The 71,642-nt window shown below is 43.0% G+C and overlaps 4 protein-coding genes, 1 long non-coding RNA gene and 4 pseudogenes across 7 annotated transcripts in view; 6 read left to right on the forward strand and 3 right to left on the reverse strand.

Moving 5' to 3' along the window:
* LOC113018195 (keratinocyte differentiation factor 1-like) overlaps positions 1-1,112 on the forward strand; it is a 1,234-nt gene extending 122 nt beyond the window's left edge. The window contains exon 1 of the mRNA XM_026161257.1: positions 1-1,112. This exon is cut by the window's left edge and continues 122 nt beyond it. Within this exon, the coding sequence (XP_026017042.1) occupies positions 1-1,043 (1,043 nt within the window). The 3' untranslated portion in view covers positions 1,044-1,112.
* An 8,482-nt stretch (positions 1,113-9,594) lies between these two features.
* Positions 9,595-10,664, reverse strand: LOC113018232 (mannose-1-phosphate guanyltransferase beta pseudogene; annotated as a pseudogene).
* A 146-nt stretch (positions 10,665-10,810) lies between these two features.
* On the reverse strand, positions 10,811-11,406 carry LOC113018216 (coiled-coil domain-containing protein 12 pseudogene; annotated as a pseudogene).
* Positions 11,407-11,603: 197 nt separating this feature from the next.
* LOC113018251 (histone H3-like) lies at positions 11,604-14,861 on the forward strand. The gene is made up of 2 exons (XM_026161312.1): positions 11,604-12,087; positions 14,823-14,861. The coding sequence occupies exons 1-2, from the start codon at positions 11,674-11,676 to the stop codon at positions 14,859-14,861; spliced, it is 453 nt and encodes a 150-aa protein (XP_026017097.1). The 5' UTR covers positions 11,604-11,673.
* Positions 11,643-30,039, forward strand: LOC113018218 (histone H3-like). The gene is made up of 2 exons (XM_026161286.1): positions 11,643-11,668; positions 29,606-30,039. The coding sequence occupies exon 2, from the start codon at positions 29,611-29,613 to the stop codon at positions 30,019-30,021; it is 411 nt and encodes a 136-aa protein (XP_026017071.1). The 5' UTR covers positions 11,643-11,668; positions 29,606-29,610; the 3' UTR covers positions 30,022-30,039.
* Positions 27,898-29,159, reverse strand: LOC113018197 (keratinocyte differentiation factor 1-like). The gene has a single exon (XM_026161259.1). The coding sequence runs from the start codon at positions 29,096-29,098 to the stop codon at positions 27,971-27,973; it is 1,128 nt and encodes a 375-aa protein (XP_026017044.1). The 5' UTR covers positions 29,099-29,159; the 3' UTR covers positions 27,898-27,970.
* A 10,846-nt stretch (positions 30,040-40,885) lies between the features above and the next one.
* Positions 40,886-46,807, forward strand: LOC113018238 (uncharacterized). 3 transcript variants are annotated; one of them, XR_003271732.1, is made up of 6 exons: positions 40,886-41,197; positions 41,791-42,723; positions 43,964-44,181; positions 44,283-45,345; positions 45,454-45,588; positions 46,131-46,807. It is a non-coding gene; the product is annotated as an uncharacterized LOC113018238 (long non-coding RNA). The 3 variants fall into 3 exon arrangements; XR_003271733.1 differs by having other exon boundaries at positions 40,888-41,850; positions 42,591-42,723; XR_003271731.1 differs by having other exon boundaries at positions 40,889-42,723.
* A 20,439-nt stretch (positions 46,808-67,246) lies between these two features.
* On the forward strand, positions 67,247-68,648 carry LOC113018194 (protein DVR-1 pseudogene; annotated as a pseudogene).
* An 83-nt stretch (positions 68,649-68,731) lies between these two features.
* On the forward strand, positions 68,732-70,131 carry LOC113018204 (post-GPI attachment to proteins factor 2 pseudogene; annotated as a pseudogene).
* Positions 70,132-71,642: the final 1,511 nt, after the last annotated feature.

Below are 71,642 nucleotides of genomic sequence, written 5' to 3' on the forward strand. Positions count from 1 at the left end.
CCTACAAGGATCCTCATGGGGAGCAAATACGTGACCACTCCCGCTATTCAGAGGGCAGGTATGGTCGAGGAAGAAGCCACCCTCGAAACGGCACAGGAAGGGGTTCAGAGACAATAGGATTTATTCCGGGGTCGGCAGACAGCGTGCCGAGCAGCAGGCAGTCCTGTGCCTCCATGGGCTGGAGTAGCTGTAAGGCTCTTATCTGTTCTGTTCTCACCTGTGGATTTTATGGCACCCGGGAGCCCTGGGTTAATGAGAGCTCCACAGACCATACCCCCAAAACGGTCGGTGACCCTCGACCTCCTAACGGCATAGCTGTGAAAACCCCTGGCATGTCTTTGGAGCCCAATAATAAGCAGCCCAAGACCCCCAGGTTGCCCCTGAATGACAGTTTCCGTTACCCAGATGTGCACATAGCAGGTCAGAAGGTAAAGTACCCAGTTGCTGACCCCAAACGGGGTCGCGCATCAGGTAAAGGGGATAACCAGCGGCCGGTCAGCAGCACCAGCCTTATATCCTACGAAGACTACGACTTGGATGAGCAGAGCGACAAAGACATTGACTCTCTGATCACCAAGAAGCTGCTGGAGCTTTACGCCCTGCATCAGATTGACCAGCTGGCCAAGTGCACCTCTGATTCCTCCTTCTCCCGCAAGACCAACGAGATCAGCGAGCTCATCTACAGCATCGCTCAGGACTACAACCTGGAGGATCAAGAGGCCGAGTGCAAGCTGGTGCACGGGGTCATCCGCATCAGTACGCGGAAGGGCAAAAGGAACAAGGGCTACCTGTCGACCGGGCAGCATCATAACAGCAGGAGGGATGGGACCCTCCCTGACAGTGGCAACGAGACCATGACAAACACCTTCATGAGCAGTGATTTTCCAGAGGTGAAAGTGTCGGAGCAGACACCATCAGACGAGCTGGCGAGAAAGATGAGAAATTACAGCGGGCGAACATATTCCTCCAGCACTACTACGGCTTACTCAGCGTACCACCACGACACTGAAACCTACTCCTCAGGCGCTCCTCTGATTCTCTAAAAGTCAAACAAAAACAATGAGATGTAGCCAGTTACATGTTATGCATTGTGATTTATTTTGAAATGTACGTTCATTCATGTCGTCTTACATAGTCAGGGACTGAAATCCACCTTCAAAATATACTATCATGAGTGCTTAAGCAGTGTGTTTGTTTTATTCACAAGACAAGAATAGACGGTCTTAATATAAAGTCAAAATAAAACTAAAGCAAAAAGCTCTGTCTCTCCTGAGTGGTTAAGGCTTGTGCCTTGTTCAACCTCATTGCTCATCTTACTAATTTAGAATAAATAGGATGTCACCAATTATTAGCTTCATAACTACAACTGTAGACACTCATCATGGTTCACTCGCTTGATAATTAAAGCAGTTTCTACACTCATGGAAACAGACAACACGTGGTACATGACACATGTGGCAAGATCACAAACCTTGTCAAACACAATAGGAAATCATAACAATGTGAGGAGAGGGACAGGTGGACTTCTTTGGTGCTGCAGAAACTACCCAGGTACAGAGGGAGGAAAATGTGGAGCTGTTAGCAACATGTTCAGCACCACTGCTGCTAAATTTGGGACATTTTGCAAAGTCACTTACATCTACCTTTAGTCAACCCCTGTTTTAAGGACAGTAGTGGGTTTGAGCAGGATTCGAACCTGGGCCTCCTGGTCTCAATGCGGCTATTCATCCCATTGTGTTCTCAAAGCATTTCATGCGACCTTAAAGCTCTCACGAATTACATTAAGTTGCTGAACCCTGACCTCTGACGTGGCAGATTAGTTGGCTTAGCTATAAACTTTGGTGTGTAACTCTGTATGGATCGAAGAATGTATTGACAGTGGGGGTCTGCCTGTCGTAAAATGAGTAAAAGCTGCCTCAGCCAGATAAACAATAGAATTAGAGGAAAACTACTGAGGAGGGGGATACAGGGCAGCCCCGGCCTCTCCTCCAGCTGGGATATCCAAAGAATCGGTGAGGTCAAGAAGTAAACCTCAAGGCTATATTTTGAAAAAAAAAAGGAATTCCCAGCATCCTTAACTCTACAGAGCTCCATTAGTTCAAATGTACACAAATCAAATTGGTTATGAAATCAGTAATGAAATCAATACATGCTAAAATAATAGCTGTATGGGTTCAGCTTGGAGTAAAATGTGTCTTTGAAATCACCTAATATCAGCTCACTTGGCCTAGATTTAGTCAGGTTAGGTTGTAGAGCATTTTGAGTGGATTATATTGGCTAGGTATCATTAACCTATACGTGTACTTCCACTAAAACAGCCAGTGTAGGCTTTCAAAAAATAAAAATAGAACTCAATATTTCATACAGAGATAATACCTTGCAACTATAAATGTAATACTTTCAGTCATATTTGTTGTTTTTTTTAATATAATGTTTTTAAATGTGGGTGATAACTTTTAAAGGTTTATTTCTTTTCTGATAGTGTTTCATAGTAAAACAAGAAGTGTTGTGATGTCTTGTACTATGAAGGTATGATTGTAAAGAGCAAACGGGTGAGGTGTTTCAGGTGTGCAGATCCGACTACAAGCCAACGAAATGAAGATAAAAAATTTCAGAGGTGGGCCATTCTGGTGTCACAAATTTATGAAACGAAAAGGACTGTACATCTGACAGAGTGGAGAAGTGTGAAAACATCCACGATCACCAACGGATTTCAAAGGGCTGGACTGCTGCGTGATGGAGATGAGGACACCGCCACGGCGCTTCAGAGGGTGTTCGACTCCAACACTGACAACGAGAATTTTTTTGGTTTTGAAAGCCGACACTGGAGAAGAGGACTTTGGTGGTTTTAGTGCGCAGGAAGAAGAGAAAGATGGTGGTGAATGACTGACTTTTCTTCTTGTTAAAGCCGTGTCACTGCACCTGAGCCTAAAAGGTAGGCCAAATCGTTTTTTCTGGTGTGCTGTAGGTTATTGTTATGTACTACTACATTTGTTACTCGTTCTTGTAATTACCGGTACTTGTACATAAAAAGTTGTGCAAATATGTACCGGTAACTTGTTTTTCAAAATATTAATACAAGGGATGTGTTCCCAAACAGCCATCTCTTTCCTGACAATCCCCTTTGTGCATATTCTCTTACATATGGTAAGTAAACATTAAAGCACCTGCGGCTTTTAGTTAGGTGCGGCTGATGTAGGTACAAAACAGGATTTTCCCCTGATTTTAGCTTGTGCGGCTAATATTCAGGTGCGCTTTGTAGTCCGGAAAGTACGATAATTTAATTTCAAGGGGAAATTAAGTCTCACTGACGTTAAAGGCCAAAGAATAAAAGTGGGTTTTAAGACGCAATTTAAAATTGGACAGTGAAGGGGCCTCTCTAACGTGCAAGGGCAAATTATTCCATAATTTTGGAGCCACGATAAAGAAGGCCCGCTCCCCTCTGAGCTTCCTCCTGGATCTCAGTACCTCCAAGGGCAGCTGGTCAGCTGACCTGGGAGACCGACAGGGTGTGTGGAGATGAAGAAGCTCAGAGAGGTAAGGCGGGGCAAGACTGTGAACATAAGAATTTTAAAATTAACTCTAAAAGACACAGGCAGCCAGTGCAGTGAGGCTGGAACAGGGGTTATATGCTCTGTTTTAAAAGTTCCTGTTAGGAGTCATGAAGCAGCGTTTTGAACCAGCTGCAGACTTGAGAGCAATGACTGACTGACCCCCACGTAAAGTGCGTTACAGTAGTCCAGGCGCGAAGAAATAAAAGCATGGATCACTGTTTCAAGGTGCTGCCTTGAAAGAAAAGATTTTACTCTTGCCAGTCGCCTTAAATGATAAAAACTGGACTTCACCACTGCTCTGATTTGGTTGTCCAATTTAAAATCACCATCCAACTTAAAACCACGATCAGTAACAACAGGTTTAAAATAAACTTCCAGGGGTCCCAAATCTACAGAGGAGGACTCGCAGGGACCACTGGGTCCAAACACCAACAACTCTGTTTTCTTTTCATTAAAATTTAAAAAGTTTAGAGCCAACCAAGCTTTAATGTCATCTAGGCATGTTGTGAGAGGTTTTATGGAGATGCCACCCTTCTGCTTCAGGGGCAAATAAATTTGGATGCCATTATCATCTAGAAAATCTTTCAGTTGACTAAAAACAATTTTCTCTAAAACCTTGGAAAGTAAAGGGAGCTTGGAAGTAGGCCTATAGTTCGCTAAAACTGTGTGATCAAGGCCAGGTTTCTTAAGCAGTGGCTGCACTAGTGCATGTTTGAAACTTGCAGGAACCACACCAGAAGACAGACTGCTGTACCTTCTCTCTGTATTTAGACTCATTGTTGTTGGTGATGAGACCCACCACTGTTATGTCATCTGCAAACTTGATCATGTGATTTGAGCTGTACTGTGCAGTACAGTCATGTGTTAGCAAGGTGAACAGCAGTGGACTAAGCACACAGCCCTGTGGTGATCCTGTACTCAGTCTGAGGACTTTGGAAGTGTTATTTCCTATGGAGACAGACTGGGACCTGTCAGTTAGGAAGTCCAAGATCCAGTTGCAGAGAGTGATGTTTATTCCCAGTAGGTCCAACTTCTTCACCAGCCTCTGGGGAATGACAGTGTTGAATGCTGAGCTGAAGTCATTAAACAGCTATCTGGCATACGTGTCCTTTATGTTGAGATGGGAGAGAGAAAGGTGAACAGCAGGCAAGATGGCATGATTTCTGGAGCGGTTTGGGCAGTAGGCAAACTGTAGCAGCTCCAGATTTGGTGGAAGGTGACTTTTCATGTGCCTCAATACCAGCCTCTCAAAGCACTTTGCGATGATGGGTGTAAGTGTCACCAGCCGGTAGTCATTGAAGCAGGAAACAGTGGCACTTCTTTGGCACTCGGGTGATTTTTGTAGTTTTGATGCATAGATCAGTGGTGTTTTTAAGATTGTCCAATCTGGGGGAGGGGTGAAGCCTTGTATGCTGAATGTTTGAGTAAACAAGGTCTAACATGCTGTCCCCTCTTGTCGCAAAGTCAATGTTCTAATGAAATTTGGGCAGAACTGATTTTTATCAGGTATCTCTCCCTCCTTTTTTGTGACATTGGCAGGACTTTTATTTTGTTGTAATTATAAAAGACCAAATTGGTTGTGAGAGTTAATCATTCAAGATCAGCTCAGCAGACAAAACACAGTTTAAGTGTCATGGTGAGCTGTGCTGGAGGCTAGAGTAGGGCCCAAATACAGGACTCTGAGACAATATTAACTTAAAGAGGCAGCTTTTTTTGATATAGTAATTACATAAAGCAAAGTACAAGACAAAACACTAAAAGAAGCAAACAAAAGATAAACTTGAACTCAGATCTTGGCAACTGAAGCACTCATAACCAGATATAACTGAGAGAACATGAAAGACACTCTATGGCACAGCTACTATGGAGAACATGAAAAAGAACAGAGGGCACACATGAAGGATAACGAGGAGATGGGTAACAGGTGTGAACACAGCTGGGACTAATCAGTCATGGCCAGACACAGAGGAAGGAAAACTGGTTACACTTTTTGTTTTCTTTTATTTTTCAATACTAAACTGTCACAATACACATAGGTACATATAGAAATAATCTTTTTCTTTTTTACAGCATATAAAAAAAAACATAAATGGGATGAGTCCCTGAATACCCCCACTCCCTCCCAATAATGTAAAAATGAATATGTTACAGAGGAAATGAATTAACCCATACAAAATATACAAAAAAAAAGCAAGAACAAGAAATCAACAATAAGATAGTAGAGCGTATCCTTATAGTTTAATATTAACATTAATAAATATTGATATAAGTCTTAACAAATATTAACAGTAGTAACAATATGAATATTACTGAATCCCTGCTCAGCGGTTGAAACAAATTAATAATGCTGGAATATCTTTAAATAAAGCATTCTTATAAGGTAGAACAGCCACTGCCGGGAATAGCAGAACAATTTGTACACTGTCATATGGTGGACTACAGAGAGAGTTCTACTTTTCTAAGTATTTAAGTAATGGTTTCCAGTGAGTAAAAAAAAAAAAAAATCTATTGGATGAGCCTCTGATGGAGAATTTTATCTTCTCCAATTTCAAGAGTCCTAAGATATCCTATAACCACACTTTAATTAATGGTGGCTGAGATGATTTCCACAACAACAAAATTCTTTTTCTAGCGATGAGAGAAGCAAAGGCAATAAGGTTATTTTGAATAGCTGTAGTATGAAGGTTATTTGGTGGTTTGCCAAATATAGCGATATGTGGAGTCGGAATCAATTTTATACCCAATATATCTGAAATTATTTTGAAGAATTGATGCCAAAATTCAGACAACCTAGGGCACGCCCAGGACATATGAGTAAGATTGCAAGGTATCTGTGAGCATCTGTTACATTTATCATCAAATTTATCTGGGTAAAATGTTGACAGTTTTTCTTTACTGTAGTGTAATCTGTGGAAAATTTTAAATTGTATTAATGAAAGTCTGGCACAACTACAAGACAAATTAATGGCCCCTACCGCTCCATCCCACAACAACTCAGAAAAACTCATATGGAGTTCTGACTCCCATTTCATCTTGGTACTGTTTAAAAGAGATTCACTAAAATCGGATATAATGAAATTAAAGCGAGTAACTAGTTCGTTAAAACTTGCAAAAACCTCATTTACGTATAGATCATCAGTACCAAGTCCTTTATGTTCTAAAACAGAGAATCTTAAGTCAATCTTTGCTGGAACAAATAAGTGATTGTTGCAGATCGGGGTTGCAAGAGGGAGGGTGAGCCAACCAAAGTGTCATCTTATTTGTGACCAAATTTTTAATGTTTCAGTAACAACTGGGTTGGAAGAGCGGTTTAATAGGGATGATTGTGAGGTATCACATGCTAAAGCAAGTAATGACGAGGAACAGGAGGCTGCTTCACTCTGGCACCAATTAGTATAGGGAGATGCACACCGCAATAATGTATTATACATGTTAGATGCCCAATAACACAGCTTTATTGCTGGAGGGAAACGGCGAAACAAACTGATAAGAAACTACACTGGGAAGCAATAAACTAGCACACAGAGAAGCACACGGCCATGAATGAGAGAGAATGTGACACTGAACAAAGGGAGACGCGGACATAAATACACAGAGATTTAACGAGGGAGGTGGGAGCACATGGGGAACACAGCTGACACAGATAATCATAACGAGACAGGGCAGGAGCAACACAACATGACATATACTGACGGGAGACTGTCAAAGTAAAACAGGAAGTACACAGAGGCGCAGACAGGAGGAGAGAGGGAGCACAGGGAGAGCACAGACATAACGGGCTGGGGAAAACGTGGAATAAAACACGAGGGGAAACGAGGGCTCACAGATACACAGAGGGGCACACAGGGGGTAAAAGTCACAAGGGGAAGTCAAATAAGGAACAAAATTCAAAAATACATGAAACTAAGAATGCTGGGCCAACATGGCCCAGGATCATGACACCTCCAGCTGATCTATCCCCATAAAGAAGCGAGCGACTAGCCCTTGGACGTTTACCGGACCAAATAAATGATGAAATAGTGTCATTTATAGTTCTGAAATAATTAGGCAGACAAATTGGCAAATTTTGAAATACATATAGATATCTAGGTAATGCATTCATTTTAACATGCATTAACGTCTAAGGTGCACCATCAACACTAAACACAAACATGAAAGCAATGTTATGTGATTTGATTATTTTCATTTTATGTGCACATCAAAATGTGTGTAAATGTGTTGCTAGGCAACCAGGAGTGCCACAGTTGTTTTACATTGATTTCTACACGGTGAAAATATCTCCTGTGGTAATTCTAGATTGAAATGGTCATAGTTTATTTTTCCCACACATCCCCAAATTCTCTATATGGTGATAGGAGAAGCTGTGTTACTGTTGTGGATTTTTATGACGTATATATCATACACTGGACATATATTCACATGTACACTATGCAATCATATATATACACAGATTCTCTCTCTCTCTCTCTCTCTCTCTCTCTCTCTCTCTCTCTCTCTCTATATCTATATATATATATATATATATATATATATATATATATATATATATATATATATATATATGACACCCAGCACGCCCCTGCGGGCGGTTTATCCTTCAAGCTCGGGTCCTCTACCAGAGGCCTGGGAGCTTGAGGGTCCTGCGCAGTATCTTTGCTGTTCCCAGGACTGCGCTCTTCTGGACAGAGATCTCCGATGTTGTTCCCGGGATCTGCTGGAGCCACTCGCCTAGCTTGGGAGTCACCGCACCTAGTGCTCCGATTACCACGGGGACCACCGTTACCTTCACCCTCCACATCCTCTCGAGCTCTTCTCTGAGCCCTTGGTATTTCTCCAGCTTCTCGTGTTCCTTCTTCCTGATATTGCTGTCATTCGGAACCGCTACATCGATCACTACGGCCGTCTTCTTCTGTTTGTCTACCACCACTATGTCCGGTTGGTTAGCCACCACCATTTTGTCCGTCTGTAGTCAACTGAAAGATTTTGTAGATGATAATGGCATCCAAATTTATTTGCCCCTGAAGCAGAAGGGTGGCATCTCCATAAAACCTCTCACAACATGCCTAGATGACATTAAAGCTTGGTTGGCTCTAAACTTTTTAAATTTTAATGAAAAGAAAACAGAGTTGTTGGTGTTTGGACCCAGTGGTCCCTGCGAGTCCTCCTCTGTAGATTTGGGACCCCTGGAAGTTTATTTTAAACCTGTTGTTACTGATCGTGGTTTTAAGTTGGATGGTGATTTTAAATTGGACAACCAAATCAGAGCAGTGGTGAAGTCCAGTTTTTATCATTTAAGGCGACTGGCAAGAGTAAAATCTTTTCTTTCAAGGCAGCACCTTGAAACAGTGATCCATGCTTTTATTTCTTCCCGCCTGGACTACTGTAACGCACTTTACGTGGGGGTCAGTCAGTCATTGCTCTCAAGTCTGCAGCTGGTTCAAAACGCTGCTTCATGACTCCTAACAGGAACTTTTAAAATAGAGCATATAACCCCTGTCCCAGCCTCACTGCAATGGCTGCCTGTGTCTTTTAGAGTTAATTTTAAAATTCTTATGTTCACAGTCTTGCCCCGCCTTACCTCTCTGAGCTTCTTCATCTCCACACACACCCTGTCGGTCTCCCAGGTCAGCTGACCAGCTGCCCTTGGAGGTACTGAGATCCAGGAGGAAGCTCAGAGGGGAGCGGGCCTTCTTTATCGTGGCTCCAAAATGATGGAATAATTTGCCCTTGCACGTTAGAGAGGCCCCTTCACTGTCCAATTTTAAATTGCGTCTGAAAACCCACTTTTATTCTTTGGCGTTTAACCTCAGTGAGACCTAATTTTCCCTTGAAATTAAATTGCCGTACTTTCCGGACTACAAAGCGCACCTGAATATTAGCCGCACAAGCTAAAATCAGGGGAAAATGCTGTTTTGTACCTACATCAGCCGCACCTGACTAAAAGCCGCAGGTGCTTTAATGTTTACTTACGATATGTAAGAGAATATGCACAAAGGGGATTGTCAGGAAAGAGATGGCTGTTTGGGAACACATTCCTTGTATTAATATTTTGAAAAACAAGTTACTGGTACATATTTGCATAACTTTTTACATATATGTACAAGTACCGGTAATTACAAGAACGAAACATGTACTCTGCTTTATAAACGAGTAACAAATGTAGTTGACAAGACTTCACTCCTGCTGATCTGCCAGATCATTCTGTTCAAAGTACCCGGCAACAAGACAGATGAGCAGGTTGAGGGCGGGCAGTTTATCATCTTCCTGGCTGTCCAGCGTGCTGCGGAGCTGGGCGCATCTCCGTGCAAGCTGTCTGATGGATGAGTGAGCTTGACGCTACATGACGATTCGCGGCTCCGGGACTGACTCGTTGATGGATTTGTGAGGCAGGACGTTGGCACCGTTCAGGTAAAGCTCATCATTGATGATCACGTCCTCCCCCAGCACCGTCACATTCTCCATACGCACCCACTGGCCGACTGACGAGCTCCACCCCACGATGCAGCTCTCCAGCCACGAGTGCGATCGAACCCTTGACCCTTTCAGCACCGTGCACCTCTTTATCCTCACGCCATCCTCCACAACAACGCCGGCGCCGATGGTGACATTCGGGCCGATGGTGCAGTTCTCCCCGATCTGTGCTGTGGGATCAACCAAGACGTTGCCGAGGAAACCGGGGCCTGTGCGTAATCTCTCAGGTGCATGTTGTCGTACTGACTGGAGGTACATACACATCCCTGTCAGGAAGTCTTTAGGCTGGCCGATGTCCATCCAGAAACCTTGCAGCTCCATGGCATACAGCTGTCCCTCCCCTGCCATGACAGGAAATATTTCTTTTTCAATGGATGTTGGTCTCAGCTGGATCCTGCTGAGCATGCTCGGATTGAAGATGTACATGCCGGCATTAATTTTGTTGGAGACAAAGACCTTTGGTTTCTCCACAAAGCGATGGATCCTCCCGCTGTCTGCCTCATACACCACCACACCGTACTTAGAGGGCTCTTCCACCCGTGTTACCACAATGGGTTCCCTCCTTGCCGTGGTTGCGGTGGAACTGCAGCAGATCTTTGAATGGAAAATCACAGATGACGTCGTGAGTTGAGAACAAAGAACGGCTCACTGTCATCATTCAGAAAACAAAAAAAACATATACAGAATGTACTACAAGGACAGAAGCTATGACTTGTCTGAAGACCTGACAGGAAACACTGCTTTACTCCCTGCACAATTAAATCATCCACCTCTGTATGCACAACCCAGATGTGACTGCTGCAGTAAATCTTGGGCATCTCTGTTTAGTCTCCTTGGTTTCTGTCCCATCTTGGATTCAGTCTGAATCTCCCGCCTCTGCTCCGATGGCTCCGGCCAACTCCTCTTCATGGCAACGCAGACAATCACGGATGAGTTCAGCAATGGCTCTCTGTGTTCTCCTCTCCAACTTCTCCAGTTTCTTTGCCACATCGCACTTTAGATCCCAGTCTGGTTTTCTTGGGGCAAGATTGGCTAAATCCACTTCCTCAATGATGGGCTCTGGATTATAATTTACTTTATCTTCCACTGATGCTGGATTGGTTTTAGGCACCGGTATTTCCTTTAGCTCTTCATCCTCTGGAGCGTAATTCCTCAATGTCAGTTCTCTGTGTTCCTCTTGAGTGGCCTCTTCTAATGTGGCTTTTTTGCTCTCTGGCTCACAATTGTCCTGCTCTCGCCCATGAAGCTGTTTCTCTCTTAGCGCCTTTAGCCTCTCCTTCCTCTTTAGAGCCTGCTCCTGCCGAGTCTTGCCGTGTCCACTCATTTTGACAGGTTCTTTACTTCGTAGTATCGAGACTGAGAGAAAATGTGGTCCGATCAGCTCAAAGCCTCGCTTATATTTCCGCAGAGCGCGGGCGGATTCGTCACGCACCAATCGCAGAGAGGCTTGCGGCAGCGCGCAAATTCAATGCACTTTTCTCCAATGAGCAGCACACACCGAGGCGGGGCGATGCTCCACGTGGAGCCCGTCACCAATCACGAGCCGGAGCGGCACCGCGTCACAGCCAGTCACACACTTTAAGAGCAGCGAGTCTCCTCTGTTCGCTACATTTTCTGCTCTTGTCACGGGGGGGGGAAGTGACGAAGAATGGCAAGAACCAAGCAGACTGCTCGCAAGTCTACTGGCGCTAAATCCCCCAGGAAACAGCTGGCCACCAAGGCCGTCCGTAAGAGCGCCCCGGCCACCGGAGGCGTCAAGAAGCCCTACCGTTATAGGCCTGGTACCGTGGCTCTGCGCGAGATCCGCCGTTACCAGAAATCCACCGAGCTGCTGATCCGCAAGCTGCCCTTCCAGCGCCTGGTGCGCGAGATCGCTCAGGACTTCAAGACCGACCTGCGCTTCCAGAGACATCCAGCTGGCTCGCCGCATCCGCGGAGAGAGAGCTTAAGCTGCACGCTCTCCTACCAACAACGGCTCTTTTCAGGGCCACCTCAATCACTCACACCAAGAGCTCGCTCCTTTATTCTTATTGTTAGTATTGTCTTTAAAATTGAATCTTATGCTCACACTTCAATCTTCATACTGTTTCTATTCCTGAAATTACAGTTGCCATCAACATGGAATTCACTGACTTCAGTTACGAAATTTATATTTATTAAAGTATTTTTCAAAGAAACCTGTTAGTCACTTAAACTCAAGTTCACTCATAAAATGTGTCCTTCATAATAACGTTACAGGCTATGCTAGGCTTTGGCCCACATCAGTCTGAAATTGTATGTAACCATAAATAACGTGTTTTGGAAACTAACTGCACAACAGGCAGCACTATTAGTTCTCTCAGTCTCCCACAGTAGCATTTCCAATTTTGATTGAAACTGTCAGAGAAAACGGCAGCCTCGAGCAGGCCAGGATATTGGTTTACAGAGGCTGTTAAAAGTATGTGTCTAACGTTAAAATGTTGGTGCCACAATAATTTCATCCTAATGGTGCTGACATATTCATAGGGTTAATTTTTGAGACAAAATATCATGAGGTAGTCATGATTTTGCAAATATTCCACCTTGGAGTGCACTTTGCACAACTTGTTTTAATAATGGTGTAGTGGTGGAGTAATGGAGATACAAGAATCACAGGTGAAGTTGGATGATGACTTGGTGGTTCATGACTGTATTTGAAGCACATGTGTGACTGCATGTATCAGAATCAGAATCAGAATCAGAATACTTTATTGATCCCTGGGGGAAATTATTTTTTGTTACAGTGCTCCATTTTAAACCAACATTAAGACAAGACAGACAATACACTAACTAAGAATAGTACAATATATACATATATATACATATATATACATACATACATACATACATACATACATACATACATACATACATACATACATACATACATACATACATCACTTATAAATAAATATTTGGAAAAGAAACATGTGTAGTTGTAGCAGCAAACAGTGTGTTAAGTGGATGCGTTGTACAGGGAGATGGCCACAGGCAGGAAAGATTTCCTGTGTCGTTCAGTGGTGCTTTTCGGTAATCTCAGTCTCTCACTGAACGAGCTCCTGTGACTGACCAACATGTCATGGAGTGGGTGGGAGGTGTTATCCAACATTGTCTTTATCTTGGACAGCATCCGCCTCTCCGACACCACCATGTATGTGGAATGGCTCATTGTTATTCATCAGGTGACAGAGGCAGCTCTGCCATGTTGTAGCTCGGACAGAGGTGAAGAGGCGAGGTCACAGGTGACTGACTGATGATTTGGTGCTATAGATTAACTAGTATTTATTATCATGACAATTGTTAGGCTGCTGATGTAAATTGTTTCATTAGTGTATATTTGACAAAGAATCTGAATTGACATGTCTCACTTTTTATATGGCACAAATCCATGTGTTATTTTATCAGGTGGCAATATGTCCTAGTGCAGTCAGAGGGGAAGAGCCAGGGCCAAAGGTGAGGCACATCAAGCACACAATAATTTTAATCTGAGGATAAAACGCATGTACTGAGGCTGAAAGAAGCTTCAGTGCTCTCACAAGACTAAAAAGATGGCTAAGGTCAACAATGACTCAAATGAGATTAAACAATCCTGATGTATGCCATGTCCACCAGGAGAGACTGGACAGTATAGATGTAAAACAAATATGCCAGCAGTTTATCTCAGTTAACAAGAGGAGCAGGCGTGTGTTTGGCTCCTTCACATGGACATTGAGTTGTTGTGTGGGACACCAGTAGTCCATGTCTTTTGCTGTAACAGTAGTTCATGTTGAGAATAAAACATCCCAGCTCACTGATTTGATCGGGGCAATATTGTGCCTAAAATGTTGCATCGTTTTGCAGAGAGATCTTTTGTGGTAATCGTAGCTAAGTGGTTTTATGGACAAAAACCACCAGGTTATTCAGTGTTCCCTTAGTGCTAATGTGTTAGAGATGTTGGTGCACTATAACTGAACTAATGTTGTTAAGTCCTTAAAGTCATATTCTTTTATTGTCATGACTGTATTTGAAGCTATTTTTATGTTTGTATGATACCTGATTGATATGGAATATGGCTGAAGTAAACTAAAGCCTAAAATACTTAGTCAGTCATTTGTTTAATAGTAATTTAACATTATATAATTCACATATAAAACTATGAACTGTAATTTTAAATGATTTAAAAGCATGAAGAATAGCATATGTAGGCAAGTATATTTCTCCTTTTTTTTTTTCTCAAGAAGCGACAAAAAGGAAAAAAGGAACAGGGCAGGGTTCAGTGGTTGAATCATCCGTCCCCACCAATGCCAAAACCAAATCTACGCCCTTGCTATGTGTTGTAACCAATGACTATGATGTAACTGTACAAAGTGTGTCAGTCTTGTCAGCCCACTAGCCCAGACACCGACCAAACCCCTGCCCCAGGTTTAGCTGGTTTCAGCTTCATGTTTGTTTTCTTTTTTGTCCCTGTCAAGTTTGTGCATCTTAGTCTCTGTCTCAGTGTTTGTTTCCTGTTTTATTTCTGTCTTATTTTGGCCCTTTGTGCATTTAAACCCTTAGTTGGGAATAAATGTGGATTTTCTGCTTCAGAAGATAAAGGTCAGTTTTGCGATTTATGAAGTTTGCCCTTTAATCTGGATTTTGGCTCAGCTTCCAGCTACACTGTGACATAACTATGGCAATGATGAGATACAGATCTCCAGTGAAGGTGTCACCATGATGAGCAAAGCAAGGCTTCATGAAAGATTTGAAGTGTTTGTGCTTGTATTGACGATTCGAAACAATCTGAAACCATCTCCACAGTGGCACCTGCTGGACAATTTGGCTATTGTCATCTCTTGATCATATTCTCTGAAATGGTGACACAGACAAGTTCTGCACAACTCCAAACAAAACCACTTATCATACCAGACCATCCATAACTCTGATCATCACATTTTGGAGAAATCCTCAAAGAAACAAGGCACCTTGCCTTTTATTGGATAGTAATAGTGAAAATGAAGAGTAAAGTGCAGAGGAAGAGGGAGACGGGGAAGACATGCAGCAAAGGGCCGCAGGTTGGACTCGAACTCAATTCGCTGTTTTCCACTGAGCTAAACTGGCCCCCATGTTTGGTTGACTTTTAGGTTTTCTAGCACTTCTAGTTTTACTAAACTGAAAAGTAACTGAAAACGGCTAAATCACCAAAACACACACTTCACAGAGGAGGAGCAAGCAGCCACCAGACAAAGCTCACCAAGGTGGGAGAGTTGACAGGACACACCCACACAAGGTCATTAAAAATTCCCCTCTCGCCCCTGCGGGCGGTCTATCGTTTAAGGTCCTCTACCAGAGGCCTGGGAGCTTGAGGGTCCTGCGCAGTATCTTAGCTGTTCCTAGGGCTGTGCTCTTCTAGAAAGATCTCAGATGTTGATCCTGGGATCTGCTGGAGCCACTCGTCTAGCTTGGGAGTCACTGCACAAAGCACTCTGATTACCACTGGGACCACTGTTATTTTCACCCTCCACATCTTCTCTGAGCCCTTGGTATTTCTCCAGCTTTTCGTGTTCCTTCTTCCTGATGTTGCTGTCATTCAGAAGTCCCACAGGATCTTAGCTCGGTCATTCTCAACTACCTTCAACTCTCCCAGTTTGACTTCCAGGCCACACTCAGCACAGATGTTTCTGTATACTAAGCCGGCCACTTGGTTATGGCGTACCGTGTAGATGCCTGCTAGCACCTTGCACCCTGCTGTTATGTGCTGCATTTGTCATGAACAGGCTGTGTGCTGGCATTGGAGGACCCAAATGCAGACTTTGGCTACGTTCACACTGCAGGGGAAAGCGCATCAAATCTGACTTTTTTGACCCTATGCGACCCATATCGATCATGGTATGACAGTGTGAACAGCACAAATCCAATATTTTCAAATCCGACCCAGGTCACTTTCGTATGTGGTACTGAATTCGATACATATCTAATGTTTTAGAAAGCGACTGCTGTTTGAATGGCCATGTCACCTTAAATCCGTCTTCTACTTCACTGACACAAGACAGACGCCAATTATCAGTGCCGGAGAAGAGCCCGAGAAGACATCGTGAACGCTTCCTGGCATGTAGATGTCAGTGAAACTGTTGGGAAGACAATGTTGGAGAAACATGAACATTTTATTTGTAATGTATAATCTGCAGATTCTGACAGAAATCTGCAACTTTCCTTTGAAGCACTGCTCCTCTAAAACAGCAATAAGGATAATTATTAGGCCATATGTAAATAACAAAATAACTTTAAAACTTAAAGCAAAATTGGGAAACGTAAAGTCCGAAACAAGTCTTTATATTAAGGGCCATCATTCAAACAATACTGTTTGGTCTGAGTCTAAACAGAGCACGTTGTGTGTGACGTCTTCTTTTGCGCACGCGGGCCGCTTTGAGGGTTCACACTAGAGCGCGTTTGCTGTCACATTTTATTTGTAGTGTGAACAAGCAGACAAAGAAATCGGATTTGATCAGAAAATCGGAATTGAACATTAAGACCTGCAGTGTGAACGTAGCCTAACAGAGGCGAAGAGTAAACAAAAAAAAAAAACCCCAAAGCTTTATTTGCTGGATGGGAGCTACACTAGAAAATAATATAACCTAACACACAGCAAGGGAAACATGGGGCTTAAATATACTGAGGGATAATGAGGGAATGAGACACTGGAGGAGAGCACAGCTGGGAGAAATGAAACGTGACGGGACCAAGGGGAGGCAAAACTTGAAACACTGGCATGAGACAAGGGAACGTCAAAGTAAAACAGGAAGTATAACACAAAGATGTGGACTTGACATTGAACAAAGGGAACATGGAGCACAGAGACAGGAGTGAAAGAAGACATGACTGATTGGGGAACAAGATAATAAACATGAAGACTGAACTAAACCTACCTAACTGAGAACTGTTTCAGGCAAAACCCAGCAGACTACTGTGTTTATACCAAGGAGGCAGAACATGGCAAGGTGATCACCTGGGTGGATAATTGCAGCTGGCAATGAAAAGGTAATGAAGGATGTGAAAGAAATGCTTTCAGTCCGATTTAAAATGAAAGACTTGGGCAGACTTCAGCATTTTCTGGGTATTGATTTCACTCAGTCTGAGGGATGTATAACAATGTCACAAGAAACATATGTCAATAAGATACTGATGAGGTTTAACATGAAGAACTGTAAACCCAGAGTAACTCCCTGTGATCAAAGGTGAGAGATGTGAGGACGTATAGAGAGGCTGTAGGCAGTCTTATATACCTCACATCAGGTAGTAGAACTCTCAACGTCAGAACTCCATATGAGTTTTTCTGAGTTGTTGTGGGATGGAGCGGTAGGGGCCATTAATTTGTCTTGTAGTTGTGCCAGACTTTCATTAATACAATTTACAATTTTCCACAGATTACACTACAGTAAAGAAAAACTGTCAAAATTTTACCCAGATAAATTTGATGATAAATGTAACAGATGCTCACAGATACCTTGCAATCTTACTCATATGTCCTGGGCGTGCCCTAGGTTGTCTGAATTTTGGCATCAATTCTTCAAAATAATTTCAGATATATTGGGTATAAAATTGATTCCGACTCCACATATCGCTATATTTGGAAAACCACCAAATAACCTTCATACTACAACTATTCAAAATAACCTTATTGCCTTTGCTTCTCTCATCGCTAGAAAAAGAATTTTGTTGTTGTGGAAATCATCTCAGCCACCATTAATTAAAGTGTGGCTACAGGATATCTTAGGACTCTTAAAATTGGAGAAGATAAAATTCTCCATCAGAGGCTCATCCAATATATATATATATATTTTTTTACTCACTGGAAACCATTACTTAAATACTTAGAAAAGTAGAACTCTCTCTGTAGTCCACCATATGACAGTGTACAAATTGTTCTGCTATTCCCGGCAGTGGCTGTTCTACCTTATAAGAATGCTTTATTTAAAGATATTCCAGCATTATTAATTTGTTTCAACCGCTGAGCAGGGATTCAGTAATATTAATATTGTTACTACTCTTAATATTTAAGATTTATATCAATATTTATTAATGTTAATATTAAACTATAAGGATACGCACTACTATCTTATTGTTGATTTCTTGTTCTTGCTTTTTTTTGTATATTTTGTATGGGTTAATTCATTTCCTCTGTAACATATTCATTTTTACATTATTGGGAGGGAGTGGGGGTATTCAGGTACTCGTCCCATTTATGTTTTTTTTTTATATGCTGTAAAAAAGAAAAAGATCATTTCTATATGTACCTATGTGTATTATGACAGTTTGGTATTGAAAAATAAAAGAAAACAAAAAGTGTAACCGGTTTTCCTTCCTCTGTGTCTGGCCATGACTGATTAGTCCCAGCTGTGTTCACACCTGTTACCCATCTCCTCGTTATCCTTCATGTGTGCCCTCTGTTCTTTTTCATGTTCTCCATAGTAGCTGTGCCATAGAGTGTCTTTCATGTTCTCTCAGTTATATCTGGTTATGAGTGCTTCAGTTGCCAAGATCTGAGTTCAAGTTTATCTTTTGTTTGCTTTTTTTAGTGTTTTGTCTTGTACTTTGCTTTATGTAATTACTATATCAAAAAAAGCTGCCTCTTTAAGTTAATATTGTCTCAGAGTCCTGTATTTGGGCCCTACTCTAGCCTCCAGCACAGCTCACCATGACACTTAAACTGTGTTTTGTCTGCTGAGCTGATCTTGAATGATTAACTCTCACAACCAATTTGGTCTTTTATAATTACAACAAAATAAAAGTCCTGCCAATGTCACAAAAAAGGAGGGAGAGATACCTGATAAAAATCAGTTCTGCCCAAATTTCATTAGAACATTGACTTTGCGACAAGAGGGGACAGCATGTTAGACCTTGTTTACTCAAACATTCAGCATACAAGGTGCTGCGAGATCGATCAACTTCAGACCAGACAACAAACGACGGTGGCTCCGGAAAAGTGCAATCAAACGATGAGTTTTATTATCACAGGAGAACAACCAACCGTCAGCATACGGATTGTTTTGCTCTGACAAGAATACATTGGGTTCTGGTTTTATAGGATAAAATATCACACCTAGGTCAATACAGTTCAAAAATACATGGTGACAGACGGGCAAAAGTTCAACTCGTGCAGACAAGGGTACATCACATACACTTTTAATAACCATAAACCGACATATAACTTCTCTTTTCTACATTACTTGCCTTTTAAGGTAATAACTTCAGGTCTTGGCATCTCTGAGAGCTAATAATGGACCCTCGTCATTAATCACTAAGTAGAGTACTTTGCAGCCAGTCTCAAACTGAAGTGGAAGACGCTTAGGCCTTCGCTCAGACCTGCTACTAGATTAATATGTGTATCGTAAGCATGCATGCAATTAACCTGCTATGTTCTCATCTCCCCTCAGCATGTATCATCTGGACCTTCTCACCAGTGAAGCTTAAAACCTTCTAGAATGGAACATCAACTCTTAACCAAGCACATTTATGCATTGTGTATAAAATGAACTCAACCTGTAAAAAGAGAAAGGTCAATGTGATGACAGACATATTCAATGCAATTTTATAAACCCTGCAGGAAATATTACTGATAAATGATACTGTAAAACATATTATTAATACATTCTTCATAAGGCAGATTATATGGTAGCAATAAAAGAATCTCTGAATCCCAACAAAGGCTTCACCCCTCCCCCAGATTGGACAATCTTAAATACACCACTGATCTATGCATCAAAACTACAAAAATCACCCGAGTGCCAAAGAAGTGCCACTGTTTCCTGCTTCAATGACTACCGGCTGGTGACACTTACACCCATCATCGCAAAGTGCTTTGAGAGGCTGGTATTGAGGCACATGAAAACTCACCTTCCACCAAATCTGGAGCTGCTACAGTTTGCCTACTGCCCAAACCGCTCCAGAAATCATGCCATCTCGTCTGCTGTTCACCATTCTCTCTCCCATCTCAACAAAAAGGACACTTATGTCAGATAGCTGTTTAATGACTTCAGCGCAGCATTCAACACTGTCATTCCCCAGAGGCTGGTAAAGAAGTTGGACCTACTGGGAATAAACGTCACTCTCTGCAACTGGATCTTGGACTTCCTAACTGACAGGTCCCAGTCTGTCTCCATAGGAAATAACACAGACTGAGTACAGGATCACCACAGGGCTGTGTGCTTAGTCCACTGCTGTTCACCTTGCTAACACATGACTGTACTGCACAGTACAGCTCAAATCACATGATCAAGTTTTCAGATGACACAACAGTGGTGGGTCTCATCACCAACAACAATGAGTCTAAATACAGAGAGAAGGTACAGCAGTCTGTCTCCTGGTGTGGTTCCTGCAAGTTTCAAACATGCACTAGTGCAGCCACTGCTTAAGAAACCTGGTCTTGATCAGAATCAAATCAAATCAAATCAAATCACTTTTATTGTCACATCACATGTGCAGGTACATTGGTACAGCACATGTGAGTGAAATTCTTGTGTGCGAGCTTCACAAGCAACAGAGTTGTGCAAAATACAATAATGTAAACAAGCAAAATACAAGAATGGCTACATCTGAAACTAATAAATATATGTACAATATATAATAGATATATAATAGTATATGCATTTCTGGATGTGTATACTAAATATTTTTCTGTGTGTGTGTGTGTGTGTGTGTGTGTGTGTGTGTGTGTGTGTGTGTGTGTGTGTGTGTGTGTGTGTGTGTGTACATATTTTACAAATTAAATAGACTAAACAATAAATAAAATATATAAAAATATACAGAGTGAGACATGTGCAAAACAGTGGCATTACTGTACAGTATGGAGTGCATAATGTTGAAGTTCCAGTAGTGAAGCTGAGGTGTCTATGACGTGTTCAGCACTCTGATGGCCTGGTGGAAGAAGCTGTCTCTCAGTCTGCTGGTACGGGACCGGATGCTGCAGAACCTCCTTCCTGATGGAAGCAGTCTGAACAGTTTATGGCTGGGGTGACTGGAGTCCTTGATGATCCTCCCCGCTTTCCTCAGGCACCGCTTCCTGTAGATGTCTTGGAGGGAGGGAAGCTCACCTCCAATTATCCGTTCAGAGCACCGCACTACTCGCTGGAGAGTTTTGCAGTTGTAGGCGGTGCTGTTGCCATACCAGGTGGTGATGCATCCAGTGAGGATGCTCTCAATGGCACAGTGATAGAAGGTCCTGAGGATGCGGGGGCTCATGCCGAATCTTTTCAGTCTCCTGAGAAAGAAGAGGCGCTGCTGCGCCTTCTTCACTGTTTTGTTTGTGTGTACTGACCACGTAAGATCCTCAGCCAGATGTACACCAAGGAACCGGAAGCTGCTCACTCTCTCCACAGCAGCGCCGTTGATGGTGATGGGGGTGTGTACTTCTCTGCACCTCCGGAAGTCCACTATCAACTCCTTTGTCTTTGCGACGTTGAGGGTGAGATGGTTGTCTTGACACCAGTGGATCAGGGCGCTGACCTCCTCCCTATAAGCCGTCTCATCACCATTGGTGATAAGACCCACCACTGTAGTGTCGTCCGCAAACTTCACAATGATGTTGGAGTTGTTAGTGGCTGTGCAGTCGTAGGTGTAGAGTGAGTACAGGAGAGGGCTCAGTACACACCCCTGTGGAGCACCAGTGTTCAGTGTGATGGGGGATGAGGTGATGTTGCCCAGTCTGACCACTTGGCGTCTGTCAGACAGGAAGCTAAGGATCCAGCTGCAGAGGGAGCTGCTCAGTCCTAGATCCTGCAGTTTCCTGTCCAGCTTCGAGGGAACGATGGTATTGAATGCTGAGCTGTAATCTACAAACAGCATCCTCACATACGTGTCTCTCTTCTCCAGGTGTGACAGGGCAGTGTGTAGTGTCAGGGCTATGGCATCAAAATCAGAATCAGAAAGGGTTTTATTGCCAAATGTTGAGCAGGTTTATAACATTAGGAAATTGCTGCGGTGCTTCAGTGCAAACATACTCTCATAAATTACGCTAAAATAGACATTAAAATAAAAATAAGAATAAGAATTAGAAGTGCTAAGTAGATAGATATATACATGATATATACATGAGTGCAGGTGGTGATCAGTGCCAAACATTGAATGATGCAGTGAACACAGCGTAGGGTCATGTGTTAGTGGTGGGAACAGTCATACGGTTATTGTTCATGTGTCCAACAGCAGAGGGGAAGAAACTGTTCTTATGGCGAGAGGTTCTGGTGCGAATGGACCGGAGCCTCCTGCCTGAGGGGAGCAGGTCAAACAGACTGTGTCCAGGGTGAGATGGGTCAGCTGAGATCCGAGCTGCACGCCCCAGTGTCCTGGAGGTGTACAGGTCCTGCAGAGATGGGAGTCTGCAGCCAATCACCTTCTCAGCAGAGCGCACAACACGCTGCAGTCTCTGTTTGTCCCTGATAGTGGCTCCAGCGTACCACACGGTGATGGAGGAGGTGAGGATGGACTCAATGATTGCAGTGTAGAACTGCATCATCGTCCGTGTTGGCAGGTTGAATTTCTTCAGCTGCCTCAGGAAGTACATCCTCTGCTGGGCTTTCTTAATGACGGAGGTGATGGTGGGCTCCCACTTCAGGTCCTGGGTGATGGTGGTACCCAGGAAGCGGAATGAGTCCACAGAGGTGATGGGGGTGTCAGTCAGGATGATGGTGGGGAGTGGGGCTGTGTGCTTCCTGAAGTCCACAATAATCTCCACTGTCTTCTGGGCATTCAGCACCAGGTTGTTGTGGCTGCACCAGGACACCAGACGTTCAACCTCCCTCCTGTAGGCAGACGCATCCCCGTCCGAGATGAGTCCAATAACGGTGGTGTCATCTGCAAACTTGATTAGCTTGACAGACTGGTGGGTGGAGGTGCAGCAGTTGGTGTACAGGGAGAAGAGCAGAGGAGAAAGAACACAGCCCTGAGGGGAGCCGGTGCTGATGGTCCGGGAGTCTGAGACATTCTTTCCCAGCCTCACATGCTGCTTCCTGTCCGTCAGGAAGTCAGTGATCCACCGGCAGATGGGATCAGGCACATTAATCTGGGAAAGCTTGCCTTGGAGATGGTCTGGAAGGATGGTGTTGAAGGCAGAGCTGAAGTCCACAAACAGGATCCTGGCGTAGGTTCCCGGGGAGTCCAGATGCTGCAGGATGAAGTGTAGGGCCATGTTGATGGCGTCATCTACAGACCTGTTGGCTCTGTATGCAAACTGCAGGGGGTCCAGGAGGGGGGCCGTGAGGGTCTTGAGATAGGAGAGAACCAGGCGCTCAAAAGACTTCATGACCACAGATGTCAGAGCCACGGGTCTGTAGTCATTTAGTCCAGTGATCCTAGGTTTCTTGGGGACAGGGATTATGGTAGAGGACTTGAAGCAGGCAGGCACATGACATGCGTTGAGTTGAAAATGCCAGAAAACACTGGGGCCAGCTCGTTTGCACAGTGTCTGAGGGTGGCAGGAGACACACCGTCTGGGCCGGGAGCTTTTCGAGCATTCAGACTCTTAAACTTCTTCCTCACACCTTCTTCATGAATATGAAGAGTTGTGGTGGGAGGAGGTGGTGTGAAATCCTCTTTTGTGTGGGGTGAGGAGGGGGGTGTTGTAGATAAAGTGTTTGAAGGTGGTGATGGCTCTATGGAGGGGGGAGAGGTGGGGGAATGAGTGTCCAAAGTGCCTCTATTGTTGGGGTCGTTGGAGGTGTGAAGGCTGCCTGATGGCTCGTCAAAACGGCAGTAAAAGTCGTTAAGGGTGTTGGCCAAGAGCAAGTCATCAGTGGAGTGGGGGGTTTTGGCTTGTAGTTGGTGATATTCCTAAAACCTTTCCACACAGAGGCCGAGTCATTCTCTGAGATCTGCTGCTGCATCTTCTCAGAGTGCTGATGTTTAGCAACGTCCACTTCTTTAGTGAACCTGTACTTGGCCTCTCTGTAGCATTCCCTGTCTCCGCTTCTGAACGCCTTTCTCTTTTCCAGCCACAGCTTTTTGAGTTTAGGAGTAAACCAGGGTTTGTCATTGTTATAACTCACCCTGGTGCGTGATGGCACAATGCTGTCCTCACAGAAGTGGATATAGGAGGTGACGGTGTCCGTAAACTCGTCCAAGCTGTTAGAAGCAGCCTTCATTGTGTCCCAGTCTGTAGACTCCAAACACGTGCGAAGCTCCTCCACAGCCTCGTTGCTCCACAGTTTTTTGGTCCTCACGACAGGTTTGGAGAGCTTCAGCCTCTGTCTGTACGCGGGGATTAGAAGGATCATGACATGGTCAGAAAGTCCGAGTGAAGCGCGGGGCACCGCACGATAGGCCCCACTGATCGTGCTGTAACAGTGGTCTAATGTCCTCTCCTCTCTGGTCGGGCATTTAATATACTGCTTGTATTTGGGAAGCTCATGGCTCAGATTGGCTTTGTTAAAGTCCCCAAGAGCAATGATGAGAGAGTCCGGAAATGTCCGCTCCATGTGCAGTATCTGCTCCGTGATTGCGCACTGAGCTGCCTGCGCATCTGCATCTGGCGGGATGTAAACAGCGGCCAGGATGAATGAAGCAAACTCCCGCGGAGAATAAAACGGTTTGCAGTGAATAAAAAGGTATTCCAGAGAGGAAGAGCAGTGCTGAGCAATCACTGTTTCATCTGTGCACCAGCCACACAGTTTTAGCGAACTATAGACCTACTTCCAAGCTCCCTTTACTTTCCAAGGTTTTAGAGAAAATTGTTTTTAGTCAACTGAAAGATTTTCTAGATGATAATGGCATCCAAATTTATTTGCCCCTGAAGCAGAAGGGTGGCATCTCCATAAAACCTCTCACAACATGCCTAGATGACATTAAAGCTTGGTTGGCTCTAAACTTTTTAAATTTTAATGAAAAGAAAACAGAGTGGTTGGTGTTTGGACCCAGTGGTCCCTGCGAGTCCTCCTCTGTAGATACGTGGGGGTCAGTCAGTCATTGCTCTCAAGTCTGCAGCTGGTTCAAAACGCTGCTTCATGACTCCTAACAGGAACTTTTAAAATAGAGCATATAACCCCTGTCCCAGCCTCACTGCAATGGCTGCCTGTGTCTTTTAGAGTTAATTTTAAAATTCTTATGTTCACAGTCTTGCCCCGCCTTACCTCTCTGAGCTTCTTCATCTCCACACACACCCTGTCGGTCTCCCAGGTCAGCTGACCAGCTGCCCTTGGAGGTACTGAGATCCAGGAGGAAGCTCAGAGGGGAGCGGGCCTTCTTTATCGTGGCTCCAAAATTATGGAATAATTTGCCCTTGCACGTTAGAGAGGCCCCTTCACTGTCCAATTTTAAATTGCGTCTTAAAACCCACTTTTATTCTTTGGCGTTTAACCTCAGTGAGACCTAATTTCCCCTTGAAATTAAATTGCCGTACTTTCCGGACTACAAAGCGCACCTGAATATTAGCCGCACAAGCTAAAATCAGGGGAAAATGCTGTTTTGTACCTACATCAGCCGCACCTGACTAAAAGCCGCAGGTGCTTTAATGTTTACTTACGATATGTAAGAGAATATGCACAAAGGGGATTGTCAGGAAAGAGATGGCTGTTTGGGAACACATCCCTTGTATTAATATTTTGAAAAACAAGTTACCGGTACATATTTGCATAACTTTTTATGTACAAGTACCGGTAATTACAAGAACGAGTAACAAATGTAGTAGTACATAACAATAACCTACAGCACACCAGAAAAAACGATTCGGCCTACCTTTTAGGCTCAGGTGCAGTGACACGGCTTTAACAAGAAGAAAAGTCAGTCATTCACCACCATCTTTCTCTTCTTCCTGCGCACTAAAACCACCAAAGTCCTCTTCTCCAGTGTCGGCTTTCAAAACCAAAAAAATTCTCGTTGTCAGTGTTGGAGTCGAACACCCTCTGAAGGGCTGTGGCGGTGTCCTCATCTCCATCAAGCAGCAGTCCAGCCGGTTGAAATCTGTTGGTGATCGTGGATGTTTTCACACTTCTCCACTCTGTCAGATGTACAGTCCTTTTCGTTTCATAAATTTGTGACACCAGAATGGCCCACCTCTGAAATTTTTTATCTTCATTTCGTTGGCTTGTAGTCGGATCTGCACACCTGAAACACCTCACCCGTTTGCTCTTTACAATCATACCTTCATAGTACAAGACATCACAACACTTCTTGTTTTACTATGAAACACTATCAGAAAAAGAAATAAACCTTTAAAAGTTATCACCCACATTTAAAAACATTATATTAAAAAAACAACAAACATGACTGAAAGTATTACATTTATAGTTGCAAGGTATTATCTCTGTATGAAATATTGAGTTCTATTTTTATTTTTTGAAAGCCTACACTGGCTGTTTTAGTGGAAGTACACGTATAGGTTAATGATACCTAGCCAATATAATCCACTCAAAATGCTCTACAACCTAACCTGACTAAATCTAGGCCAAGTGAGCTGATATTAGGTGATTTCAAAGACACATTTTACTCCAAGCTGAACCCATACAGCTGTTATTTTAGCATGTATTGATTTCATTACTGATTTCATAACCAATTTGATTTGTGTACATTTGAACTAATGGAGCTCTGTAGAGTTAAGGATGCTGGGAATTCCTTTTTGTTTTTTTTCAAAATATAGCCTTGAGGTTTACTTCTTGACCTCACCGATTCTTTAGATATCCCAACTGGAGGAGAGGCCGGGGCTGCCCTGTATCCCCCTCCTCAGTAGTTTTCCTCTAATTCTATTGTTTATCTGGCTGAGGCAGCTTTTACTCATTTTACGACAGGCAAACCCCCACTGTCAATACATTCTTCGATCCATACAGAGTTACACACCAAAGTTTATAGCTAAGCCAACTAATCTGCCACGTCAGAGGTCAGGGTTCAGCAACTTAATGTAATTCTTGAGAGCTTTAAGGTCGCATGAAATGCTCTGAGAACACAATGGGGTGAATAGCTGCATTGAGACCAGGAGGCCCAGGTTCGAATCCTGCTCAAACCCACTACTGTCCTTAAAACAGGGGTTAACTAAGCGTAGATGTAAGTGACTTTGCAAAATGTCCCAAATTTAGCAGCAGTGGTGCTGAACATGTTGCTAACAGCTCCACATTTTCCTCCCTCTGTACCTGGGTAGTTCCTGCAGCACCAAAGAAGTCCACCTGTCCCTTTCCTCACATTGTTATGATTTCCTATTGTGTTTGACAAGGTTTGTGATCTTGCCACATGTGTCATGTACCACGTGTTGTCTGTTTCCATGAGTGTAGAAACTGCTTTAATTATCAAGTGAGTGAACCATGATGAGTGTCTACAGTTGTAGTTATGAAGCTAATAATTGTTGACATCCAATTTATTCTAAATTAGTAAGATGAGCAATGAGGTTGAACAAGGCACAAGCCTTAACCACTCAGGAGAGACAGAGCTTTTTGCTTTAGTTTTATTTTGACTTTATATTAAGACCCTCTATTCTTGTCTTGTGAATAAAAGAAACACACTGCTTAAGCACTCATGATAGTATATTTTGAAGGTGGATTTCAGTCCCTGACTATGTAAGACGACATGAATGAACATACATTTCAAAATAAATCACAATGCATAAGCTACATTTCACAGTACACAAAATGTTACAGACACAGTAACAGCAAGAAGAATCTTTGCTTAGAGGGAAGTGTTTGGCTCTTAAAAGAGCCTTTGTTTTTTTGTGAAGCAGAGCGCTTTGCGTTTACTTGGCCTTCGCTGGCTTCTCGGTCTTCTTGGGCAGCAGCACAGCCTGGATGTTGGGCAGCACACCACCCTGAGCGATGGTGACTCCCCCCAATAGGGGGGGAGAGTCTCCTCAGTGGGCCTTTTGCTTGAAAACAGCAGGTAGTAGCTGGACCACTTAAAGGCAGAAGTACAACCACTCGGGGTAAAAGGTGCTCAACTTGGTAACAGCGGGAGGATGAAATAGCCCATGTAACTGGCTACATCTCATTGTTTTTGTTTGACTTTTAGAGAATCAGAGGAGCGCCTGAGGAGTAGGTTTCAGTGTCGTGGTGGTACGCTGAGTAGGCCGTAGTAGTGCTGGAGGAATATGTTCGCCCGCTGTAATTTCTCATCTTTCTCGCCAGCTCGTCTAATGGAGTCTGCTCCGACACTTTCACCTCTGGAAAATCACTGCTCATGAAGGTCCCATCCCTCCTGCTGTTATGATGCTGCCCGGTCGACAGGTAGCCCTTGTTCCTTTTGCCCTTCCGCGTGCTGATGCGGATGACCCCGTGCACCAGCTTGCACTCGGCCTCTTGCTCCTCCAGGTTGTAGTCCTGAGCGATGCTGTAGATGAGCTCGCTGATCTCGTTGGTCTTGCGGGAGAAGGAGGAATCAGAGGTGCACTTGGCCAGCTGATCAATCTGATGCAGGGCGTAAAGCTCCAGCAGCTTCTTGGTGATCAGAGAGTCAATGTCTTTGTCGCTCTGCTCATCCAAGTCATAGTCTTCGTAGGATATAAGGCTGGTGCTGCTGACCGGCCGCTGGTTATCCCCTTTACCAGATGCGCGACCCCGTTTGGGGTCAGCAACTGGGTACTTTACCTTCTGACCTGCTATGTGCACATCTGGGTAACGGAAACTGTCATTCAGGGGCAACCTGGGGATCTTGGGCTGCTTATTATTGGGCTCCAAAGACATGCCAGGGGTTTTCACAGCTATGCCGTTAGGAGGTCGAGGGTCACCGACCGTTTTGGGGGTATGGTCTGTGGAGCTCTCGTTAACGGGGAGGCAGGGCTCCCGGGTGCCATAAAATCCACAGGTGAGAACAGAACAGATAAGAGCCTTACAGCTACTCCAGCCCATGGAGGCACAGGACTGCCTGCTGCTCGGCACGCTGTCTGCCGACCCCGGAATAAATCCTATTGTCTCTGAACCCCTTCCTGTGCCGTTTCGAGGGTGGCTTCTTCCTCGACCATACCTGCCCTCTGAATAGCAGGAGTGGTCACATATTTGCTCCCCATGAGGATCCTTGTAGGAGTCTTGGCTGGTTGTGCTGTCCCTGGATATAGTCCGGTTGGGTCGATGGTTGTCTGCCCTAGAGCAAGAGTTAGGGTACTTGTGGCATGGTGCCCCTGTGCTGTGGCCAGGCATGGCTCAAAAAGCTCCAAACGGAGAAAACAAAACCACCTACAGATTTTTAGGTTTGTGTACTTCAGCAAAGTTTGCAAACCCAAAACAGAGTCCGGCAGTCCGAGAGGAAAAACACAGCTCAGCAGCGTCGTTTGTCTTTCAGTGAAAAGCCGTTTACAGTCTTGCATTGCTGAAAGTCTCCCAATGTTTGGCTAGGTTCTTTTCTTCGTAGTATCGAGGCTAAGAGAAAATGTGGCCCGATCAGCTCAAAGCCTCGCTTATATTTCCGCAGAGCGCGGGCGGATTAGTCACGCACCAATCGCAGAGAGGCTTGCGGCAGCGCGCAAATTCAATGCACTTTTCTCCAATGAGCAGCACACACCGAGGCGGGGCGATGCTACACGTGGAGCCCGTCACCAATCACGAGCCGGAGCGGCACCGCGTCACAGCCAGTCACACACTTTAAGAGCAGCGAGTCTCCTCTGTTCGCTACATTTTCTGCTCTTATCACAGGGAAAGAATAGTGAGGAAGAATGGCACGAACCAAGCAGACTGCTCGCAAGTCTACTGGCGGTAAAGCCCCCAGGAAGCAGCTGGCCACCAAGGCCGCCCGTAAGAGCGCCCCGGCCACCGGAGGCGTCAAGAAGCCTCACCGTTATAGGCCCGGTACCGTGGCTCTGCGCGAGATCCGCCGTTACCAGAAATCCACCGAGCTGCTGATCCGCAAGCTGCCCTTCCAGCGCCTGGTCCGCGAGATCGCTCAGGACTTCAAGACCGACCTGCGCTTCCAGAGCTCTGCTGTCATGGCTCTGCAGGAGTCCAGCGAGGCTTATCTGGTCGGACTTTTCGAGGACACCAACCTGTGCGCTATCCACGCCAAAAGGGTCACCATCATGCCCAACGACATCCAGCTGGCTCGCCGCATCCGCGGAGAGAGAGCTTAAGCTGCACGCTCTCCTACCAACAACGGCTCTTTTACACACACACATACATACACAAAACCATGAGCACATACAATAAGGAGAAACAAGGAGGAAAATCTAGCATCTGAGTCCACACAACGTTCACAAGACTTACAGTTTTAATTCGTTCCAGGGGAAAACTTTTCCAAGTTTCAGGTCCATTGTTTGTCTTCTCCGCAGATCTGTAATGATATGTTTACTCACCACATCACTACTTATCATCTTTTGTTCAAGTACTCCTTTGGCACGAGTTTTCCAAATATGTGTGTTTATTACACACATTACTAACCAAAAGAGTCTCCTTTTGTCGTCACACATTTTTTCTTTAAACAAACCATATTTAACTGCTTTAATATTAACATCCACACCATAGCCAATCTCTGTCATTTTCTGCCTGATCTCAGTTGTCCTATAACAATCCAATAGAAGATGTTCTAGGGTCTCATCTTTATCACAGTCTGTCATAGGACATTTCATGGTGGTAACAAAACAACTCCATTTTACCACCGCTCTCACAGGGAGGCGCCCGAGCGAGATGAACCATACCACGTCTCTCATGCTTTCAGATAATAATTTGTCTTGTATATTTTTAACTATTGAAAGGTTTTCAGCTTGATTTGCATACTTATATTGAATTACACCTTCATTTTTGGTTTCATTAATTTTTTTTATAGATATTTTTCGTATTATCTTGAAGAATATTTAAACTATATTGTTCCCATTGACTTGATAAGTCACCGAACATAAGTCTGTGGTATGGAACACCCGCTCTGGCCCTGCCTCTTTTCTTTTGCCACAATTGCTCCTTCCCTCGAACCCACGGGGCGCCCCGAGAAATTGCGCTTTGAGTAATTTTTATAAAAGGAATTCGCAAAACAATCTCTAAGTCTGGGGCTCCCAAACCCCCGTGCTTCCTACTCTTGTACATAAATTTTCTCTTAGTCACTTCTCGATTGGATCCCCAGATAAATTTAATGCACATCTTACTTATTTTCATTACAGTTGTTCTCGGAGGAGGAAAAACTGCGGCAAGGAAAAGAAGTTTCGAAATTATGTGTGTTTTTACAATATTAATACGCGTTTTATAATTTGTATCTTTATTTTCCCATTTCATAATTTCCATTTTAATTTCATTTTCTTTCTTATTCCAATTTAGTAAACTAGAGTCAGTATTATCAATCCATATACCCAAAATTTTAATCTCCCTACAAAGAGAGATCATCATTTTAGGTTGTCTGGTCTGAAGTCCAAGCCACACCCCTTCAGTTTTGTCTTGGTTCAGTTTGGCACCTGATGCCTGTTCGTAATGGTGTAGTATCTCCATAACTGAAGACAGTTCGTTTTGGTTTCTGATTATCACCGTCACGTCATCTGCATACCCCAAAGCTGTGATTTTAAAGGATTTATCAAGGACGTATCCCTTGATCCGTTTATCATCATTTATCCTTTTCAATAAGGGATTAATTGCAAGGACATATAACGCAGCACTCAAAGGACATCCTTGTTTAACCCCGTACTCAGCACTAAAAGGGGATGAAAGCTTTCCATTTACCTTAACTTGCACTAGGGACTTTTTATAACTCAATTGGATAATAGAAATAAATTGGTCCGGAAAATTATAAGCTTTCATTACTTTCCATAAATAAGAGTGGGAAACAGAATCAAAAGCCCTCCTTTGATCTAATCCTAAAATGCAGAGTTCTGAATCCTTACCATTATAAATAATTTCTCTTAACATACTTAAGTTATCCCACATCAATCGTCCCTTAATTGCGCATGTTTGTTCTTTTTCAATGATAATATCTAATACATCCTCTAGTCTAGACATAATTATTTTAGAAAAAATCTTATAATCTACATTCATTATTGTCAGTTGCCTATAATTGTTAATATCTTCTCTATCACCTTTCTTATATAATAAACACATAACTCCTTCATAAAACGATTTACCCATTGTTTCTCTTTCTATTCCTTCATTAAAATACTGAGTTAATAATTCAGACAGTTCTTTACTCACAGTTTTGTAAAATTCAGAGGGGAGTCCATCCAGACCAGGTGTTTTATCGGTACTAAGTTGGTTAATTACTGACTCCACTTCCTCTCTTTTAATTTTTCCAATCAAAGTTTCATAAATGACAGGATCTAATGGTTCAACCTCACTCAAAAAATTGTTAATAGCGTCGCTGTTTGTAGCTATGGATGAAAACATTTCCGAACAATAGTCTCTAATTACTTGTCTTTTCCCCTCTTCTTTAAAAAACTGACTTTCCATGTTTATCCTTAATTGAGACAATAAAATCATTCCGACATTTCTTTTGATTATTAAGAATCATATAATCGCTGTTCCCGTGAAAGTCAGTACGTCGCAACATATTAAATAAAACTTCTCTATTGACTCGATCAATGTCCTCTTTAAGAGACATCATTTGATTTTCCTCCTTCTCTTCCTTCTCCTTCTTATTTCTTAAATATATATATCTACTCACATCTTCGTTATATTTTACATTCTTTGCATGATTTAATTCTCTCGCTTTAAATTTAAAAAATTGACACACACGTCGTTTAAGAAGCTCCCAAAGTTCCGAGAAAGAAGTAGTAAGAATCTTAAGATGTAATATTTTCCTAATTTCAGATTTAACTTCGGACACAAGCAACTCGTTTGCTAACAAGGATGTATTCAATTTCCAATAGTTCAAAAATTCATGGGGACAACACTACACTGTTGCCATAACCACCATATGATCAGAAAAGTCTGTTAAAAGAGTGTCATATTTCAGACCTTGAACATTATGTGATATGTAGAATCTATCAATCCTTGTTTTAGTTAACGAATCGAATCTAGTGTAATGGACGGTATGTGGATGCAAGTGCCTGTATAAATCACGGAGTGCTGCTTCCTTACAAACTTTAACCAACAATTTGCTTTCCCGCAGTTCTCTAAATTCAACCTTGGATATTCTATCAGTTGCTTCAGTAACAATGTTAAAATCTCCACATAGAATTATATTAAAACCAATCTCTAATAAATACCTGCGCTTCCAGAGCTCTGCTGTCATGGCTCTCCAGGAGTCCAGCGAGGCTTATCTGGTCGGACTCTTCGAGGACACCAACCTGTGCGCCATCCACGCCAAAAGGGTCACCATAATGCCCAAAGACATCCAGCTGGCTCGCCGCATCCGCGGAGAGAGAGCTTAAGCTACACTCTCTTCTACCAGCAACGGCTCTTTTCAGAGCCACCTCACTCACACCAAGAGCTCGCTCCTTTATTCTTATTGATAGTATTGTTTTTATAATATAAGTCTTATGCTCACACTTGAATATTCATGCTGTTTCTAGAAATTACAGTTGGGATCAACGTGGAATTCACTGACTTTATTTTCAGAATTGCCTCATTCACTATGGCCAATGTGCCTTTCAGGAAGCTGTTTACGTCTTGATGCATTCTCAGTCATCCAGGAAAGCAAATCTCCAAAAAGTTTGTACTTTTACTAGATCAAAGGTGGGTTAGTTACCTTAAAAAAAACAAACAAACAAAAAAAAAACGAAATGAGCTGTTGTAGAGACCCACCTTTTAGCACATCCCAGCACACCCACTCACGTCACCAGATGCACCTTGTTTAGTTCTCTCACCTTTGATTGGGTGTGGTGCTTCTCTTCAATTGCACTCACCTGTCACACATTATATAAGGACTGCATTCACTTTTGGCTCACTCTTTCTTCACTCCCACACGGGGCGGCAGCTGAGGTGAGGTTCTGTTTGGGTTTTTATTTTATGTATTGTTTAAGGTAATGAGTAGTGATGGGCAGATGAAGCTTCATGAAGCACTGAAGCTTTTCATCCAATTGGTTCATCCCAGCGCAAAGCTTCTTGAAGCTTCATTTGCTCTAGCAGGACACCTACTGGACGTAAAAATATTAGTTGGCATGAATTTGAAGAGTGTGGCCTTTTGCACACAGCCTGTAAATGTCAACAACAAAAGGAGTGTGTAAAACATGTATATTGTAGTGATGGCAGTATACTGTGTATATTTATACTGGCAGTATGGAAAATGATTATTTGGAAATGCTTGAAATGGAAATGATCATTTACTGTGAGGTGAGGTGTGGTTGGGGTGTGGACAGTAGTTGTGCTTTTGTAACGTTGAGGTATGGACAGCTACACACTGAGGCTTTGAGCCTCAGTCCTGCCTGTTCACATCTTATTCTGTAAAAACTGCATTTCCACTGCTTTTATGGCCTTTTTAGTGGGGAGAACATAGCTAGGATTTAATGATTTAACAAATCTTTTGAATCCTTTGTCCTCCACAATGCTAAATGGCTGGGAGTCCTCAATCACCATGTTAACCAGGTCTTCATCTATTTGAGATTGTTCTCCTGAGGAAAGACAATAAAGACAAAGCACAAATATAAATATCACACACGTAACTTATAACAGTTGTATAATATTGTTATATCATTTAGTAACATTACAGCATGCTATATTATCATTGCATTTGATGGCTCACCTGGTCTTGCTCCACAATCGCTGTTCCCCTTATTCTCATGCAAAGCTCTGTAGTGCCTAAGCATGGATGAGGTGTTATATCCCAGCTCCCTGGCACATAGCAAACACTTCACCTTGTACAAAAGTCAAGACAGCTTAACATAAATTGTATTGCACCATCAGTATTATGAAAATACATCTTCTGTAGAAATTTACATACCTTGTTGGGAGGAATAAGATCAAAATGTTCCCACACAGGGGAGGACATCCTCCTCTTCTTAGCCGGCTCCATTCTCTCTTGACTTTCTCTCCTCACTCTCATAAACCTCCAAACTGTCTCCAAACTCTCACTAACCGCAACTCTCCATCAAACACCTACATTTTGAATGAAATCTGAGGGGTTTATATCTGTCATAGCTCGCGGCAAAGTTCGAACCACTTCATGAACCAGTCACGTGGTACAGCCGGGCAGCGAGGCTTCGGACGTCATCATTTTCAGCTCCTCCCATAAATGAAGCAAGCCTCGATACGCGCATCGCGGAAACGCCCCCTCCATTACTCGACACACGCTTCGAAGCCTCGATACAGAACGTCACATCACTAGTAATGAGTAACTTAAATCTCTGTTTTCTTTCAGCATTGGCAGTCCATGTGTCTTTCCTTCCTTCTTTGCCTTATTGATTTGGAGAATAAAAGGAAAACCCTGAGAATAATTAGATGAGTGCTGATTCTTATTCTAATCGGATGAGCCCATGATGCTGATTGCTTAAGCCCTGAACCTTCCTTCCTTCAAAACATGAGCACTTCTCCTTCAAGCGTATTTCTGGCAGGAAGACATTTACAAATAAACCGATGAATAAGTGATATCTATCCTTTGTTTGGTTTATGACTGTTCAGTGAGTATTAACAAACCGTGGTACTGAATAGGCCTGTAACCAGTGTTGCAAACTCCTCAGTAAGGAAAATCGCTATTGGTTGTCCTAGAAGTCGCTAAATGACGTCATCGCCTAATTTGCATAGTTGGTCATGCTAATGTAATTGTAACCTATGTTGTTGGAGAGAGAAATAACATCGTGGAAGAGAAAGTGAGTAAAAATGGTCCTAAATGCATTTAGAGTTTATTTAGAACTACAAATTAAATTTCTTTTAGCAATTGTTTTTTTTAATGTCACAATTCCAACCCTGCTCCTTTACCCGGGCTTGGACCAGCAAAAGTGACCCGAAATAGGCACTGGTGGAGTTACTTTGTGATCCACAAAACACATAAGAGTAAAAGAACTGACTGCGTTACAGCACCCGCTGCTTGTTGAGAGTAAAAGCGATATGCGCTTTCACGTCTTTTTTTTTTTTTTCTTTTTTCTTTTTTTAGAGAAGTCGCTAACGGGTCTCATAACTCGCTAAATATAGCGGCTAAGTTGGCAACACTGCCTTTAACCTGTGAAGTTCAGTTTGTGGTCATGTCAGTTATTGTAACGTTGTGAAGAAAAGCACGCATTACAGGTGAATCTCATAGGAAAACGAAGAGTCAATATATTGTAGCGTCCCTCGACAGAAGACGCAGACGATCAGAGTCAATATAATATGTTGGGAACGTCAGTCGGTAATCGTTCGTGAAGTTCTAACACACTACATCAGTCGGTAGGGAAATACTGGCAGGTACTAAAGAAACATTGAAAAAAAACCACCCACAAACTATAACAGAAGAAAGCTCTCAAAGTGTGTGGCTCTTAAAAGAGCCGTTTGATGGATTAGGGCGAATGAGTTTAACCGCCGAAGCCGTACAGAGTGCGGCCCTGACTCTTCAGAGCGTACACCACATCCATGGCGGTCACAGTCTTCCTCTTGGCGTGCTCAGTGTAGGTGACGGCGTCGCGGATGACGTTCTCCAGGAACACCTTGAGCACACCGCGGGTCTCCTCATAAATCAGACCGGAGATACGCTTCACTCCGCCACGGCGAGCCAGACTGCGGATAGCGGGTTTGGTGATACCCTGGATGTTATCACGGAGAACTTTACGGTGACGCTTGGCGCCTAGTCCTTTGCCACCCTTGCTTTTTTTTTTTTTAAGCCTTTATTTTCAACATTCATGACAAATTAACAAGCAACAACACATAAAGTTGCATCAAAATATTTGGCAATACTCAGAATAATTTACAATAGATACATTAATACAAAAGTTAAATTACTCAAACATGTTAACATTGATTATATCTTCAACAGATCCCAAGGTAAAGGACTATTCTTTTTTTGTTCTAAAGTCTTCCTCCTTCTCAGGTCTGTAAGGATATTTTTGCACACAGCAACGCTATCTATCATTTTTTGCTCAATGACTACTTAGTCCCCACCGGACAGGATGCTATCGACTTTAAAGCATCATCCACATAAAAATCACGCTCAATGAAATTGCGGACATCTGACCCGTATTTGGCTTCTCCCTTTTGCGCGGCCCTCCTCAAACCATATGTGGCCACAGCAGGCGAGGGGCTGTTTCCAAATACATGCACGCACATTCTGTAATCCACGAGCTCTTTCTGTGGATCGTTGTCTTTGTGCCAGACAAACCTCAGTACATCTCTGCAGTCCTCACGCACCAGGAAGCAATAGAACATCTGCTGGATATCTGCGGTTACTGCGACTGGATGTTTTCTGAACCTCACTAGCACACCTAATAGACTGTTGCTCAGATTAGGTCCTGATAACAGCACTGTGTTGAGCGACATACCTTCAAACTGCGCGCTGGAGTCAAATACCACTCGGATTTGTGACGGCTTTTGAGGATGGTACACTCCGAAGTAGGGCAGGTACCAACGCTCTTTGTTCTCTTGTACTGGGGGTGCGAGCTCCGCGTGCCCATTGTCCAACATTTTCTGCATAAAGTCTATCAGGTGAACTTTCATTTTTGGGTTTTTGTCTAGAGTTCGTTCAAGTGACTTGAGGCGACTGAGTGCGTAGCGGCGATTGTTAGGCAGCAATGCTCTGGGCTGGCGTAATGGCAGTGGAGCCACCCAGCTTTGTGACTCATCCTGGAAACACTCATTGTCCATGATATTCAGGAAGTGCAGATCTTCCATGGAGGGTGCAAGCTTATTGTCGTTCTTGGTCTGGCAAAAAACATTGTTTCCTATAGTTCTGTTTTGTGTTCTGTCCTTTATGTTTGAACCACCAAGTACTAAGTGTCGATTTAAGAGACTGGTGTCTGGCTTGACAGTAAAGTGGCTTTCGCACGGGGAAAAATGAGTTGGCCTTCCATCCGATAGAACGTGAGTCTTAAAGGTAGAGACCTGGGAAGGCTTATGAGTATTGCCTAAGCACACATCTCCTATTATCACCCAGCCTAAGTCCAGTCTCTGTGCGTATGGTGCATTGTGCGGACCATTGATCTGACTGCGCACTTTGTGAACTCTCAAAATGTCTCTTCCAAGCAACAGCAAAATGTCTGCACCACTGTCTAAGGGTGGTATTTTGTGTGCTATGCCTTTGAGGTGACTGTGTGCATAAGCCGCGGAGGGAGTGGGAATTTCCTCTCTTTTGTTAGGAATCATGTTGCATTCAATTAACATGGGCAGCTGAATAGCGAGGGAGCTATCGATTGCCTCTATCACTTCTGCCAGAAGTGAGACCTACGCCACTGCATGTCTGGAGGGTGTATGGCTCTGCCTTACCATTAACCTCGAACATGTCAAAAAACTCAGAGCGTGCTAGTGAAACGTTACTCTGGTCATCTAGCATGATGTACATTCTCTGGCGTTTACTAGGATCGTTGGCAGGGTAAACGTTAACTAGGCATATTTTTGAGCAAGATTTCCCAGAAAATCCTTCCCCACATACCTCAGTGCAACTTGAAACAACTGCAGTCTCTTTTAATTCTCGTTTCTCCCCGCCGTGACTTGTTGCAGGCTGAAGAGCTTTGGGAAGGTGGGGAACATCTGAATACAGAGCTGTTGGGTGCTTATCACTGTTACATTCAGAGCATTTGATTTCTGCTTGACAGTCGCGAGCTACGTGTTTGTTAGAAGCGCAGCACTTGAAACAGATGTTGTGTTGCTTTAATATTGCCTTTCGTTCCTGAATTGGCTTTTCTCTGAAACTTCTGCACTGTTGTAAGGCGTGAGGTTTGTTGTGCACAGGACAACATTTGTCCGGTCCTTCCTCAGATATGGCTATAACGTTGGTTTTATGCACTGAAACTGACCTGCGGTTGTTGCTTTAACCATCTCCAAACTTGTCCCTTTTAACTCCGGAGTTGCAGGTTGACAGCAGATTGAAGCTTGGGTCGTTGCGTGCCTTTGCTTGTGTCTGTATGAACTGTAAGAAGAACGTGAATGGAGGGAAGGTTACCCTGTGCCGCTGTTTGTAGTGTGAGCCTTCCATCATCCACTTGTCTTGTATCCCATACGGCAGCTTATCCACAATGGGAGCGACACCTCGCGCTGTATCGAGATAGGAGAGTCCATGCAAGTACCCTTCTTGTTTCGCTGCATTTATCTCCTGCAACAGATCACTCAGCTCTCTTAGTTTTTGATTGTCTCTGGGCCCTATTTTAGGAAATTGATCAAGCTTGGTGAAAAGAGCACTTTCAATGGCTTCTGGCGACCCATAGATTTCTTCTAGTCTCTCCCAGATTAGCTCTAATGCCACAGCTGGGTTTGTTATGTTTACAGCTTTGATGCGATGTGCATGCTTGGTAGATTCTGCGCCAAGTGATTTTACAAGGAGGTCTATTTGTTCAGACGCCCTAAGCTCTAGAGTGTCAATGGCGTTGATGAAAGATGACTTCCAAGATAAATAGTTCTCCGGCTTGTCATCAAACTTGGTGAGTTCAGAGGTTAACAACTGACTTCTCATTAAATATTTGGCAAGCTCATTAGAGTCCCTAGAGGAATTTGGATCTGGAGGGTAGTACCGAAAACGTCCAGCAGAGGGTGGTGTAAACCCTGGTGAGACATGGCTGAGGTGCTGCTGATAGTTAACAGAGTGTAACTGTTGTCCTTGCCTTTCAGGTGAGTAATCTCTTTGATCAGGGGGTCTGAGGGAGCCATAGTCCTTTGGTGCTGAGGGCAGTTCATCCGGTGACATGTCCGGTGGCTTAGGTCGATTTGCATACTCGCCTTTTCCTATTTTGACGTCCTTTGATTTGACTGAATCACTGCGTGCCTGATGCATATTGACATAGTCTGTAGTTCGCTCATGAGAACTCTGTGTCTCCTTTGGTAAGCTCAGGTGCTCATCACTCATGTCAAAACTTGCAACAGCAGACTCCAAGACAGCTGCTTCAGCGGCTGCGGTCTCAGCTTCACTTTCTTTTGCTAGAACATCAAGCTTTGCATCTAATTTGGCTCTTTCTACTTTAAACTCAACTAACTTCTTTGCAAACTCAGCTCTTTTTTGGGCAGCTTCAGCTTTAGCGCGGGCAGTAGCGGCGGCTAACATTACACTTGCAGTGGAAGAGCGGCTAGATTTCTTTGACGTCGTGGATCTTACTTCATATCCTTCTTTCTCCATCTTTAAGCTGATTGAATGCACATTTATGCTGACTTGGTGTCACTGCGTCTGTCGTGCTGGTCTGGATACAGCGTGTAACAATGCAGTCTTCATCGTTGTAGTAGGGTGTCCCTTTTCACTGTACTGGCCTCGTAGAACCACTTTCTACTATCCAGGAGTTAAACACCTCCACACAAAAGTCACTGACGCCAGAGTGGGTTTAGACTTTGCTTTATATGGCAGGTGTGAAACTGTAACAACAAAATACAGTATATATGAGTGACAAATTAAATAATTACTTGAGGAGCTGCGTGACCAAGTGCTAATGCTAACACCAAACAACTGTCTACGAACCATAAATTAGCACGCGTAAAACAGCATCTAATTAACTGCTATTAATCAACATAAAAGTGCCAAACAATAATGCATACTCACAGGGAATGCCTTTTTATCAGCCTTTCACAGCATAAATCACAGCATAGATCACATTCAGTCGATTGTCTGATTCTTTCTTACACTTCCCCCTCTGCACACGGACCATGCCTTTCTCTTAAAGGGCCAGTGCACTAACCAAACAAATCAAACATGTACAAATTTGACAACAGTCAGAACAAGAAGTCTTCCAGGGATAATGTCTCTTCGTTTTATTATATTCACATTTGAGTCTTTAAAAAAGATACCAACTCCATCTGCACTATCCTCCCCGATTGAAATTATTGAGTGCCCCGGACACCACATTTGAGTTAGTGCAGATATATCATTGTCACTTTTCAGTCTCATCTCTTGTAGACAGAGAATATCATAATTTAGTTTTGATAAATTTTCAACTTTCCTTTTTCTGTATCTTTCTGATTGTAACCCTCTAACATTCCATGTTATTATTTTAAGAGTACTCATATTTATGTAATAGGAGGTTATTCGGTAGAGGGAGGGAACATTGTAGATTCAACATTACCTTGCGAAGGGCTGGATCGATTGTCTTTTCTCTTATCTCTGCTATAAGACGCCATCGAGACACTTCTTTTCCTTCCCCCTTTTGTTGTTTCATTGACCAACTCCTCCATTGCAGGATGCTGTTTGTTAAGAAAAATCCCTGTTTGTGGATCCACATCATCTCGTCTTGCAGGATCATCTGTAGGAGAAATCTCCACAGGAGTCGAAATGGGTGATTCTTCACTATCACTTGCACTTAGGTAGCTTTCTGATTAATTTTCTTCCTCGCTTTCCCTTCGCTCGTCATCGCTCTCACTTTCCACATCAGAGGTTTGTGAGAAGGATTGGTCTCCTGGTTCTTCTCCACTTTTTACTGTTATTTCTTCAAGTTGTCTTGAGAGCGTCAAATCCTCCTCTATGTTGTTATTGTCTGTCTGCGGCTCTGTTACTCCTGGAAGATTTGTTGTGGTACAGTTACCGGGTTCTTGTCCTGAAACAGCGTCAGGGACAGCCAATGGATTTATTAAACGATCATATTGCAGCGGGCAGGTCTGTGTCATGTCCAGTAAGTGGTTGTAAGCATATGTTTACAAAAAATTCATCATTTACTTCTCACATGTGTAGGAAGCATAAAGCTTGTTCCCCAGATGGTATTGATGACATGTACAAGGAATCTCATCCTCAGCCCCCAAATGACAGTACAGAATATTCAGAAAACACACATGAAGCCATGCCATCTGCTAGTTCAGCCAGTGATATGCCAGAGAAGGATAGTCATTCTTATCTCAGAAACATGTGTCTCTTTTACCTTAAACTGCAAGGACAGCTGCTAATTCCTGCCTCTACTATACAGAGTATTGCTGAGAAAATGCAGAATGTGCACGAATTGGGTCAAGCCTACACAATTAATAAGGTAAGTTGTTTACTAAAAAATGAAATGAACCTATCAGATGAAGCAGTCACTAAAATCTGTGACTGCATTTAAGAGTCAGATTTGTTCTCTGCTTGCCATCAGGGACAACTAGGAACAACACACACCAGAAATCAAACATTCAAAAAAATGTTTAAATGCACAGAACCCAAGAAAGTGCCATTGGGAATGGATGAAAACATGACAGAAAAATGTGCTTACTACATACCAGTTGGAGAAACCCTGAAGAGCTTTTTAGAGTCACAGTTATGGATTAATACACAGTCACAACAGTTTGGGGGTCCTGATGTAGAAATTTTTAAGGATTTATATGATGGCAAAATTTTCAAATGTCACCAGTTCTTTAATGAAAACCCTGAAAGCCTCAAACTGATTTTGTACCAAGATTCATTTGAGGTAGTGAATCCCCTGGGTTCTGCTAAAAAGGCACACAAACTTCTTGCATTCTATCTGTCATTAGCAAATTTACCCATTCATTTGCGTTCAAATACAGATAACATGTTTTTAGTCTTGTTGTGTGTTGAGAATGACTTCAAGCGTTTTGGAATAGCCAAAGTTTTCTCAGAGTTGTTGGCAGATCTGAAATCCTTGGAGACAGATGGAATAGATGTAGATGGAGAAACAGTAAAAGGGGGTCTTTACTGTATTGCTGGGGACAACTTGGGTTCTCATTGCATAGGAGGGTTTACAGAAAACTTCAGCTGCTCTCAATATTTTTGCAGGTACTGTGAAGTAACACGAAGGGAGTTTTATGCTGATCCGAATGCCTGTGGTCCTCCACGCACTCCAGAGACATATGACGGGGCTGTTGCTGATCTCCAGTCTGAAACTATCCAAGACGTCAGAGGAATAAAGGTAAACTCCATCTTCAATACCCTTCAGTCTTTTCATGTATCCCAGCCTGGTCTCCCACCTTGTCTAGGTCATGACCTCTTTGAAGGAGTTGTGTCATATGATCTAGCACTGTACCTGAAGAACATTATAAAAAAGAAAAAAATGGTTCACATACTCCCTTTTAAACAGACGCATTAAACAGTTTAAATATAAAGGATCCGAAGCACTTACAAAGCCATGTACTGTCAAACCTGACGGATCCAAATTATCAGGGCAAGCCGTTCAAAACTGGAACCTTTTGAGATTGCTGCCAGTTTTGATTGGTGACAAAGTACAAAACCATGAGGATGAAGTATGGCAGTTAGCTCTCCAGTTGAAAGATATTGTGGATCTTATTTGTGCTCAGAGCATTTCCTTGTCCCAGATAGCATTCGCTGACATTTTGATCCAAGAATATTTGGAGATGAGAGAGATGTTGTTTCCTGGAATTAAACTAAAACCCAAGCACCACTATTTGCGCCATTATTCAGCACTGTTGTTGAAATTTGGTCCATTGATGAGGTTATGGACGCTTAGGTTTGAATGTAAACACAGTTACTTCAAAAGATGTGCCAGACACTTGAAAAGCTTCAAAAATATTTGTCAAACTTTGTCAACACGTCATCAGATGTATCAGGCTTATCTTTTAGCAGGGCAAGAATGCCGTGAACTGCTGCAAGTCAAGGAGAGCTGTGCGTTTTATCCCAACCTCTACAGTGACACTATTCAGCATGCGGTCAGGGAGTTAGCTTTTTCAGAAAGCAATACCACAGTTACCACAGACATTCAGTACAAGGGCACTGCATATAAAAAGGGACAATTTCTTGTGTACAGAAATGACGAGTGTATGGAGTTTGGTGAACTTCTACTCATCTTGATTCAAAATGACACATCTGTGTATGTTCTAATGGATATCCACAAAGGCATCTTCCTCTCAGAATACCATCTGTATTCTGTGACAAAGGACAGTCTTGGGTTACAGTGTATCAACATTAATGACCTGCCTGATTTCTATCCTTTGGTATCATACATTCTTGAAGAATACCGAATCATTCCACTAAAGCATAGTATTGTGGCAAAATAATGTCCAACTAATAGCTCACTTCTCACTGTAAATAGTTTAACATTAATATAAGTGTTACCTGATCCATACCCTGCTCCATCAAGTGTATGAACTGTATGTGATTTTCTATTTTGTTTGGATGTGGCATTTCTTCTTCAGTGCAAGTATGAGTGACTCAGAGCGAACCTTCCTAGATGTCGCCATCACGGAAGTCCTACCAGAACTTCAAGCTGTGAACAAAAACATCCTGGAGGAGCACTTGCAGTCCATTGGAGTTGAGACAAGTGATGATCTACGCTTCGTAACGGAGGCAGATTTGATGACAGCATTAAGACCTGTACAAGCAAGAAAGCTTCTTTCTGCTTGGAAACAGAAATGTAAGTAAAAACAACAAACAACTATTCAAACTCAAAAGCAGAGATGGTCATGAACAGACATACAGTGTGAATCATGATTGTATTTGTTTTGTAATTGAAAGACCAAACTCCAGAGAACAGCTCGCTATCATCTGTGGAAGCCTCATCAACCCAGTCGCTGTCATTGCTCTCACTTTCACCCCAAAGTCTATCGTCGACCTCCTCCAGCAGCCCAGGATGTGACACACAATGGGATGACAACTTTGAAATTCCATGGAGTAAACTTCCTGCAGAAGTGATGTATTTTCTTGAGAGGGGGAAAAGGCCTCGCCCAAAACTGAGGAGGCAAATGGTCTGGATTGTTGTGACTGAGATGATGGAAAAATGCCCACATGTAGGTAGAAAACATTCAATTGACGTTGCAAGAAAAATGGTGGCAAAATATTCCAATTCTCTGCAAGATTTAATAGAGGGTGAGATTGTTGGCGCAGGCTACCTTTCACTTGTCAAACAGTTGCAGAACAGAATTGAAAATGTAAGGCGCACTTCAACACCCAAAATAAGAAAAAGAAAACATCAGACTGACTCAGACCACACAGACAAGATCCCTTTAGAAGAAAGAGCAGCCATGCAGGATACATACGGGTGCATTAAATGGAATGTATAATTTCTGCCTCTTGAAGAAACTCCAGAGAGCCAACAGCAAAAGATGGAAAAACTCAAGGTGATGTTCCAGCAAGCTGATGCCAATCCAGAAGAGGTAAAAAGTCTAATGAAGTCCACTTACTACACACAACGTCTGCATGTCAATCAGGGGAAAAGTATCAAATGCCTTAGGGAGGAGTGGCCGTTTTGGTTTGATGAACTTGGCATGTCTGTCCACTTCAAGGAACTTACTGGGATTGACCTCAAAGAGACATTCACACGTAATTTGGATTTGAAGGGGAAAAGGCTACTGGACTACTTGACCACAGTTGCTGTCAGCAAAAGCAAGGTGTTGCTTCAGACTTATGCAAGGCTTCAGAGGATGCGGGGACCGCAGAGTGGTGAAAGAGATGGTCCTGCTTCTGCTCAGCTACTTTGAAGAGAAGGAGGAGTCCATGCTTCTCTGTGTTGAAGATACATGTCTGGCAGATGAGGTACAACTGGAGCAAGTGTCTCTGACACCCACTATTATCGTGTGTGGTAAGTCTGTTTCATAGCTCTCTCTCTCTCTTTTTAAGTGCACTTTTTATAGAATGTCATGTGACTGCCGTGTTTATTGATATAACCTGTTAAATAATTTGTTCACAGGACAGTCCTGCTATTCCTCAAGAAGATACACGCTGAGTATTGATCGGAACCTCGTCAGCACAAACATATCCTCCTTCATTTCTGCACTGTGCCTCATGTTCGGGAGCTACTACAATTTCAACATCCATTATCCATGTGAGCTGGCTTCCACTTTAGAGTTTCTTCAGAGGCGAACAAATATGGCTTTGTTATTTCTCATAACTGAGACTCTGGGATCTGGAGTCTGGCTTTGATGTGGTTCGAGTCCAGGTCTGGCTCTGAGTCTCGGTCGGCTTCGGAGCCGGTTTCAGTTGTTTTTTCTGTTTTTTGTTGTTGTTTTTTTTTTTTTTTTTTTTTGTTTTTTTTTAAAATACATTAACAGTCTGAATCCGGGTCCAAGCCTGGCCGAGACTCAGGGCTAGACCAAGCGTCAGCTGACGTCTGACTACCTATAACCTTTGCTTTGGATTTTAACAATGCTAAAGTGTGACATATCACTGCAGAAGGGTGCCAATACTTTTGACCATGCATTGTTCACTTCCCCACAGCATTTTGGTTATACTTTGTCTTGAACGTGGTCATGGCCATGACTGTGTGTATATATGTATATACTTAATTTTTACTTACTTTGTACGTGTATTTTAACTGATCAATTATAAAAATGCTTAATAAACTTTTATATGATTTTTATTCTACAGGTGTTTCTTCTCCATAAACCCAGAAAAAGGAACCAAAGTAGAGAACAAAAACTCAAAGCGTCGTCTCAGTGTGAACCCTCGAGTCCTCACCCTGATTCAGGATCTCGCCGACCACGAGTGGCGCTAAGCCTAAATCTTGACTCTCTGTGGACTGTTAGTTTTATTTTGTTAATTTTGTTCCACAATGTGTACTGGAACCTTTTACTGGTCGAATGCATGAAGCCAATTCATGAAGATGTTCTTTCTTTGTAGGAATGTTCTTTATTTACATAAGAAAAGAAAAAAACAACATGCTGCTACTGCAGTGTTTCTAGACCACATGTGTAGGTGTGTTTCACCACGTGGTTTTGCTGATGTTTTCTTACCAGGGCCATGGTTGTGGTGACAGCAGGGTGCGTGTTGCGTTGCACGGTGATTATGATCATTTTTGGCACAATATGTGTTTTTTGTTTTAAAGTCTTAACAGGTTATTTAACTTTTTCTGGTGGAGGGTCTAACAAATGCTTGTTTCATGAACATGGTTCTTGCTTTGCAGGAATGTTCCACAGCTTTTATAGCCGATATTTTGATTGAATTGTGTAGTTGTTGTGTGCCTTGCATATTGTGTTAGTTGGAAAAATGGATCCATTTGCTGTCATTTTGCGAATGTGGCTGCAAAATAAATTTCCCAAAAGTGATATTTTCCTCTCTTGTGTTTTCTCAAGATGTATTTTTGCATGTTTGGGTGTAGGTGTAAGAAATTTGCTGGGTTATGGTTAAAATTTTACATTAAAACATATAATATTCAGCATAGATTTTGTGTATAATTTACAGAGCAGCTCCATTTAATATGCACAGTTTCACCGTAGTTCTACCATTTTAAATTAGTTCTTTGTACGATATTTCCCTGTTAATTTTGCAGTTAATGATCCACAAAAAGCATTTATTACTTGTAAAAGATACAGGAAATAGTGTATTTATATATCACATCTATGTGTGAAATTAACTTCTTTTTCCTGTAGATTTAACAGTTTTAATCTGAGATTCATTCACTGTAAATCAATTTACAAGTTGCATCTGTAAAGCGTTTTTACAGGAAGTCCCTGGTAACCCCAGCTGCCAGGGTTTTCCTGTAAAAACAGCACTTTTTTTTTAATTAATTAATTTTTTTACAGTGTATCTTCCCTTTGGCTTCACCTGCACAAGTGCCAAGGTAGGTCTCCCCTGCGTAATTGCTTTTCCCTTCGTCCGGAGCACGCGCTGGGCTGTTCAAATCACGGACAAACAGTATCCCACATTCTTGATTTTTAGTTCACAAACACTTGTTGTAATGACTAACTACTCCTGACATTTTGGAGATGTTAGCTCTTTATACAATAAAGTTACAGTGGGATAAAAATAACATCAGGCTGATCCTGCCACAATTTGTTCCCCGTTCAAATCACGGACTAACAGTATCCCACAGCTGTTTATGTTTTTGAACCCATTTTGCACAGAGGCATTTTTTGAAAAATGTATTGATAGCAATGTTGAATATTATTACACAGGGAAAAAAACAACTACATGTAAAATAATCACACTGTGATGCCTCTGCCTTTCTAAATGGAGGGACAGGAACTGTGTGTGTGTGTGTATTTGTAAGCTGTAAAACCTGAAGATAGTCAGAGTAACAGTATTTTGTCTCTATCTGCCATTCTGCAATTCATCTCATGTAAACAATAACGTGGCGCACAGCGTGACGTGAAAAAAGGCACATCCCTTTGATGTTGCGTGATAAACTCTGTATTCATCGTCCATGCATAAACGGTTGGAGGATGCGTTTGTGCGTGTGTGTGCGTGGGGGGGGTTCTTAATGAATTTTGAAGCCTCCTCAGGTGAAGAAAATCTGTGCCTTGCTCCATTATGTTTTATTTCTAGAGTGGCAGGGTAGAGCAGGGAGTATTCCACTCCTCTTTCCCTCAACTCCAACTTGATTTGTTTAAAGGACACACGCCGGTCCATGGTTAGTCGGGAGTAATCCGAAAAAAAAACATTATCTTCGCCCCACGCCATAGAATCTGGCCTTTCTCTCTGGCCACCCGAAGAATGCATTCTTAAGCACATAATTGAGAGAGCTGATCTAGATACAATATTGATGTCGAGCTTGTAGTTTTGGGGTCCCATGTTGGCTGAGAGAGTCCTGTGCCTCTACCTAGTCCACAAATAGAAAAAAAAATCTCTGGTGTTTGTTCACTGAGTCCTGAAAAATCTGTGGAGGGTCTCGTAGGCTGACAGATGTTGAGGTTTCCTTTTACTATGAAAAATAAACTGAGACCTGCTTTACAGTTAGGGTTTCCAGAGAGGATCTGCACACTCTGATACAGACATGCTCTGTTGAATAAGGGGTGACACCTTGCAGTGTGGTCAGAGTCAAAGACCAGCCATCTGTGATAAATGTCTGCTAACAGAATAGTTCTGGTGACTAACTTTGCTCCTGCAGATTTGTTGTTTGTTTGTATTGTTTGCTGCCCTGATTGGGGAGTCTCTTCTAACTGAGCTGGTCACACACTAAACCAACACATCACATAATGATGGTGACTGTGAAGTTCACCATGCAAGAAACGACAGAGTTTATATGTTCATACACAAATTTGTAGTAACCAAATCAGTTTACAATTAAATGTTTTAATTTTTTCTAACAGAAAATAAATGCAATAAGTTAAAAAGCCATAAATATTTCTTTATTCCACTAATCTGATCAGACACGTTGGTGAAGAATTACAGAATTTCCCCATGTTGTTCTTTACGTGTGAAAACACTGCACTGAAACTGATGGGAAATACAAAAGGTTTCTTCAACCTGATAGTAAAGTGTCAGACGCAACAGTGTCTATGAATTCTAACACTGAAATGACATCAGGAGCTCACAAAGCTTTTAAATTAGAGTAACACTTAAGGTCAGTGGATTAGATTGAGGAGAGGAAATAATTCCACTGATCTCTGTTAGTTTCTGATCTTTCTTCTTTTTAAACTTTTTGAAAGTAGATGGTGCAAACAAACTGTATCAGGCCTACCTCATAAGAATAAGAACATGTTACCTAATTATAGCCTTACTAGATCTCGTATTGTCCTTTAAAAGCCACACTTACAAACACAAAGTAAAAGAAGGTGAAGGAATTTATAAAAACAGAATTACAGATAAACTACTTACTGTTTTGGGCTCTTTGTCCTTCCCCTGGATGATAGGTTTGTGCTAGTGAAGCATGCATCTCTCTGGGGACTTTGTGTTTGAGTAAAAATTTGCCTGTTGCTCTTATGAACCCTGTGTCACATGTGTTTAGCTGGTTTCAGCTTCATGTTTGTTTTCTTTTTTGTCCCTGTCAAGTTTGTGCATCTTAGTCTCTGTCTCAGTGTTTGTTTCCTGTTTTATTTCTGTCTTATTTTGGCCCTTTGTGCATTTAGAATAGAATACAATAGAATACTTTTATTTGTCAATTTCTTCAAATGTACTTGCCATACAAAGGAATTGAAATTACGTTTCACACTGTCCCATGCGTAGACATTGACAACAATAAGGTGCAGATGCACAACAAAAACAGCCCTAACAATAAAGTAATAAATAGTAATATAATAATATAATAATATAAATAGTGCTAAAAGAAATACTAAAAATATATATATAGTTGCAGGTGTGTGCAATTGCAATGCAAGTCAGGAATGTTTTCAGTTCTTGGTTCAGAGAGTGTTTCTTTGTTGGAGAGTGTGCGTGGGTGAGGGGGAGTAGAGTCCAATCTGTCTTCCTATACTTCTGCCAATCTGGTGATTCTGCTGGCTGGGAGTCGGGAGGGAAGAGAGTTCAGCAGTCTCACAGCCTGGTGGATGAAGCTGTTGGTGAGCCTGGTAGTGCGGGAGTGGAGACTTCTGTATCTCTTTCCAGAGGGCAGGAGGCTGAACAGACAGTGCGCGGGGTGGGTTGCATCGTTGACAATTGTGATGGCTTTGCGGGTGAGGCGAGTGGTGTAAATGTCTTGCAGGGAGGGGAGTGGTACACCAACTATCCTCTCAGCTGTTCTCACAATGCGTTGTAGAGCTTTTCTGTTATAGTCAGTGCAGCTACCGCCCCACACAGTGATGCAGCTGGAGAGGATACTTTCAATAGTGCCTCTGTAGAATGTAGTCAGGATGGGTGGTGGAGCACTTGCCCGCTTGAGTTTGCGCAGGAAGTAGAGGCGCTGTTGTGCTTTCTTGGCCAGTGATGCTGTGCTGGTGGTCCAAGAGAGGTCCTCACTGATGTGCACCCCCAGGAACTTGGTGCTGCTCACCCTCTCCACCGCAGCGCCGTCGATGGTCAATGGGGGGTGACAGGTGTGGCCTCTCTGGAAGTTGACAATAATCTCCTTGGTCTTACTGACATTTAGCAGGAGGTTGTTGTCTCTGCACCACGTGGTCAGGAGCTCAACCTCTTTCCTGTAGTGGGTCTCATCGCCCTTGGTGATGAGCCCCACCAGCGTTGTGTCGTCCGCAAACTTCACAAGGTGGTTGGAGCTGTAGGTTGGTGTGCAGTCATGTGTCAACAGGGTGAAGAGCAGAGGACTGAGCACACAGCCTTGTGGAGCCCCCGTGCTCAAGGTGATGCTGTTTGAGACCTTGTTGCCCACACGCACCGCTTGAGGCCTCTGGCTGAGGAAATCCAGCAGCCAGTTGCAGAGGGAGGTGCTGAGGCCCAGTCTGTCCAGTTTACAGATGAGTTGTTGTGGTATTATGGTGTTGAATGCTGAGCTAAAGTCTATGAACAGCATTCTCACATATGAGTCTTTCTTGTCCAGATGAGTTAGGGCTGGGTGGAGGGCAGAGCAGATTGCATCCTCTGTGGATCGTTTCGCTCTGTATGCGGACTGGTGTGGGTCCAGGGTGGGAGGTAGGGTGGATTTGATGTGTGACATGACTAGTCGTTCAAAGCACTTCATAATAATGGGTGTCAGTGCCACGGGGCGGTAGTCATTGAAACAGGCTGGGGATGGTTTCTTTGGCACAGGTATGATGGTGGCAGTCTTGAAGCATGATGGGACAGTGGCTTGCCTCAGGGAGGTGTTAAAGATGTCTGTGAAGACATTCTTCAGCTCCTCTGCGCAGTCTTTCAGCACACTACCAGGGATGTTATCTGGACCCGCTGCTTTCCGGGCGTTGACGGTGATGAGTGTCCTCTTCACGCTGGCAGCAGACAGGCACAGAGGCTGGTCGTGTAGAGGTGGTGGTGTTTTCTGTGGGCGTGTGTTGTTCTGTGCTTCAAATCGTGCAAAGAAGCTGTTCAGGTTGTTGAGCAGAGTGGTGTCGCTCTCACAGCTACGCGCTACAGGCTTGTAGTCTGTAATAGCCTGGATGCCTTGCCGTAGGCTTCTTGCGTCCTTGCTATCATTGAAGTGGGAGGTTATCTTGTGTGTGTAGTCCTGTTTCGCTTTCCTGATGCCACGGGACAGGTTGGCTCTCGCTGTTCTCAGGCCTATTTCATCCCCAGCTCTGAAGGCCTTGTCTCTGGCCTTCAGCAGCCTGTGGACATCTCCTGTTAGCCATGGCTTCCGGTTGGCTCGAGTTGTGATACTTTTCACTTGTGTTACATCATCAATGCATTTGGTGATGTATGAGCTCACCATGTCTGTGTACTCCTCGATGTCTATGATGTTATTGTAGGTGGCTGCTTCCTTGAATATGTCCCAATCAGTTGACCCAAAGCAGTCTTGAAGAGCAGAGGTGGCCTCCTGTGGCCACACTCTTATCTCTTTCATAACAGGTTTGATGACCTTCACTCTCTGTCTGTATGCTGGCATTAGCATAACAGTGAGGTGATCAGAGGTGCCGATGTGGGGGAGGGGGATGGCTTTGTATGCTCCTTTTTCCTGTGTGTAGACCAAGTCCAATATGTTGTCTCCCCTTGTTGGAAAATGTACATGCTGATGAAACTTTGGGAGAACAGTTTTAAGATCAGCATGATTAAAGTCTCCTGCGAGGATGATGAAACCGTCTGGGTGTGCTGTTTGTTGCTCACTGATGGCCTGATACAGTTCGTTCAGCGCCGCATTTCTATCGCTGTTGTTGCTAGATGGAGGTATATAGGTAGCGACCAACAAGATCGAGCTTACCTCCCTGGGCAAATAGAAAGGGCGACACTTCACGATCATGAACTCCGCCAGTGATGAGCAGTGTTTGCGTACTACAGTGGCATCACGACACCACTCGTCACGGATGTAAACACAGACCCCGCCACCTCGGGTCTTGCCTCCGTCTATGAGAGCCCTGTCGGCTCTGTAGCATGCTAGCTGCTCCAGTTGTATGGCCGAGTCCGGAATGTTGTCATTAAGCCATGTCTCGGTGAAAACTAGCACACAACAGTCACTTACTTTGCGATTCGCTGATCTCAGAAGTCGTATGTTGTCCATTTTATTGTCCAGAGATTGTACGTTGGCTAAGAGGATCGATGGTATGGCTGGGCGAGTTGGCTTAGCCTCAAGCCTGACTCGGACACCTCCGCGCTTTCCCCGCTTCCTTGTCCTAGCGCACCGCTTTCGACACCTCCTTGCCCGGGGAGGGTTAGCAGGCGAGTCCGGTGAGTTGCTAGGCCAGCTAGCAGGCTGTCGCAGAAATCCTATCTCCCTTAGCATCTCAACGTTAGTGTTCAAAACTTGGCAAATCTTGCTTCTCTGAATGTGTAAGAGAGCCTGACGACTGTACACATATTCCGACGTGGACTGGCGAGAAACACTTGCAGAAAGACACTTACTTGACGAACAAAACATCGCATTTTCAGGAGAGCGTGAGGTCGCTGCGTTTACACGCGCCGCCATAAATGTGGATTTTCTGCTTCAGAAGATAAAGGTCAGTTTTGCGATTTATGAAGTTTGCCCTTTAATCTGGATTTTGGCTCAGCTTCCAGCTACACTGTGACATAACTATGGCAATGATGAGATACAGATCTCCAGTGAAGGTGTCACCATGATGAGCAAAGCAAGGCTTCATGAAAGATTTGAAGTGTTTGTGCCCCTCCCTTCCTTTCCTCCCCATCTCCAGCTGCCTCCCCCTTCCCGCTCCTCCACAACCACCCACACATGCAGGACCTTGGAGTAGGGGTATGTCACCAGGGTGCAGAGGAGGCTACCCCCCTCTGTCCCCTTCTGGCTGCCTCTGCCTCAATTTTATCCCACAACTTAGACATTCACATTACTCACACTCTCATTACACATACATATAGGATCTTGGGGGTGGGCACGATACATGGAATCCAAATTACCATCAGGGTGTACACCTCACCCCTGGCGTCGTTGCCCACCTCTCAATTTTAAATACACGTAGACATTGAGGGCTAGCAGGAGGGACCATGCGCTTACCTGCTGCTCTCTGGCAGGTAGCTCCATGCCCTCCTGGGTTTTAATTGCACCTTAGAACACACATGCATCAACACCACAATGAGCGGGTGGAGGGAGGTTTGGAGTCTTCTCTCACCCCCATTCTCTGCGGCCTGCTGGAGCGGGGGGGCTAGGAGGAGGAGTTGGCCGTCCGACTGCGGTCTGGGGTGTGGGGCCTCCCTGCTGCTGCGGAGTCGGGGCGGTCTGCCTCCCCCCACCGCAGGGAAAAGGGTAACACCACCTGGGTCTGGGTGTAGTTCCCCCCTCCAGGGGCAAGGGTACCTAGACCTGGTTCGTAGAGTACGCTTGGGGAGTGTGATCGTGTGTACAGCGTCTCTTCATGTCTGTCTCCACGTTGGTGTGGAGTAAGTGCATATGAGAGCATGAGGGTGGGAATGGATGTTTGTATCTGTGTGTGCCTGTATTTCTGTGTCTATATGTCAGGTTGGGTGTCAGGCGCCACCTCTCTGGGGACATCTTAGGCCCTCCAAGGTTTGGAGGCCTTTCTCCCCCCACCACCACTTCCCCTGCCAGTGGCAGACTCCCTCAGACATCGTTGGTGGTTCTTTGTGTCCGGGGATGGGCGTCCGGGTACACACCGGCTCACTCCTTGGCGGCCGCTTATCGGGGCCTGGAGCCTGGGGCTCGCTCGGGCCACTTCGGAGGTGGGGTGCCCCCGGCCTCTCGGCCTGGGGCTCGGTCACTCAGGCACAGCTGGCTGCCGGCGGAGCTCACGGGCGCGTCACTGCAACTCCCCCTGGCTTCTGCTCCGCGGCTGCTGAGTGAGCCCTCATCTGGGACTCTCCTCAGCGCTTACTGGGACAGTGGCGCGGCTGCCCCTCTGTTGGTCTTCCTTGGTCTCTTGTGTTCTGGGGGCCTCTGGATGTCTGGAGTTTTGATCTCCTCCATACCTGCTTCATGCCCTGGAGGATGGGGCTGTGGCCCCCCCACACCCTCTAGCAGATCATTACATGAAGGAACCTTTTAAAAAAAAAAACAAAACAAGCGCGTCCATGCTCACAGGTGTACACACGGGTGATCACACCCACAAACTACACCCTTTTTGGCTCCTACCTCAAAGCACACTGTGTTCTGTTGATCTTATGTGCTGCACAATAATGTTTAATATTTAGTATTTACTGTCATATTCCCATATATCATTGTGATGTTGTTTATTCTATTACTCTTGTTCTCTTCTGCTTGTTTTCTTTTTTCTTTCTCAGCAGGGGATCCAGGTGATCGATATATGCATTTTTTTTTCTCTTTTTTTTTTTCTGCCTGTTCTGTTGGTTTATGTTTTTTGCCCTTCTCCCCCGTCCCTCTTCTCAGCTGTTTCTCTTTCCCTCTTTCTTTCTCCCCTTCTTTCCCCCAGTCAAGTCTGTCTCGTATTCAGTAAGTGAAAATAAAATAAACAATAAAAGGTGAATCAAATGGACCATTACGGCAAGGCTGGGATGGTCAATTTGGTAAAGTAAATCACAACAATTCTGATGGCAAAAGAGCCAAACGGGACAGGCAAAAAAAAAACAAAAAAACCCCAAAAAAACAAAAAACATTTTAGCGTTTTAAAGAGAGAGATTAGACATGATATTATGATGAAATTCTATCATTTCCTGTACTTTCCCAGATTACTTCAGTTCAGTATGGTTTATGGAACAGTAGTGATGTTTAATACCAAGTAACATTCAGACAGGTATTGGCAATACTGATCTGATATTTTTGTATCAGTATGCACTACAATTTCAACAAATGAGACTTTGTCTTTATTCCCGTCATTTAAACACAGACACAAAAACCTAGACATAAGTCACTTTCCAAAATTCAGCACCAGTGCTACACACAGCCAACAGCTCCACATTTCATTTGTACCTGGATAGATAGTGCCTGCCTGCAGCACCAAAGGACTCCGCGAGCTATGTTTGTCTCGCCCCAGCAGCACCTGTCCCTCTCCTCCTCTTCAGTTTGCCTCATCATAAACTCATCATCATATTCTGTGTTATAATTTACTTTTGTTTCTGTTTGACAAGGTTTGCAGTCTACAATTGTTAAGCTACATTTGTCACAAACCGCGTCTCGGCTGTTAGTGGAGCTGAAATAGCTCCACACATGACTCCACTCATCAACTGAGTGAGCGAGCACAAGTGACCTGTGACGCATTTACACAGCTGTATTTCGCAGATCACTATGACAGGCGGAAGAAGAAGTAGTTCTTACCAATCATTTAGACAATCCTTGTAATACAGCTACTGTGTTCCTGTTACTCATAAAGTACAAATTTACCACAAAGTGCCAAAATATATATTTTTATGAGAATCGATTCTAAAACATAAATATCTGGTATCGGAGTAATTGATATTTTGTATTATATTTATATTTAGTATTGATCCGCACTCCACTAGTTTATGGCAGTGGCGTTCTTTCAGGGCATGCAAGGCAAGCAGTGCTTGTCTAGTGAAATCAAAAGCAGACATTAATTAAAGCAAATTAAACCATCTTGTTTCACTACACATAGCATTCTGTCATTAAATTTCTCTCATGGCTGTTTGCATTCATGCATTACTGCCATCTTGTGACCACAGATGGTTATTGTTACTAGAAACAGAATTATTTCTGCGTGGTAAGAGTATGGAGTAGGCGTTCTCATGAAAGTGTCCATGGCTGGTTGACGACGGCTGGAATTTCTCAAGCTTAGAGCCAGCAGCTTACAGTTCTTTGTTTGGGCTTGTGCACTGGGGATAAACCTCTGGTCTGATGATTAGCATGCAGAGCCAACTGCTGCTGGCTTTGCATCTACTGATCTGAGCTGTGTTTAGCGACAAAACAGAGCTGGAATTGGCAAGTAGATGGAAACTCTATTATCATGATAAAAGATGAGCTTTCTCTTACTAACCACTTTGGTCAACATATCCAACATGTAAGAAAGTTTGAATCAATCATTCAGAACATTATAATGAAAACTATGACGATGGCGAGGGGAACTAATGCTCTGTTTGGCTTAATAAAACCACCAGGTGAATAGGTGCAGGTTCCCCCAGCATTTCATTACTTTATGTAGAATTTCAGATTAACTTGTCTGAGGAATCACTTGGTTTACCAAATTTACAAAGTTCAGCTGGTTTGCTAATACACCACCTTCGTTTTTCATTCAGTTTTTTCCCCACTATAGATATTGACAGCTATGTCACACAGTGCTCAAGCGATGAGCACTGTGCACTGAACAGAATATGAATTATTTAAAACAAGCTCAATGCTCAGCAATAGTAATGTTAGTAATACTGTAGGAATACAGTAACACAGTAAACCATATAACACCAATGTGGAACGTTTTTCTGCAGGAGAAGTACTTTCATTTCATTATCTTACATAATGTTTGCCAGTAATACAGTTCTGAAGTATGTATAGAAGTATGTATATGTAGAATATGGCATGTGTAGTCAAGTATTTTTATAGTGTTCTGTTGTTTGTTTTGCTTAAGTATTGCTTACAGTTCTATAGAGTGCAGAGACATGAAGGGGGGGTTACATCCGCTAATTTTCTGTACATGCTACTGGTTTATGGTATATAAGTATTTACTTTCAACTTAAGTGGTTAAATGCTGCAATTCGGGCATGTTAAAGCAATGGATAACATATACCACATGGATGCAGCAAGCTTTGGCAGCTGTGATGTTTTTTTGTTTTTTTAATTACATTATGTTATTATGTAGTTTGATTAGCGAGCTGAAGTCATAAAATACATGTAAGCTAAATAGTGCTAACTAACAGACTCATAAAATTATAGAGTTCCACTGTGTAATTTGTATCACACATCGAGCCATGTTCTTGGTGAGACAGTTTTTATTAGCATGCTTCAAATTGCACCAAACTTGGTGGAGAGGTGAAGTTTAGTGATGATAATGAGCAAGTAACTAATTATCATCAGTAGTTGTTTTAGCAGATCACAAACAAGTACTGGTGATGGTTTAATTAAGATTGCACGCTAATGCTGTAAAGTTGGATGTCTATTGCACTTTTGCTTTTTTATTCACCTCTCGCTCTTGTGTGGAAATTATTGGTTTGGAACATTTAGGCAATTTCTAAATTTAGCATCACAATACATGTAGCATGTGCAACATTTCCCCAAAATTGTTTTGTCACTGCTTCCCAAAGTGCAAGAATCCAGTATGACAAGATAATGTACTCCACGTTGAATTGTGTCATTTCAGCCTCACAAAACTACCCTGTTAGATATATGAGAAAAACTGATGCGAGCTGTCAAACACAGAGACGCTTAACATCCTGTAAGGGGAAATTCTTGGTGGAAACAGAGTTCTGGTCACACTTTTTGCTTCATCTCAACTTGAAAAGTTTTGGCTGACTGCAGTTTGAAACCCGAAATAGACGTGGAGCTCTTAGCTGAAACAGATGCACATGTTGTGAGACAAAAAGAAGAAGAAAGAAAAAAAAAATAATGAAGTGTTTGTGCTTGTATTGACGATTCAAAACAATCTGAAACCATCTCCACAGTGGCACCTGCTGGACAATTTGGCTATTGTCATCTCTTGATCATATTCTCTGAAATGGTGACACAGACAAGTTCTGCACAACTCCAAACAAAACCACTTATCATACCAGACCATCCATAACTCTGATCATCACATTTTGGAGAAATCCTCAAAGAAACAAGGCACCTTGCCTTTTATTGGATAGTAATAGTGAAAATGAAGAGTAAAGTGCAGAGGAAGAGGGAGACGGGGAAGACATGCAGCAAAGGGCCGCAGGTTGGACTAGAACTCAATCCGCTGTTTTCCACTGAGCTAAACTGGCCCCCGTGTTTGGTTGACTTTTAGGTTTTCTAGCACTTCTAGTTTTACTAAACTGAAAAGTAACTGAAAACGGCTAAATCACCAAAACACACACTTCACAGAGGAGGAGCAAGCAGCCACCAGACAAAGCTCACCAAGGTGGGAGAGTTGACAGGACACACCCACACAAGGTCATTAAAAATTCCCCTCTCGCCCCTGCGGGCGGTCTATCGTTTAAGGTCCTCTACCAGAGGCCTGGGAGCTTGAGGGTCCTGCGCAGTATCTTAGCCGTTCCTAGGGCTGTGCTCTTCTAGAAAGATCTCAGATGTTGATCCTGGGATCTGCTGGAGCCACTCGTCTAGCTTGGGAGTCACTGCACAAAGCACTCTGATTACCACTGGGACCACTGTTATTTTCACCCTCCACATCTTCTCTGAGCCCTTGGTATTTCTCCAGCTTTTCGTGTTCCTTCTTCCTGATGTTGCTGTCATTCAGAAGTCCCACAGGATCTTAGCTCGGTCATTCTCAACTACCTTCAACTCTCCCAGTTTGACTTCCAGGCCACACTCAGCACAGATGTTTCTGTATACTAAGCCGGCCACTTGGTTATGGCGTACCGTGTAGATGCCTGCTAGCACCTTGCACCCTGCTGTTATGTGCTGCATTTGTCATGAACAGGCTGTGTGCTGGCATTGGAGGACCCAAATGCAGACTTTGGCTACGTTCACACTGCAGGGGAAAGCGCATCAAATCTGACTTTTTTGACCCTATGCGACCCATATCGATCATGGTATGACAGTGTGAACAGCACAAATCCAATATTTTCAAATCCGACCCAGGTCACTTTCGTATGTGGTACTGAATTCGATACATATCTAATGTTTTAGAAAGCGACTGCTGTTTGAATGGCCATGTCACCTTAAATCCATCTTCTACTTCACTGACACAAGACAGACGCCAATTATCAGCGCCGGAGAAGAGCCCGAGAAGACATCATGAACGCTTCCTGGCCATCCCGTGTAGATGTCAGTGAAACTGTTGGGAAGACAATGTTGGAGAAACATGAACATTTTATTTGTACTGTATAATCTGCAGATTCTGACAGAAATCTGCAACTATCCTTTGAAGCACTGCTCCTCTAAAACAGCAATAAGGATAATTATTAGGCCATATGTAAATAACAAAATAACTTTAAAACTTAAAGAAAAATTGGGAAACGTAAAGTCCGAAACAAGTCTTTATATTAAGGGCCATCATTCAAACAATACTGTTTGGTCTGAGTCTAAACAGAGCGCGTTGTTTTATTTGTAGTGTGAACAAGCAGACAAAGAAATCGGATTTGATCAAAAAATCGGAATTAAACATTAAGACCTGCAGTGTGAACGTAGCCTAACAGAGGCGAAGAGTAAACAAAAAAACCCCAAAGCTTTATTTGCTGGATGAGAGCTACACTAGGAAATAATATAACCTAACACACAGCAAGGGAAACATGGGGCTTAAATATACTGAGGGATAATGAGGGAATGAGACACTGGAGGAGAGCACAGCTGGGAGAAATGAAACGTGACGGGACCAAGGGGAGGCAAAACTTGAAACACTGGCATGAGACAAGGGAACGTCAAAGTAAAACAGGAAGTATAACACAAAGATGTGGACTTGACATTGAACAAAGGGAACATGGAGCACAGAGACAGGAGTGAAAGAAGACATGACTGATTGGGGAACAAGATAATAAACATGAAGACTGAACTAAACCTACCTAACTGAGAACTGTTTCAGGCAAAACCCAGCAGACTACTGTGTTTATACCAAGGAGGCAGAACATGGCAAGGTGATCACCTGGGTGGATAATTGCAGCTGGCAATGAAAAGGTAATGAAGGATGTGAAAGAAATGCTTTCAGTCCGATTTAAAATGAAAGACTTGGGCAGACTTCAGCATTTTCTGGGTATTGATTTCACTCAGTGTGAGGGATGTATAACAATGTCACAAGAAACATATGTCAATAAGATACTGATGAGGTTTAACATGCAGAACTGTAAACCCAGAGTAACTCCCTGTGATCAAAGGTGAGAGATGTGAGGACGTATAGAGAGGCTGTAGGCAGTCTTATATACCTCACATCAGGTACCCGTCCCACCTGTCAGTATATTTGTATTTGTATCTATTATTGCTCTTAATTGGTTCTGTGAAGCACTTTGGCATACCTCTGGTTTTTAAATGTGCTATATAAATAAAGTTTTATTGTATTGTGTTGTAGAGCACAAACTAAGTATTTAAATCAGAATAAAAACAAAATGCTGAAGTATCCATTTTTAAACTAATTTTAAAACCAGCATTTATTTATTTTTTCACATTTTTAAATGCCAACATCAAGCCATGTGACAAAATATTTCAAAATATATCTAAAAATTCACAATACATTTAAGCTTCATGTGTAACAATTAAAGCTCTCAAAGTGCGGCCCTGCAGGCTGATGGTGGCCCTCGACTGTAACCAGAGACATTTCATTGATCAACAGTTCAAGTTAAACTGTGACTCAGTGCAGAACAACATTTCTATTTAACCTCTTCCGTTGCAGCAGTCAGGGCAGTGTCGACCTTCCTCACAGTGTCAGAAAGCTGCTGTCAGCTCACACCTTACTGATGGCTGACTGCAAAACTACAAACCAAAGCGAAAATGAAAAATCAGCAACATAAACCAATATCATGTGAACACACACATTTAAAACATTAATAGTTACTGAGTTTTTGTGAGTTTTTTTCTTTCTGTGACGCTTTTAATCACATGCTGGCACCTTTAACAAAATCCTTTCTCAGCATAACCCATTTTTTAGTTCGTCTCACACAAAGAGAAATTTGTTTGACTCTTTCTGCTCTTTGGCCTGAACAGTTATTCTGACAAAGAGAAGCATCAGCGTTTGCAGTGGATTAGATGCAGTGAAATAAAAGGGTAAGTGTGCTGTCGCAAAAGGCAGGCTTCACAACACCCACTGCCAAATTCAAACATACAAAGGTCTCAAAGTGCATTAAATACTATCCCTAGCTTTCGTTATTGAAATAATTTTGTGCTTCACGAACTTGGTGCAAAGCTGGATTATTCAAAATGAGGTGTCAGCCAGGGGCAGGGATAGCTCAGTAGGTAAAGTGGTCGCCCCATGATCGGAAGGTCGGCGGTTCGAATCCACTTAACGGCTACCCTGAGGTACCCCTGAGCAAGGTACCGTCCCTACACACTGCTCCCCGGGCGCCTGCTTAGTGGGCTTCCCACTGCTTCACTGAGTGAATGGGTCAAATGCAGAGAAAAACAAGTAATTTCCCCATGGGGATCAATAAAGTATCCATTATTATTATTATACCTATGACAAGCTATGACACATTCTTTATTTATTTCTAACTACCGAGTTAGAATAAAGAACACAAACACAACAGCACTACATTATTGAGCTTCATACCCCTGAACATTTTTACAATGTCATGCCCCAACTTGGATTAAAAACATGGTTTTGAACCACGATTATTCACACACGTGTCCCTGATGAATGACTGCTCAGATTTTTTCAACACTTTCAATGTGGGGTGCATGGGTACACATTTGGGGTGCTGTAAACTGCACACAGATGATACCAACGCTTTGGCCTGTTATGAGCCCTTTAGTATTGCCACCATGTTCCCTCTAATTTTTCATGTGTCTGAGCGAACACACAAACTCCCTGAGCGGTCCCGTGGACCACTGTGAGCAACAGCAGACGTGTGACTGTGGTCACGCCAGCAGTGAATCCATCCAAGTTACATGGTTTATTAAAATAATCAAATTACAGCATTTACATTTATGTTAGACTACTTTTAATTAACTGCTTTAGCCCACTTACAATGAAAATTAGAAAAAAAAAAAATAGTTCATGACCTGTGTAGTATGTTAACACTATTGGAAGTAAAAATAACTTGAACTCCAATTTTCAAAACACAACTTTCTTTTTTTTTCTTTTTTCTGTTTTTTTTTTATAAAGCTCTGACTTGTATTATGAGTCTGTGGTGTGGTTGAGAGTCCTGTAACTCTGTCTGCAAATACAGTTTATAATGACCAATGTTGGGCAATTAATTACATAGTTACTTCTTCAAAAACGTTATTGAGTTTTGCAAACAACAACGTTTTTTGCAGCTGTTTATCAAAAAATGCAGCCAAGGCATTTTTTAAATAAACATTTCAAACTATTTACAGAACAATCCGGTGTTCTGCATCAAATTTGATGCCACACAAATTATTTGTGCCACTCCAAAACAACACACTAACTTTAGACTCCAAACAAACGTCGCAAATCTCTCATATCTCAAAACACCGCTGTCACTTCTAAAACCCCCCCCCCCCCCCCCTTTCCTAAACAACTAAATGCCATGTTGCCATATCATTTTTTTGATTGGTCGACATAGTACATTTTTCCAACAATAAGAAAGGGTGGGGTTATTTTTGGTTTTGGTTTTGCAGGCGGAGAGAGAGCTTTCCTTATAAAACGCAGTTTTTACCGTCTCTTCCTGCAGTAAATATAAATACAATCAATGGCAGTATTCAGGAAAACAAAGAAACAAACATTGCATATATATATATTATAACTGCTCCTGAAGGTTTTTCATGTTCGAAGTAGAATAAAGGGCCATGCTCCAACTGATGTTCAGCCAGTATTTTAATCTTCTTTTCACCAGCAAACACCGTGAAAAACTATGGTGAAATGATCAATGAAAAACACGGATATTACATCAGCAGAACAAAAATTACAACTCAAATAAAACATACACACGAAGTAAATGCACCAACATACCGTGTGCGCCTTTCTACTGAACATTCATGAGCAATTGTAGTCCATATCTTCTATATTTCCACCCTTTACACAGGCCAGCATTCTCTTTCTGGCTCGAGCCTTCAGTCTCTGGTGACACGTGCGCTTAATTGAGCCTCACCCCAAAGCATGCGCACCACAAAGCGCCACACTCAGGCCCACCAGTAGGTGGCGACAACACAACATGAATCCAGATTAAACACCAAATTTTGAACATTGCAATCACATAATAATTACATTCCAATGCGACGGCTACATATATATTTTTTTTTATCATAACTCTGGTTTCACATGCCTATCAACACAATTTAAAAACTGTTATAAAGTCCACACATCAAGTGTACTTGACTCTGCTGTATGCTGTGTAAATGTGACTTTTGAGCTGGGTGAAATCCGTGAAGCAGAAATAATATTTTATTTTAACATTGCATTGCTAATCATCGGTTGTGGCCAATCAAATTGTATGGTCCGACTATAAATAGTAGCTGCTATTTTGATTCATTTATTTATTTATTCATATTTATTTTTGGTTGATTAAGGCTGTTCGTACTACTGGTATGTTTGTGGAGTCGGATTAACCACAGAGGACGTATTTGATTTCCCGTTTCGGGTCTATTAATAAGTTGTGTTTTTACTCTGAAGGCCTAAAGTAGAGGTGACTGGGTGCCCTGGTGGTGGGATATTCCGTGGTTCGTGATTATTTATGCATTCGCCCACTGGTAATCCAGGCTCTGAATCAGTTAACAGTACACGTGCAAATACATGATTGCATCTTCTGATGTCTGTTTTAAATAGCTGTCAATAAATTCGTTATTTTACTCCCAATCACGGCTCTGGCTCAAGTGTTACAAACCTTAGAAACTATGTAAATGAACAGGAAGGCACTAACTATAGTTATATAGTTCATTTGCATAGTACATAGTATCTATAGATACTGTCTGTGTGAAACTCCCAGGTTGGCGTAGTCGGGTTTCCCCTGTGACTGTAAAGCTTTAAGCTTCCGATCGCCACAACACCATATTTGTGTTTGCAAAATCTGATGGATTCTGGTCAGCTGTACATAGATAATCCTGACAATATACAGTAAACCCGAGTCTTAAAAAAACGGAATTAACTGAATTTGAATAAATAATAAACAAATTTATTCACCTGTGTTTGAGCCTCAGGCATGGCACCATGCCCCTCCCATGTTTTAAATGTACGTTAGAATAGCATGCATCGTCTTGATGCATTCTCAATCATCCAGGAAAGTAAATCTCCAAAAGTTGATTCTGTTCATCTGGACATAGCGTTTTGTGGGAGAAACGTTTCGTCACTCATCCAAGTGACTTTATCAGTCTCAGCTAACTGCAGGTTTCCAATCTTATAAACAGTGCATTTGCATAATGACTGAAACCAGCCCACTGAAGGAACAATGGGCTGGAAGGTCAGTTCCTTAATCATAATTATGCAAATTCTCATGACCATTGATCAACACCACTGACCAAAACCCACTGATCAAAGACCACTGATCAGTGCATGCATCAACACAATAAGTGAGCGGGAGGAATGAGGCGTGGGGTCTTCACACACCCCCGTTCTCTGTTCGCCATCTGGGGCAGGGGCTAGCCGTTTGGTCGGTGTCTGGGCTAGTGGGCTGACAAGACTGACACACTTTGTACAGTTACATCATAGTCATTGGTTACAACACATAGTGCCCCTCCCCTGCGACCCACGCACACACACACACAGCAGCACTAACGAGGTAAAGTCCCTTCGCATGGTGGTAAAACAGGAAACGTAAAATACGAGCTTTATCGGTTTGTTTGTTCTGTCTCCAAACAGAAACCGTGAAAATCAACAAAGCAGCATTATTAAACATGAAACCTATGACAGAAATATAGGCTACTCATGTGACTCCTCAAACAACTTACACGTTTCTAAGACAAACCAAGATTATTATTATTAGTAGTAGTAGTAGTATTATTGTGTTGTATATTATTTATTGCTAGTCTCGTTTCGTTTTTGTATGGTCTGGCATAAGCATTTCACTGCATGTCGCACTATGTATGATTGTCTATGTGACAAATACAAATTGAATAAAATTTTAACTTTTAGATTTGATCTAAAATGGACCAGGAGAACAAGTTGATTTGAATAATGTGTTCATTAGTTTGTTCTGTTGCGGTGCATCATAAAGGTGAGCTGTAAATGTAGCACATAAAACACTTTTCAAAAAATAAAGAATTATTTAAAATATTGTCAAACTCTGTTGCAGATTGTTCAGTTAATATATTTAAAACAGATGACGTTCATCACGCTGTACAGATCGTGTTTGATTGTGTGTGTTGGGCATTTTGCACACTTTTGTCACAAATATAAACATTTTTTAAGGAAACAACGACGAAAAGTTTTCATGAGACGGTTGCTTTACTTGCAAAAGATAACAGTGCATATTTGCATGTGTCACGGGGTGGAAAGGGACAAGTCATCTAAGTTTTTCTACTATGCATGTTTTGCTGCGTTTAACCTTTTTAATATTTTAATATTGTACACTGGTTTATTTTTATGAGTGTTACTGCATGTTTTAATGGTATTTATTTGATGACTTGTCCTGGAAAGACTCCGCCCCTACCTGATAATAAACTGATCACACCTGCGAGAGATCCCAGAGAGGCCAATAAGAGGGCCTGGCAGACCAAAGGAAGGGGTTCGACCGAGAGGCTTGAGAGACGGCCAGGAGTAAGTGGTGCCAGGCGGCAGCGCCTGCAAGCCGAAGGGGCTGGTGGAGCTGGGCGTTAGGAAGGACGGACAGCACCAGCGACTAGGGACGCGGAGCGAACAGGCGGACGGCAGTACTAACGAGAGCCCAGCTTGTGCACTGCGGGAGAGCAGAGGCGGCGAGACAGCTGGTGCCGATTTGCAGTTTTAAAGAAGCGGCGGGCGGAGTTGAGAGCTCTGCCCACCCGGGGTAAGTCTTCGACTTAGCCCCTTTTATTGAATGAAAATTGCCGAAAAGAATAGTGACTGCCGCTCCCTCCCTTTCTTCAGCGTACCAGGACGCGGAATGCGGGGAGGAAGGCGAGGACTCCGCTGGGTTTCCCTTTTACATCACTTCGCTGGACTTTTTTTTAGTTCTTTGTGACTTTTATATCGTGGCGGATGCCACTGGACTTTTAATGTTGTGTTTTATTGCTTTTTATTGTGTTACCCCTTGGCCAAGGTTGTTTTAATTCATTTTGCATTTTTAACTATTTAAATATAATAAATTATATTTTAATTATACAGTTTTTTTTAATCGTGTGCTTTCCCTTGGCGGCTCCACTGCTCTGTCCGTTTGGAGGAAGGTTTCCTTCCTTTAAAAAAAAAACGACACTGTGGAAATAAAATCACCTTCGCTCCGTTACACATGTACACATATGGATGTCTTACAATTTTTCTACAATGTTTTCATCTTATCTATATTGTTTTTATTATATTATCCCTCTGTCCACCACTTTGAATGACACTTGATGTTTTTTAACTGTGCTATAAAGATGACTTGACTTGACAATAGAGAAACGAGGAAGCGGTGTCCTTTGCCTCATTCTATTCTCATCCACAACCCGCGTATTGGGCCAAAGCCTAGCATAGCCTGTAACGTTATTATGAAGGACACATTTTATGAGTGAACTTGAGTTTAAGTGACTAACAGGTTCCTTTGAAAAATACTTTAAATATAAATTTCGTAACTGAAGTCAGTGAATTCCATGTTGATGGCAACTGTAATTTCAGGAATAGAAACAGCATGAAGATTGAAGTGTGAGCATAAGATTCAATTTTAAAAACAATACTAACAATAAGAAAAAAGGAGCGAGCTCTTGGTGTGAGTGATTGAGGTGGCTCTGAAAAGAGCCGTTGTTGGTAGGAGAGCGTGCAGCTTAAGCTCTCTCCACGGATGCGCGAGCCAGCTGGATGTAGCGAATAGAGGAGACTCGCTGCTCTTAAAGTGTGTGACTGGCTGTGACGCGGTGCCGCTCCGTGATTGGTGACGGGCTCCATGTGGAGCATCGCCCCGCCTCGGTGTGTGCTGCTCATTGGAGAAAAGTGCATTGAATTTGCGCGCTGCCGCAAGCCTCTCTGCGATTGGTGCGTTACGAATCCGCCCGCGCTCTGCGGAAATATAAGCGAGGCTTTGAGCGGATCGGGCCACATTTTCTCTTACTCTCGATGCTACGAAGAAAAGAACCAAAATGAGTGGACGCGGCAAGACTCGGGACTCATCAACAGAAAGTCCGGGCATGACTCCTGTGTTGCTGCTGGCAGTGTGTTTTCTCGGTGTGTGTGCCCTTTCACCTGTGGAGGACACAAACAGGCAGGAGCAGCTCCTCCTCAGGTCCCTGGGGCTCTCCGAGAGGCCGAGGCCTGCAGGGAGCCTCCAGCCCCGGCGCCATGTCCCCTCTGCTCTCTGGAGGATGTTCCGGAGGGCCGAGAAGCTCCAGGCTCTGGAGAGCCAACCCTGCCCGGTGTCAGAGTATGGAGTCCGCGGCAACATTGTCAGATACATCCAAGACCAAGGCAGGATGGTGTCTGGCTGGAGCAGCAGCTGTCAGGCTTGCCTGGAGAAGCATCTTTTCTTCAACATGTCCATCCTGCAGCCTGTGGAGATGCTATCTCTGGCTCATCTGGAAATCAAGCTCCACTGGAAGCCCCTCAGTCCCGTGCAGCTGCTGCAAGGGTCCCAGGCCATTAGTGCCTCTCTTTATAAAGTGATCCGATCGACTTTGAATGGAACTAATCCTAAGGCGAACCGCAGACTCCTGCTGTCCCAGTCGGTCCAGCTGCAGCCCGAGTTCACCTCCATCACCATGGATCTCACAGCGGTGGCAGAGAGCTGGCGCAAACCGGGGTCTAACTATGGCTTAATTTTAGAGTTGCTCCCTCTCGGACCACACCCGGAAGAGTTCTTTCTGTTTTACCCCGGTAACTCCCTCCCACTGGAACAAGACTTCACCTTCCCGTTGGTTCAGGCCTCACTAGTGGCTGTGTCCCTCAACCCAAATCGGTGTCGGTCCAGACAGAGGAGAAGCGCCATCCACATCCCCGTGACACCCAGCAATGTGTGTAAAGCTCGCCGCCTCTACATCAGTTTTAAAGATGTCGGCTGGCAGGACTGGGTAATCGCCCCGCAGGGCTTCATGGCCAACTACTGCCACGGGGAGTGTCCGTTCCCGCTCAGTGAGAGCCTGAACGGCACCAACCATGCCATCCTGCAGACCCTGGTGCATTCCTTGGATCCAGAGAACACGCCACAGCCCTGCTGCGTCCCCATCCGTCTCTCCTCGATCTCCATGCTCTACTATGACAACAATGACAATGTGGTGCTTCAGCATTACCAGGACATGGTGGTGGATGAATGCGGGTGTCGCTGAAGATGCTGGACGCTTCTGATTGGCCTCCGGTCACCAGATAGTATCCTCTGATTCATTCAGCTGCTTTATCCAGTGATGAGAGTCTAGAATTGTTGTTACTACAATTTTTTTTTTTAAAGTGATTGTTTTTCAATATGTAATGGAATATGCTTGCAGACAGTAATTTTTAAAGAATTTAACCTATTTGCTCTTATTGAAAGCTTTTGTTTGTCTTTTGTTTGAAGTCTAATGAAATAAAATTAGGAATTTAGTGTTTTTCAGTTTTAACAATGGCTTAAGTGGTCTGTTACACATCACTTGCAATACTGGGCGGCATCGATCCAATAGCATTTTCTGAGTCCAAGACCTAAAAGTGAGTTAAGTTTTGTTAACAAAAAGCAGATTTTAAGAACTATTTTGCTTTTAATTAGAAAAAAAAAAAAAAAAAAAAAAGCAATACTCGGGGCTCGATGGCAGCGAGGAGGAGCGAGCCCGGGGAGCCGTGAAGGATGCTCCAGGGGCCGTACAGCAGCCTGGACCGGGACCGGCTCCTCATCCGGCTGCCGTTCAAAAGCTTCGCCGTGGGGACGGTTCTGCTGCCGGTGACCGGCTTCATCTTCATAGCCTGCATCTTCATCTCCCTCTGGTACCACTATGAGGACGCGACGTACACGCACTGTAAGGTGTCCAACTACCTCCCGTCCATCAGCGGTGTGCCGCAGCGCTACATCTGGCGCGGCTGCATCGAGCTCCACTCGGCGCGGCGGTACCTGGTGGCCTTTGCCTACTTCAGCTTCTACCGCAGCCGCTTCGCCAACAGGCTGCCGGAGCTGCTGCTGAGCGGGCTGGCGCTCCTCTGCAGCCTCGCCGAGAACACCGGCCTGGTGATGCTCACGTACGTGTCGTCCACGGAAACCTACAGTGTTCATAAGTACGGGTTCATCACGTTCATAGGGAGCTCGCTGGTGCACATGCTCATTACGTGCTGGCTGTGGTACGTCATCAAGAGACACTACGTGAGCCCAGAGGAAGTGACATCATATCACTGGAAGCTGCGTCTCTTCCTGTTCAACATCAGCTGCTGTGTGATCGCCGCCTACTTCTTCAGACGCCACAACAAATACTGTGAAGCAGGAATCTACTCCCTGTTCGCCGCCTTCGAGTACCTGGTGGTCTTCTCCGACATGGCCTTCCACATGACAGCCTTCTGAGACTTCGGGAGCAAAGAGGTGACCGTGGCCACGCTGCCGGAGGACAAACGATACTGAGCAGGAGGGGGCGGGCAGATATAGATATAAGGATAATGAAAACTGCGACTTGCCACATTACTGTTTGCTAAGTACCACCCTAAATGAACATCTAATAATATACCTGTTAAAAAGGCCATATTTATACTCCAAGCTGTAAAATGTGTGATTATACATTTTGTTTATTTGCTAAAGGAACTGAAATTTTTGTCATTATCAAAGGTAAAGAGACAAAAGTGCAACAAGTTAAAATTTCAGTCATGTATTCCCATCAGATTCATGAAAGCCGTTGTAATTTGGGGTTTTCTGTGGGTTTCAATTAGTTCTTTGAAGTGTCCTTTTTCCAGGATCGATTATTGAGCATAATCAATCATATCAGACATACAGGATGTGCCTTTAATGGCTTAAAAAAAACCCACAAGAATTGGGTGCATGAGAATTTCTAACTCTGGTTGTTTTCCTTTTAAGCATAGTCCACACATTTTCATTAGGGTCGGGGAAGGTGATTCCTGAAGCTTGCCTTATCTATTCCAAAACCAGGTTTAGTTTTTGGATTGTTGTCCTGTCCAGCTCTTGATTTGAGAAAAAGTTGACGAATTTGGAGGTAGTCCTCCTCCTTTAATATTCTGCCAGTATTGCTGGAAGCAAAGTGAAAGTCAAAGTCAACTTTATTTGTCAATTCTGCCACATGTACAGGACATACAGAGAATAGAAATTTCGTTACTCTCAAACCCTAGATGAAATAGCAAATGAACATTTAAATATAAGAGAGTGATTAAAAAATGCAAATAAAATAATTAAAAAGTAAAAATTTAAATAAATACAATACAAATTAACAAGAAAGCTATGCAATATACAATATACAATATTCAGGTAAGGGTAAATGACATTGAGTGTAAACCAGGCAGAGTAGTGCAAATAGGCAAATAGTGCAAATGGAGATTTAGTAATGTACGGTAAGAGATAACAACAAAGTCTTATGAGGTAATGGCAGTCCAATGCTCCACAAAGTGACTGGTAACTGGTGCAGGCCAGTGAGTGAGTCAGAGAGTGTGTGTGTGTGTGTGTGTATGTGACAGAGTTCAGTTTTGATCACAGCTATTGGAAATTATATCAATAACTTTAACTCTACAGTAAACATGAAGCCAACAAATGTAAAAAAAAAAAAAAAAGAATTCCTTTTTTGTAAATGTATCCAAATTTGTGCTTAATTAGGTTAGTGGAACTTTGAATTTGAATATTAGTTGCGCAGTTAAGAAATAAACACTGACAGCAGCATGAACAGTTCTGTCGGGGGAAAACTCTGTAAAAGACCCAGGAGAAATAAAGACACAATGAGACAAAGTTACTTTCTTTATCAAACGTGTACACGGGTGAGCTGCTAAGAACAACTCACACCATGCACAGTGGCTTGGTAATTTTTATAGGAAAGACAGTGAGAACAGGATAAGAAAATACAAAACAAATAAAATAAACAACTCCATATGTGGCGCTAGTCTCGTCAGCAGAGAGCTGGGAGAAGGCTGTGAGAGATAAAACAATCTAAAACAATATGTCCCAGAAACAAGATGTCTTTGCTGGGAAAGTCTAAAAAGATCATTCCAAACTAATCTAACCATAGGCAAAGGGCAGACAAAAGGCATCTTTGTACATTTAAAAGAAGGTAAAGAAATATAGAATCATTTTTCCTGTAACATTCCCTCCTGTTTTAACTTATTTTAAATGTATACAACAATTGTCTATGAAGGTTATTTATTAAGTATCTTAGGCAATTTTTTTAATTTCCAAAATTTTCAAAATGTCAGCATAGCAGAAATGGCAGTCATTTGGTCTAAAGAATAAAACAAAAGAAAATAATAAAAAGAAAAACATAGTAAATGAAAATCATAGTAAATGAAATAACAAGTGGAATAAACAAGAAAAAAT

The sequence above is a fragment of the Astatotilapia calliptera genome, unplaced genomic scaffold (assembly GCF_900246225.1).
Source record: "Astatotilapia calliptera unplaced genomic scaffold, fAstCal1.2 U_scaffold_5, whole genome shotgun sequence".
Classification (NCBI taxonomy): Eukaryota; Metazoa; Chordata; class Actinopteri; order Cichliformes; family Cichlidae; genus Astatotilapia; species Astatotilapia calliptera.

Excerpts from the sequence above, each read along its gene's own strand:
- LOC113018251 (XM_026161312.1), top strand. The coding sequence starts at position 11,674 with ATGGCAAGAACCAAGCAGACTGCTCGCAAGTCTACTGGCGCTAAATCC. Across the intron at positions 12,088-14,822 it reads TCTTTAAAATTGAATCTTAT|TGGCACCTGCTGGACAATTT; the intron begins GCTCACACTTCA and ends CCATCTCCACAG.
- LOC113018197 (XM_026161259.1), bottom strand. The coding sequence starts at position 29,098 with ATGCCTGGCCACAGCACAGGGGCACCATGCCACAAGTACCCTAACTCT.
- LOC113018218 (XM_026161286.1), top strand. The coding sequence starts at position 29,611 with ATGGCACGAACCAAGCAGACTGCTCGCAAGTCTACTGGCGGTAAAGCC.